The sequence below is a fragment of the Triticum urartu genome, chromosome 4A, assembly GCF_056163025.1.
Source record: "Triticum urartu cultivar PI428250 chromosome 4A, HENAU_Tu73, whole genome shotgun sequence".
Taxonomy (NCBI): domain Eukaryota; kingdom Viridiplantae; phylum Streptophyta; class Magnoliopsida; order Poales; family Poaceae; genus Triticum; species Triticum urartu.
In genome coordinates, this window is record NC_141876.1 from 562,615,769 (window position 1) to 562,687,857 (window position 72,089).

A 72,089-nucleotide genomic window follows, 5' to 3' on the forward strand; every position below is an offset into this window, starting at 1 on the left:
CACGTCGGCTAAGTCCTCGACCATGCTGACCAGGTGGGTGGCAGGTGGGGAGAAAATTTTCGTGCTTTCGAATTTACATCCGATCTAATCGTAGACTGAGGTCAGATCATCTGATATCCCTAGGTTTTGAATTTAATCTAACATCTCATTTAGAAGCGTGAGGCCAGCCTTGCCCATCTCTTGACTATAGGCGGGGCTAATCTGAAGTTTATCCGAGGAGCTGCTCGACACAGCCTCGGGGTTTTCACTGGTTGGGTCTAATGCCAGATCCACTGACAGAGTGTTCGGATCCGAGCTTAAGGCTAGATCCGAGGTGTAGGCTGATCCATGGTCCTGCTCCGAGATTGATTCTGGTGCAAGGACGACGACATCTATGCGATCTTCAGGTTAGTCTTACACCCAACCGGAGAAAGCGAGCTCGCCACGAGAATCTGTGGCACACTCCAGATTTCCAAACCTGGCAGCTTGGCCCGGGGATAAGTTCTCGATCCGGCCGATATGATCGGTCGAATCTGCGTGCACCACGACGATGCCGAAGGCGAAGAGCTGGCCGGGGACAAAGGAACTCCCACAGCCGATGTCATCATTGATCCGAAGACGAGCCATCGAACCTTCATGACCACATAACGGGACCTACATGGGCCACCAATGTTGGTTCTAAACTGGCGGACCTTGGGTAGGGGGTCCTAAGCTAGAGATCTTTGCACAATGGTGAACATGAAGTAAAGGGGACATAGTTTTACCCAGGTTCGGGCCCTCTCTAAAAGATAAAACCCTACGCCCTGCTTGTATTGTATTGATTGTCGATGGGGCACAAAGTATAGAAGATCTACCTCGATGATACGTCCATTTTGCATCATGTTTTCTTACTGTTATTTATAATGTTTTTATCCATAATAATGCTTTTCGGAGTAATTCTAATGCCTTTTCTCTCATAATTTGCAAGGAACACACCAAGAGGGAGAATTCCGGCAGCTGGGAATCTGGACCTGGAAAAGCTACGTCAGACCACGTATTCTTCACAAATCCAAATGAGATGAAACTTTACGGAGATGTTTTATGGATTATTTAAGAAATATTGGAGCCAATAAACACTAGAGGGGGGTACCAGGTGGGCACAACCCACCTGGGCGCGCCCTGGTGGGTTGTGGTCTCCTCGGCCCACCTCCGGTGCCCATCTTTTGGTATATAAGTCATTTTGACCTAGAAAAAATAAAGATAGGACTTTCGGGACGAAGCGCCGCCGCCTCGAGGCGGAACTTGGGCAGGAGCACTTTTTCCCTCCGGTGGAGCGATTCTGCCGGGGGAACTTCCTTCCTGGAGGGGGAAATCATCGTCATCATCATCACCAAAAACTCTCCCATCTTGGGGAGGGCAATCTCCATCAACATCTTCGCCAGCACCATCTCATCTCAAACCCTAGTTCATCTCTTGTATTCAATCTTGTTACCGGAACTATAGATTGTTGCTAGGGGTGACTAGTAGTGTTGATTACATCTTGTAGTTGATTACTATACGGTTTATTTGGTGGAAGATTATATGTTCAGATCCATTATGCATATTAATACCCCTCTGATCATGAGTATGTTTATTATTTGTGAGTAGTTACTTTTGTTCTTGAGGTCATGTTTATTATTTGTGAGTAGTTACTTTTGTTCTGAGGTCATGGGAGAAATCATGTTGCAAGTAATCATGTGAATTTGATATGTGTTTGATATTTTGATAGTTTGTATGTTGTGATTCCCTTAGTGGTGTCATGTGAACGTCGACTACATGACACTTCATCGTACTTGGGACTAAGGGAACGCATTGTGGAGTAGTAAATAGATGGTGGGTTACGAGAGCGACAGAAACTTAAACCCCAGTTTATGCACTATTCTATAAGGGACCAATTGGATCCTAGAGTTTAATGCTATGGTTAGAATTTATTCTTAATACTTTTATCGTAGTTGCGGATGCTTGCGGGAGGGTTAATCATAAGTAGGAGGTTTGTTCAAGTAAGAACAAGACCTAAGCATCGGTCCACCCACATATCAAATTATCAATGTAGCGAACACAAATAAAACCAACATGATGAAAGTAACTAGATGAAATTCCCGTGTACCCTCAAGAACTCTTTGCTTATTATAAGAGACCGTTTTGGCATGTCCTTTGCCTCAAAAAGATTGAGCTACCTTGCTGCATACTTGTCACTGTTATCATTACTTGTTCATTACAAATTATCTTGCTATCAAACTACTCGCTACTTACAATTTCAGCACTTGCAGACATTACCTTACTGAAAACTACTTGTCATTTCCTTATGCTCCTCGTTGGGTTCAACACTCCTACTTATTGAAAAGAGCTACAAGTGACCCCCTATACTTGTGGGTCATTAAGCCTATTTTCTAGCGCCGTTGCCGGGGAGTGAAGCGCCTTTGGTAAGGAAACATTTATATAGTGTGCTGAAATTTATTGTCACTTGTCACTATGGAAAACAATTCTTTGAGGGGTCTGTTCGGGGTATCTTCACCTTGTCCGGAACCACAATTAGCTACCCCTCAACCTACTACACCTACTGAAAATATTTAATATAAAATTCCTTCGGGTATGATCACTACTAGGAAAAGGCCTACTAATGGCGCACCAGTTTTGCCTACTAATGGCGCATCACTGGTGCGCCATTAGTAGCACGCCACTAGTAATTTTTACTAATGGCGCACCACTGGTGCGCCATTAGTATCTGGTATACTAATGGCGCACCATCCAGTGCGCCATTAGTATATAACACCATGCGCCATTAGTGTGCCTCCCAGGGGCCATATTTAACCATGTGCTTTGGCACACTAATGGCGCACTCTATCTTGATGCGCCATTAGTATCCTTTGGCATACTAATGGCGCACTCTGTCTTGATGCGCCATTAGTATCCTTTGGCATACTAATGGCGCACCTTGTGGTGATGCGCCATTAATATCCTTTGGCATATTTGGTTTTTTTACTTTTCTGATTTTTGCACAGGTTACAAAATATATTATTTGACAGAATATAGATAGTAGCACACAGCAACAGCAGATTCATCGAATACAATAGAAGATTAGTCTCCAAATACAATTCATCATATTAGTCTCCGAATTCAAAAGACCGAACAAAGATAAAACATTACAAGTCTCGAGACCGCGAGTATCGAGTTTGTCTTCACATTACAAGTTGATATCAATCATCTAAACTACCATCACATAGAAGAGAGCTGCGGTCATCACGATGAGCATCATCGCGATCAAACTGGTCTTCATCTGGTTCCTCCAACGCTCCCTCCTCTCTCCCGCTAGATAGCGGGTGTATCTAGATTCGGCCTCCGCCCTAGTGGTGTACCCTTTGTAACTGTTACCGCTGAAATGGTGAACCTGTCTCCGACACTCCTCCCAGTCGTCGTAGACTCCGGGAACCTTACCCTTGTACACGACATATGACTACATCTCTATGCACAAGCCAAACAACAGACAATACATACATAAGCAATATATAAGTATGCAACAAAAGGATCGGAAGAGAAAAGCAAGACATTAATAGCACGATTCATGGTCCTACTAATAAATAGCATCGATTACATCTAAGTTGAACGACTGTCCAAACCAAAGAGACATACAATTCATTAAAGTTTAATTACAACATGAGCCAATCAATGTTTCAGAACTACACATCACTACTTTCGACTCAACTCATGGACAGGAGCGTGGATGAAGCCGCTGTCTGTCGTGATGGTCATGAAATCGCGGGCGTTGCAGCCTGCATTTGTAGCATTCCGTCTATCTCAATGTTGGACGGTTGATATCTGAGGAAGAACTGCCCCGAGGTATGAAGGACATCTTGATGGATGATGTTCGCAAACTCCAACTGGATGCGAAAGAATTCTTGTCTGATGTCCGCGTCCTGGATTGCCGACAAGCTCGCGGCCCAATCTTTGAGATTATTTGGTAGCAGAAGGTGATGATGGTCCCTTACGATCGCCCGCATGTGATGGAGGGCGTAGTAGGCATCCTTCTGACCGCTAGGCGGCTGCTTGACGCAGCAGAATGTCGTATTGTGGGCGAACACATGCTTGCCGTACTTACGAACTGCCCTGATGAAGGTGCCTCCAGATTTGGCGTAGCCAGGGAGAACATCATCAAGAACTTTCTTGATATTTGTGTAGTCTATCTTGGAGTTACGGTTCGGGTCAAAATACGTGGCCATGGAATATTTCGGGGTTAAGAGGATGAGTGTGCAATGTGTGTCACTGCACAGAACACGGAACGTTAGAAAAAAATACGTGGCCATCGAAATCTAAGAAATCATATGTTACGGGGCGGTTAAGGGATGACTTACTCGGGAAAGTAAGGCACAAGGAAGTTATCCTTATCTGGGTTTGCCAGAATGACGTCTTCGAGGTGTGAACTCGCGACTTGGCGGTCCCTAGCGCTGCTCAAGAGCTTGGCACGCATGTAGAAGGGGTCGACGATCACGATGTCCGGGGTCTTGTCTCTAATGATCCGCATCTCCATACTCAGTGAAAACAGCCGAACGAAGGTGTAGTGCAGCGGATGAAGGTTGAACATAGCAAAGATGTCATCAAACCGCAGGACGATCGTACCCCCGATGGCGCCATCCACAAATCCCTTGCCCTCTGGCACCTTGGCCACGAAAACCGAGTATGCCACATCATTCTCTCTGAGACGCCGCTTCTCCAAAGAAAGAACACTGTCATGCAGACTCCGCATAGCACCGGTTGCAGCACTGAGCATATTTGTCAGTAGCATCGCCCTACCCTCCACATGCACCCTCCTCGAGATATCCTTAGGTGAAGGTGGCCCGTCCTGAGCACGGATCGTACTCGGTGCCAGCTGGCTCGCACCGGCGGCCTTTTTAGTCGGCCATTTCTGGCCCTTCTTCTTGATCTGCTGTAATGGGACCGAGTTCTGCTCATAGACCGCCTTCTTGAGCGTGTTGGGGCTGATAATATTTGGCACCTCCGCTATCTGAGGCTCGGTGAAGGCGGCAGCTGGAGGCATCTCCTGAGAACTGAACGCCAGACGACGCCTGTTGCAATTGGGTTTCTCCACCGTACCAGCTAGATCGCGGTCGTCTTGTTTGGGTTCTTGAGAAGGAGGCCCGTAGAACTCGTCACCGTACCCATGTTCGGCAAAGTACTTATCGACGTTGGTAAATGTACCATCGTCGTTGTCGTCGTCGTCCGGATCCTGTGCCATAGGGATGTCCGGCATGTCCGGTAGCGTTGCGGCGTTCTTGCCATGGCTTGGCGCCGGCACGACTGGCGGTCTTGTCTGTGGGGTGGGGTCCCCCGCCCCCAAACGAATCTGGCTCTTCGGCCAAAGCAGGGGCCAGCTTACGCAGGCGCTGAGGGTCATCTCATCTTCTTCGTCGGCCCCAGCGGGTCGAATCGGAGGTAACAGCTCGTCGCAGCCTGGCAGCACCCGAACCACTTCAACCCTATACATTGTGGGTGGCATCGGATTACCGTGGAACACGGGGTTGCCCGGTTGAACGATTCTGCCCTTGGCGACATCGACCAACTCGCCGCCCACGAAGTGCAGGAGAGTGCAAGGAACGTTGGCGGCGCCCTGCGAAAACATGTAGGGCGTCAGGGATGCCCATTCAAAGGCAAGGAGATGAAGTCCTCGTCTGAGAGGCTTAGTTACCGTGATGCCGTCGAACTCGGCTAATGTCGAGGCACCACCAACGGCGGGCGTGCAACTGACGGAGGGGCCGCTTGCTGGCGAGGTGCCGGCCGGCGTACACCCGAGTGCATTAAGCTCCAATGCCAGCGTCGGAGACACTAATACCGCCGCCGCCGGAGACACCAATGGCGCCACCGCCATAGACACCAATACCGCCGCTGCCGGAGACACCAATGGCGTCGCCTGCGCGTTGTGTGAGTTGCTGGCCGTGAAGCTGGGAATCGGGGGCGGCCCCTGTTGGCCACCCGCAATCCACGTCGTTATCCCATGAATCAAGGTAGGCATAATGCCGGTAAGCGTCGATCCCAGTTGTTGTTGCACTTGCTCTTGGACCATCTCCGGAATCCGCACCACTTGCGCCTTGAGTGCTTCAACCTCGCGCGACTGGCTTTCCGAGTTGGTCTTTTTCTCCTTTCGCCCACCAGTGCCATAGTATGACGACCATTTTGTGGACCAGCCTTTGCCGGCCACATGACCAGCTGACGTCGGCTTATTGAGCTTATCCCTGTTTTTCATTACGTTCAATGCCCTATTCAAAGGGGTGTCGAAAGGGGAGCTCTAAGATGACCCCGCGCTACTACTTTCTTTGTCCTGCGGAAGGAACGTGAACCATTTAGAAATATTGGGGATTAATTAGAATGCAACCATATGGAGCTAATTACGCGGGGGTGTATTCCTTACCAGAACAAGCTCAAGCTCCTTGGTCTTCGGATCCGTGGTAAGCTCCTTTGTTACCGGGTCCTCCTTGTATCGGGCCTTGAGAAAGTTCCTGGTCTGCTTGTCACTGTATTTCTCGAAGCAGGGCGGTAGGCCTTGCTCGGCACGCTCTGCGTCCTCCTTGTCCCATACAGGCTCCGCCACTCTGTAGCCGCCGGGACCGAGTTGATGGACCCCTATGTTCAACTGCCGCATTTCTTTCCCCCACTGACTTGATTCGGAGGTTGCGGGGCTCTCGCACTTGATCTTGAACTCCTTGTAGTCATCTTCGCTCATCAAAGGATATTTCGCCTTGATCTTCTCATAACTATCACCTTCGTCAATCATTGCCTTCACCGTGATTTTCCAAGTAGACAGGGTCATGCTCATCGTCGTGAGGGCGGCACCGTTCACTTTATTACCCGAGAGGCGTGTGTTTGCGAACTCAGCGGGGAACTTGTATTGTTCGTGCAGCTTCGTGAAGAGGAGGCTGCGCAAATTCCCTCGGTCCTTATGCCTTAGGTTCTCGGTGTTGATCGAGGCGGTGCTCCGGAGAATGCACCCGAGCTGAATCGAGTACCCCTTGACTACGTGTTTGGGCGCCGTCGGATGCCCGTCGGAGTTCACTTCAGTAAATTCCTCCCTGACGGTGCCGAGCACGTTCGGGCGCCGGTCCTCCCGTTGCCTCTTCGGTTGGCTGCCATCTGTGCGTGCGCCGCAATCATCAGTGGTGGCATCCGCAGCGCCATCATCAGTGGTGTCATCCCCGACGCCACTAGGGGTTGTGTAGTCAGGATCGGTGTCTTCCGCGGCGTCCTCATAGCGGTGAGGTTCTTCCTCCAACTCCTGGGACAGCTCCCAGAATTGCTTGCCGCCCGAACCGCCGGCCTCATCATTGTGGGCCATGTTTCGCTCTAAATAGGAAAAAAGTTTGGTCAAAAAGTTGATTATTGTCAAGGAACAAGACCATGGTCTCATCATTTAGGGTTTCTCGACACCGAGGCATCCTAAAAGCTAAGCTTTTATCATTTAGGGTTTGTCGACGCCGAGGCACCCTAAAAGCCTAAGCGTACATCATTTAGGTTCTCATCGACACCGAGGCACCCTAAAAGCCAAGGTTTCATCATTTAGGGTTTGTCGACGCCGAGGCACCCTAAATGCTAAGTTTTCATCATTTAGGGTTTATTGATGCCGAGGCACCCTAGGTTGGGCCTAATCACTTGGCACTAATCAGTTGGCTCTATTGCCACCTATGTTGGGTTTATCATCTAGGGTTTATCGATGCTGAGGAGAATTTCTAAGTTGGGCCTAATCACTTGGCTCTATTGCCACCTAAGGTTTAATGCAGCAAGAATAAAGGGGCAGTTGATCCTGCTTAATTAAGTACTAAGATACCCCGGCCCATGCATTAGTAGCAAGTACCTCATATGTCCGATTTTTAGCAAAGTCATGCTAAAATTCACGGAAAATTTCAGCATGACCTTTTCTGAAAATAGGACATATGGAGTACCCGAATTTGCCGGAACGGAAGTTAATCGACATTCCGGCAAACTCAAGGGCCTCTCGGGGTACCTGCAAAATCATCACGACACGAAGGGCCTCTCAAGGGCCTCAAGCAGCAGCGGCGTCTCCCAGGACCCCATTTTTTTGCTAAATTTCTTTGAGCAACAATCAGAGCAGAAAATTCAGCACCACAATGTGCCTCTACTTTCATATGGATGAAAAGGCCACAGACCATATGGTCCTCTGCTTGCATATGGACAAAAATCAGCTCAACTTATGTGAGCTTCCATTCCAGATCTAATAGGTCACCCAACAAAAATTATAAGTCCTCACACCATATATACTTTATCACATTATAAGTCCTCACACCATCAACTATGAAAAAATCTGAGAGTATAAGTCTGGTTACATTCACCCAAGTCCAAACGTAAAATTCTGTCCAACATAGTACAGCCCACTTTGATAATTTCATAGGATTTAATATACCGAACGAAACCTGACAAGTGATATGTGTTTTAAGTATCTACAGAACTAACTAGCAGCAGGTGTGCAATGACAAAATTCTGGAGTTATGCTATGCAATCTACAATGTAGTCTAAGGGGAACTAACTAGCAGCAGCTCATCTAGAACACATGTGAGTACTTCAATGGAAATAGCAACATCAGGAAGAAAAGAAGGAACATTGTCCCACAGTAGCAACAGCAGGTATTCAATTAGTCAAGCAGCAGGAACACACAAGCAAAGCATGTGTTCATTTAGTGAAGGAGTTGGTGTGACTGTACAAATTACTCTACTGATACATGATACATGTGTCATGTGCATTGATCACTATAGCCTTGTTCTCTGACCAAACATCTTCATCTCACTACATGGACAGCGCAGTGTACTGTTATGTCCACTCACAGACCAAAAAATTGCAACCAATAACGAACAAATGCCTAACAGTTCCATGGAGCTACTGGATTAAGTGAGAGCTATATGCGGTTTTTTTAAAACAAGTGAGAACTCCTACATGCTTGCCAAGCCATGAAAAGAATGAGTGATGTTTCCATAATTATTTCTTAGAGTGAATATAGTATGTTCTCCAAAACTCAGCAAACAATATGCAGATCGTTCTTAGTGTCTCTTGCTTTTCTGATAGCCAAATAGCCACTAATAATATGCCATTGGGATCATCATCGCTTCAAATCATTTGTCTGGAAACAAAGGAATGTATAAACTGAATTTGCAGAATAATAAAGACAGATATGAGTTGCTAGCTGTTATGAGGCACCAGATATGTCTTTGCTTGTTGTAGTTGTGGTTCTGTGTCATTGATGTCCTAGGAGTTTTCTCAAATTTTACTAGCTCAAGTGTGATGCTATTTCCTGTTTACCTATGTGTGCCATAGTTACTTTGTGACATAATTACCCTTTCATAAACTAAGCAATTAACATGAGCACATAGTTACATACTAGTATGTTTCACACAAAAGCAAACAAATCTCCTGGAATGTGTCATGAAATTGAGTTTTAACCAACTGCCATATATAATTTTGCTATTAAGCACAGATCATTTTTGTTCAGGTTTCTTTTCCAGAAGAAGTATAAATCTTCTCCTAAACAAACAAGGCCGGCCCTGTGGCGACTTGGATAACAGCTAGCTACACTGACAGAGAGGAAGACGAAATCAAAGGGGGGGGAGGGTAACCGGTGCAGCTCACCGAGAGGAAGATGATGGCGAGCTCGTGCGGGGCCGGGGTTGACAAGGTGACGCGGATCGACGGTGAGGCCGCGGTGGCCGGAGGTTGAAGAAGACCTCGATCCGCACGATGCAGAGTCATCGAGCTCGAACGGCTGGCCATAGATGATGTAGAATAACACTGCAGAGCTCCTGGACTCCTTGGTGGGGTGCCAGGACGACGGTGGTCGCGGGGACGATGCGGTGACGGGGACGACCTAGTCGGGTGAAGCAGCGCGAGGGGAGGGGAAGTGGGGAGGTGCTAGGGTGTGGAGCGGGCGCGGGGGTCGTCGGAACGGGCGCGGGGGAGCCGGAGCGGGTGTGGAGCGGGCGCGGGGGTCGTCGGAGTGGGCCGGCCGGGGGTCGTCGGAGCGGGTGTGGCGGGGGAGGGAAGGGGGATCTGGCGAGGGAGAGGGAAGGGGGGATCGGGCGAAGGGGTATCCAGCTAGAGGGGGAATGTTAGTAATGGCGCACCCTCCTCTCGTGCGCCATTAGTAGTTTTTTTTCTGATAGCAATGGCGCACCCCCCTCTGGTGCGCCATTAGTAACTTTTTTTTCTGATAGCAATGGCGCACCCTCCTCTGGTGCGCCATTAGTAACTTCTTTTTTTCATTATTTCTTGTTGCATCTAATAATTTGTTTTTTTATCAAATTTGTTATTTTCATGAGGACTAGAACATAAGATATCATCAAATACCATCAATTTTTTTTAAATATCATCAAATTTGTTATTTAAAAATCATCAAAAAGTGGGGGAGGGTGCGGGGTGTCGGCGGCGGCAGTGGAGCGGGCCGGGGGAGGGTGCGGAGGGTCGGCGGCGGTGGTGGAGCGGGCCGGGGGAGTGGTGGGTCATCGGCGGCGGTGGAGCGGGGGAGGGTGCGGGGGGGGGGGGGGGGGGGGCGGGTGCTCGTCGGTGGCGGTCGAGGGGGATCGAGATCGAGTGTCCTCATGAATTCAAAAAGTGCCCGTGAAATTTAAAAATATTCATGATATCAAAAAGTGCCCATGAAATACAATCGAGAAATGAAGACTACGATTTAAATACAATCGATCTTAGCTAGCTATCTGTTCACAATCTTCTTCCCCTTCTTTTTCGCAAATGGAGTTCTTCTGTGGAACGGACGTCCTTTAGGTAGGGTGGTCCTACTTCTTCTTGTGGTGTGTGCTGCTACTTCATCGTCGTCGTCATGTTCGATCTTCGGGTCGCCGTACTTGTCGAAGTCTTGCTCATTGGCTACTCCATCCATTCCGATGATCTTCCTTTTGCCTCTCCTCACGACAACACGACTGGGCTTTGACGGGTCGGTAATGAAGAAGCATTGGTCCACTTGGGAAGCTAGTACCCATGGCTCATTTTTCGCGGTGACGTTTGCTCCCTTGGTCTTGGATTTGGCTTCGGGTATAACCATGGTGGTGAAATACCGATCTTCTTTTAGTACGCTCTTGGCCCATCTGACACGGAACATCGGGACCTTCTCTCTAGCGTAGCTTAGCTCCCAGATCTCCTCGATCCTTCCATAGTATCTGTCCTTGTCGTTACCGGTGTAGGATTCCATTGTTACCCCGGAGTTCTGATAACCATCTCTCTTCTTGTCCTTTTCCTCGGTGTAGAATGTGTAGCCGTTGATATCGTACGCCTCATAGGTCATCAGGTTGTTCTCGGCGCCCTGTGACAAGGCGAATATGAGTTGTTCTTCCGCGGAAGAATCCTCATGTAAAGGGTATGACAGAAGCTTCTGCTTGAACCAACACGTGAAACATGAGTTGTGCTCTTTGATTATATCTCCGTCCATCCTCTGTTGGCCTCGGTCATTGTACGTCTTCTCAATAAAGGTTTTGTGCTCTACCACCCAAGGATCGACCACGTCTATGTGTTGTAGCGCGACTAGGTTTGCTCTTTCAAAGTCGGCGAGTCGACCCTCGAAGTCGACATGCATTTCGCGGCGACCCTCACGGTGACCCCATCTAGCGAGCCTGCCGAGGTGCCTGTTGATGGGCAGACCAACAGGGTTCTCGATGCCTAGATAATTCATGCAGTAGGAGATGCACTCTTCCGTCAGAAAGCCCCTGGCTATACTTCCCTTTGGACGTGACATGTTGCGAACGTATCCTTTGATGACACCATTCATCCTTTCGAACGGCATCATGCTGTGCAGGAACGTCAGCCCGAGTTGGATGATATCCTCCACGATATGGACCAACAGATGCACCATAACGTCGAAGAATGCGGGCGGGAAGTACATCTCAAGCTCGCATAGTATCACCACGATCTCTTCCTGTAGCCTTCTAAGTTGCCTCACGCTAATCGACTTCCGAGAGATGACGTCGAAAAAGTTGCACAGGCCAAATAGCGTTTCACGGACGTGCGCGTCCATGATCCCACGGATTGCAACTGGAAGTATCTGCGTCATCAGCACGTGACAGTCGTGAGACTTCATCCCGCTGAACTTCTGCTTCGCTGGGTCTAGGTATCTGCTTATCTTCCGCGCGTAACCGTAAGCAAGTTTTACTCCTACGAGGCAGGTGAAAAACTGCTCGATCTCCTCCTGACTTAGAGTGAAGCACGCGGGAGGGTAGTCACTTTCGGTCTTCTTGGCCTTTTTGCCTTTGCGACGAGTTTCTGTGTCCTGCTTCGCCTCATCATCATCATCATCATTAGCGTGAAGCTCCTGTCTGATGCCCATTGATTTCAAGTCTGCCCTTGCTTTCGGCCCATCTTTGGTCCTCTCTGGCATGTTGAGCAGGGTACCAAGCAGACTCTCGCACACGTTCTTCGTGATATGCATGGCATCAAGGCTGTGAGGCACACGGTGGATCTTCCAGTACGGCAAGTCCCAGAAAACAGACCTCGTTTTCCATACCTTCAGCAGCGGCTCTGGCGCCTTTCGCTTCTTTCCCGGCTTTGGCGCCTTTTGCTTCTTTCCCGGCAGTGGGCAATCTTTCCAATTTTTCAACAGCTCGTCTATTTCCTCGCCGCTCCTCGTACGCGGGCGTTTTAGGGGTTCAGTTTCACCATCGAACAGATCCTTGCGTTTCCTCCACGGGTCATCGTCGCGAATCCACCTTCGATGTCCCATGAACACGGTTTTCGAAGATCCGGGATCTCTATCTAGCTGGCGATACGTTGTGTCATCCATGTACCTTACGCATCCAGAAAATCCGTGGACTACCTGCCCCGCGAGATATTCATAACCGAGATAGTCGTGCACCGTCGCGAGCAGTGCAGCTCTCATAGGGAAATATTCTTTCTCTGTGGTGTCCCATGTATTGGCTGGCATTTTCCACAACGTGTCTAGCTCCTCTTTCAGCAGCCCCAGATACAGATTGATGTTGTTCCCTGGTTGTTTCGGCCCTTCAATTAGCATACTCATGTGAATGTACTTCCTCTTCATGCACAACCAGGGGGGAAGGTTGTACATCCACACAAACACAGGCCACGTGCTATGTGTGCTTCTCTGGCTGCCAAACGGATTGACTCCATCGGTGCTCGCGCCCAGCACGATGTTCCTTGGATCCTTCCCAAATTCTGGGTATTCGAAGTTCAACGCTTGCCACTGGCTCGCATCCTTAGGGTGACTCAGCATCTTGTCTTTTTTATTTATCTCCGGATCATTTCCGTCATCTTCCGCTTCTTCTCCTCCCTATCCGCGTGCCAACGCAGGAGCTTTGCTACCTTAGGGTTCGCGAAATACCGCTGCAGATGAGGAGTGATCAGAAAGTACCACACCGATTTTCGAGGAGCTTTCTTCCTCTTCTTGTATCGAGTGACGCCGCACACCGGACATATGGTAGACTCCGCGTGCTCATCCCAATAAATGATGCAATTGTTCATGCACACATGGTATTTCACGTGCGGTAAATCCAATGGACACACGATTTTCTTCGCCTCCTCAAAACTGGTCAGGCACTTGTTCCCCTTGGGAAGACGTTCGTGCCAGAATGACATGTTCTCGTCGAAGCATGCGTCGGTCATTTTGTGTTTTACCTTCATCTCCAGAGCCATGAGCGTTACTTTCAGGCGGGTATCCTCGGGCCTGCATCCTTCATACAATGGAGTAACCGCGTCTATCTCCAGTTGATCCAGCTTGGCTTTCTCTCAGGCAGCAGCTCTTGCGTTATCCGTCTGCTTGAGAAGAAGCTCTTGAATATGAGGGTCCTGCACCCAGCCTCCATCGTCGTCTGCTCCGGCATCTTCATCTTCATGATCGTGCGCTTCGTCTTGATCTTCCTCATCATCATGTACGACATCTTCTACATGATGACTGTGTATAGCATCACGGTCGTGATCATGTCCTGGAGATTCTTCGTCTTCTCGCCCGTCCTCGCCACGGTGGTACTTGTCTTGTTGCCCTTCCTCATTTCTTGCCCGGCCCCCATGGACGACTTCATAGTCATCTTCATCACCTTGCCACCGATAGCCATCCATGAAACCACGCAAGAGCAGGTGGTCCCGCACCTGCCCGGAATCCGGGTCCGCAATAAGGCTCTTCAGCTTGCATCTTTGACACGGACATCTTATCTCCGTCTCGTTCTTTTGAAGCATCTCGGCCTTCGCGGAGCTCAAAAACCTATTCACGATGCCTTCGGTCATCATGCGGACCATGGTCGCCTGTGGGGTAGAGCAAAACGATATTTTAGAACCAAGAAAAAATTTGGCATGACCTTCCCTAAAAATAGGACCAAAAAGAATGCATAGTGCCAAAATTCTCGCCGAAACGGAAATGAATCAACATTCCGGCAAAATATTGGCAACTATCGCATTTCAAATACCGGTACCTGAAAACACAAACATATATGCAAAACCACAAACACATGCAACACCACAAACATATATAGATCTAGCTAGGCCACAAAAAGTGCATGTGCACGTTGTTGGAGCGAGCTAGGAAGAAAAAAAGTAGATCTACATCATGAAGATAGCTTTCCCCTTACTTACCTATCAAAAAAAAAGGTAATTTCACCACTTAATTTTTATGAATCTATGGTGGAAATGAGGTGAGGAGGAGGAGGCAGCCGAAAGCTTGGAGAAGGAGGTGGAGGGAATGAAGTGGGGAAAGTGAGTGGGTAGGTGTGGGGCTGTCCAAAATATCTTGTTGGGGTCCCAGGTTACTAATGGCGCACCACCTGCAAATGCGCCATTAGTAACACTGGTTACTAATGGCGCACCTGCAGGTGGTGCGCCATTAGTAGTTTTGCAGAAAAGTAAAAAATATATATATATATATATATATATACTAATGGCGCACTTTTACAGGGTGCGCCATTAGTAGTTTAAACTAGTAATGGCGCACTGTGAGGCGGTGCGCCATTAGTAGTTTTGCAAAAAAAAGAATAAAAAAATTCGGTACTGGCGCACTCCATGTCTGGTGCGCCATTACTAGTTGGAACTAGTAATGGCGCACTTCGGTAGGATGCGCCATTAGTATGTATGTAAAAATGAAAAAAAAATTATCACTAGTGGCGCACCTGTTTTCTGGTGCGCCATTAGTGTCTTCCACACTAATGGCGCATCACCAACTGGTGCGCCATTAGTATATAGTAGTGGCGTACTACTTCCCTGGTGCGCCATTAGTGTCAATCCTATCTATAGCCCTTTTCCTAGTAGTGGATAGAACAACTGCTAGCTAATCCTTATGCGGGGGATGGAATTGAACATCCTGATATGCACTTGATATATGTCGCACAAATTTGTGGATTGTTTAAGCTTGCAGGTTTACCCGGAGATGAGGTGATGCGAAAGGTTTTCCCTTTATCTCTGAAGGAAAAAGCATTGGCATGGTATAGGCTATGCGATGATATTGGATCATGGAATTGGAATCGTTTGAAATTGGAGTTCCACCAAAAAATTTATCCTATGCATCTAGTTCATCGTGATCGGAATTATATGTACAATTTTTGGCCTCGTGAAGGAGAAAGTATGGCTCTAGCTTGGGGGAGGCTTAAGTCAATGTTATATTCATGCCCCAACCATGATCTCTCAAGAGAAATTATTATCCAGAATTTTTATGCTCGGCTCTCTCGTAATGATCAAACCATGCTTGATACTTCCTGTGCTGGTTCGTTTACGAAGAAGGCTATTGAATTCCGGTGGGATCTTTTGGAAAGAATTAAACACAACTGTGAAGATTGGGAACTCGACGAAGGTAAAGAGTCAGGTATTAAACTTAAGTATGATTGTGTTGAATCTTTTATGGATACTGATGCTTTTCAAAAGTTTAGCACTATATATGGACTAGACTCTGAGATAGTAGCCTCCTTTTGTGAATCATTTGCTACTCATGTTGAACTCCCTAAAGAGAAGTGGTTTAGATATCACCCACCTATTAAAGAAGAAATTAAAGAACCAGTACTAGTTAAAGAAGAAACTATACTTTATAATGTTGATCCAGTTATTCCTTCTGCTTATATTGAGAAACCCCCTTTTCCTGTTAGGATAAAGGATCATGCTAAAGTTTCAATTGTAGTTAACAAAAGCTATCTTAGAACACCTAAACCTGATGAACAAATTAAAGTAGAACCTAGCGTTGCTATGGTTAAAGATCTATTGGAAGAAGATATGGAAGGGCATGTTATTTACTTCTGTGAAGAAGCTGCTAGAATTGCTAAACCTGATGGAAAAGACAAAAATAGACCTTTCATTGGCATGCCTATTATTTCAGTTAAAATAGGAGATCACTGTTATCATGGTTTATGTGATATGGGTGCTAGTGTGAGTGCTATTCCTTACACTCTATATCAAGAAATTATAAATGACATAGCACCTGCTGAGTTAGAAGACATAGATGTTACTATTAAACTTGCTAATAGAGACAACATATCACCTTGTGGGATCATTAGAGATGTTGAAGTCTTGTGTGGGAAAATAAAATATCCTACTGATTTTCTTGTTCTTGGACCCCGCAAGATGACTTCTGTCCCATTATCTTTGGTAGACCTTTCTTGAACACAGTTAAAGCTAAGATAGATTGTAAGAAACAAACTATGGGTGTTAGCTTTGGTGATGAGTCTCATGAGTTTAATTTTTCCAAGTTTAGTAGAAATCATCATGAAAAAAGAATTGCCTAGTAAGGATGAATTAATTGGTATTGCTTCTATTGCTATGCCACCTACTGATCCTTTAGAACAATATTTGCTAGACCGTGAAAATTATTTACATATGCATGAAAGAAATGAAATAGATAAGATTTTCTTTGAACAATGTCCTCTGCTTAAACACAATTTGCCTATTGAAACTCTGGGAGGTCCTCCTCCACCTAAAGGTGATCCTGTGTTTGAAGTAAAACAATTGCCAGATGCTACCTCTAGAGCTTGTGTTGGTTTTTCCCTTGAAGACGAAAGGGTGATGCAGCAAAGTAGCATAAGTATTTCCCTCAGTTTTGAGAACCAAGGTATCAATCCAGTAGGAGGTAACACACAAGTCTCCAGTACCTGCACAAACAAACAAGAACCTCGCAACCAACGCGATAAAGGGGTTGTCAATCCCTTCACGGTCACTTACGAAAGTGAGATCTGATAGAGATAATAAGATAAATATTTTTGGTATTTTTATTATATAGATTGGAAAATAAAGACTGCAAAGTAAACAAGTAAGGAAATAGCAAGTAGATGGGAAAATAATATGATGGAAGATAGACCCGGGGGCCATAGGTTTCACTAGTGGCTTCTCTCGAGAGCATAAGTTTTCTATGGTGGGTGAACAAATTACTGTTGAGCAATTGACAGAATTGAGCATAGTTATGAGAATATCTAGGCATGATCATGTATATAGGCATCACGTCAAATTACTGTCGAGCAATTGATAGAAAAGCAAATAATTATGAGAATATCTAGGTGAGGGAGTCCTGGATTAGGGGGTGTCCGGATAGCCGGACTATACCTTCGGCCGGACTCCTGGACTATGAAGATACAAGATTGAAGACTTCGTCCCGTGTCCGGAAGGGACTTTCCTTGGCGTGGAAGGCAAGCTTAGCGATACGGATATGTAGATCTCCTACCATTGTAACCGACTCAATGTAACCCTAGCCCTCTCCGATGTCTATATAAACCGGAGGGTTTTAGTCCGTAGGAACAATCATACCATAGGCTAGCTTCTAGGGTTTAGCCTCTCTGATCTCGTGGTAGATCTACTCTTGTACTACCCATATCATCAATATTAATCAAGCAGGACATAGGGTTTTACCTCCATCAAGAGGGCGCGAACCTGGGTAAAACATCGTGTCCCCTGCCTCCTGTTACCATCCGGCCTAGACGCATAGTTCGGGACCCCCTACCCGAGATCCGCCAGTTTTGACACCGACACTAGGCATGATCATGTATATAGGCATCATGTCCGCGACAAGTAGACCAAAATGATTTTGCATCTACTACTATTACTCCACACAACGATTGCTATCCAGCATGCATCTAGAGTATTAAGTTCATAAGAACAGAGTAACACATTAGGCAAGATGACATGATGTAGAGGGATAAACTCAAGCAACATGACATAAACCCCATATTTTTATCCTTGATGGCAACAATACAATACGTGCCTTGCTGCCCCTGCTGTCACTGGGAAAGGACACCACAAGATTGAACCCAAAGCTAAGCACTTCTCCCATTGCAAGAAAGATCAATCTAGTAGGCCAAACCAAACTGATAATTCGAAGAGACTTGCAAAGATATTAAATCATGCATAAAAGATTTTAGAGAAGAATCAAATATTGTTCATAGATAATCTTGATCATAAACTCACAATTCATCGGATCTCAACAAACACACCACAAAAAGAGTTACATCAAATAGATCTCCAAGAGAATCAAGGAGAACTTTGTATTGAGATCCAAAGAGAGAGAAGAAGCCATCTAGCTAATAACTATGGGCCCGAAGGTCTGTGGTAAACTACTCACACATCATTGGAGAGGCCATGGAGTTGATGTAGAGGCCCTCCGTGATCGATTCCCCCTCCGACGGAGCGCCGGAAATGGCCCCAAGATGGGATCTCACGGGTACAGAAGGTTGCGGCAGTGGAAATAGGGTTTCGTGGTGCTCTTGGATGTTTTCGGGGTATATGGTTATATATAGGAGGAAGAAGTACGTTGGTGGAGCTGCGAGGGCCCATGAGGATGGGAGGCGCGCCTACCCCCCTGGGCGTGCCCTCCTGCCTCGTGGCCTCCTCGCTTCTTTCTTGACGTCCACTCCAAGTCTCATGGATCACGTTTGTTCCAAAAATAACTCTCCCAAAGTTTCATTCCGTTTGGATTCCGTTTGATATTCCTTTTCTGCGAAACACTGAAATAGGCAAAAAACAACAATTTGCACTGGGCCTTTGGTTAGTAGGTTAGTCCCAAAAATAATATAAAAGTGCATAACAAAGCTCATTAAACATCCAAAATAGATAATATAATAACATGGAACAATAAAAAATTATAGATACGTTGGAGACGTATCAAGCATCCCCAACTTTAATTCCTGCTCGTCCTCGAGTAGGTAAATGATAAAAACAAAATTTTTGATGTGGAATGCTACCTAGCATAATTATCAATGTAATTTTCTTTATTGTGGCATGAATGTTCATATCCGAAAGATTCAAGACAAAAGTTTAATATTGACATAAAAATAATAATACTTCAAGCATACTAACAAAGCAATCTTGTCTTCTCAAAACAACATGGCCAAAGAAATTTATCCCTACAAAATCATATAGTCTGGCTATGCTCTATCTTCATCACACAAAGTATTTAAATCATGCACAACCTTGATGACAAGCCAAGCAATTGTTTCACACTTTTGATGTTCTCAAACTTTTTCGATCTTCACGCAATACATGAGTGTGAGCCATGGATATATCACTATAGGTGGAATAGAATGGTGGTTGTGGAGAAGACAAAAAGGAGAAGATAGTCTCACATCAACTAGGCGTATCAACGGGCTATGGAGATGCCCATCAATAGATATCAATGTGAGTGAGTAGGGATTGCCATGCAACTGATGCACTAGAGCTATAAGTGTATGAAAGCTCAACAAAAGAAACTAAGTAGGTGTGCATCCAACTTGCTTGCTCACGAAGACCTAGGGCATTTTGAGGAAGCCCATCATTGGAATATACAAGCCAAGTTCTATAATGTAAAATCCCCACTAGTATATGAAAGTGACAACATAGGAGACTCTCTATCTTGAAGATCTTGGTGCTACCTTTGAAGCACAAGTGTGGTAAAAGGATAGTAACATTGTCCCTTCTCTCTTTTTCTCTCATCATTTTTTTATTTGGGCCTTTTTATTTTTTTATGGCCTCTTTTTTTTCTTTTTTTTCCGGAGTCTCATCCCGACTTGTGGGGGAATCATAGTCTCCATCATCCTTCCCTCACATGGGACAATGCTCTAATAATGATGAGCATCACACTTTTATTTACTTACAACTCGATTCTTAGAATAAAATATGACTCTATGTGAATGCCTCTGGCGGTGTACCGGAATGTGCAATGACTCATGAGTGACATGTATGAAAGAATTAAGAATGGTGGCTTTGCCACAAATACGATGTCAACTACATGATCATGCAAAGCACTATGACAATGATGGAGCGTGTCATAATAAATGGAACGGTGGAAAGTTGCATGGCAATATATCTCGGAATGGCTATGGAAATGCCATAATAGGTAGGTATGGTGGCTGTTTTGAGGAAGGTATATGGTGGGTTTATGATACCGGCGAAGGTTGCGCGGTACTAGAGAGGCTAGCAATGGTGGAACGGTGAGAGTGCGTATAATCCATGGACTCAACATTATTCATAAAGAACTCACATACGTATTGCAAAAATCTATTAGTTATCTAGACAAAGTACTACGTGAATGCTCCTAGGGGGATAGATTGGTAGGAAAAGATCATCGCTCGTCCCCGACCGCCACTCATAAGGAAGACAATCAATAAATAAACCATGCTCCGACTTCATCACATAATGGTTCACCATACGTGCATGCTACGGGAATCACATACTTTAACACAAGTATCTCTCAAATTCACAACTACTCAACTAGCATGACTCTAATATCACCATCTTCATATCTCAAAACAATCATCAAGTATCAAACTTCTCATAGTATTCAATGCACTTTTTATGAAAGTTTCTATTATACCCATCTTGGATGCCTATCATATTATGACAAATTTTATAGCCAAAGAAAATTACCATGCTATTCTATAAGACTCTCAAAATAATATAAGTTAAGCATGAGAGATCAATAATTTCTATAAAATAAAACCACCACCGTGCTCTTAAAGATATAAGTGAAGCACTAGAGCAAAACTATCTAGCTCAAAAGATATAAGTGAAGCACATAGAGTATTCTAATAAATTACGATTCATGTGTGTCTCTCCCAAAAGGTGTGTACAGAAAGTATGATTGTGGTAAACTAAAAAGAAAAGACTCAAGAGGAAAACACATATCATGTGGTGAACAAAAATATAGCATCAAGTAAAGTTACCGATGGACGAAGACGAAAGAGGGGATGCCTTCCGAGGCATCCCCAAGCTTAGGCTTTTGGTTGTCCTATAATTTTACCTTGGGGTGCCTTGGGAATCCCCAAGATTAGGCTCTTGCCACTCCTTATTCCATAATCCATCAAATCTTTACCCAAAACTTGAAAACTTCACAACACAAAACTCAACAGAAAATCTCATGAGCTCCGTTAGTATAAGAAAACAAACCACCACTTCAAGGTACTGTAATGAACTCATTCTTTATTTATATTGGTGTTAAACCTACTGTATTCTAACTTTGCTATGGTTCATACCCCCTGATACTAGCCATAGATTCATTAAAATAAGCAAACAACACGCGAAAAACAGAATCTGTCAAAAACAGAACAGTCTATAGTAATCTGTAGGTTCCTAATACTTCTGTAACTCCAAAAATTCTGAAATAAATTGGTTAACGTGAGGACTTTGTCTATTAATCAACTGAAAAAATAATCAACCTAATCGCACTCTCCAGTAAAAAATGGCAGCAAATCTCGTGAGTGCTAAAGTTTCTATTTTTTATAGCAAGATCGCAAAGACTTCCCCCAAGTCTTCCCAAAGGTTCTACTTGGCACAAACACTAATTAAAACACAAAAACACAATCATAACATAATCTAGATGATTTTTTTATTGACTAACAATAAGGAAAAATATTGGGTTGTCTCCCAGCAAGCGCTTTTCTTTAAAGCCTTTTAGCTAGGCATTGATAATTTTAATGGTGCTCATATGAAATAGAAGAATTGAAGCGCAAAGAGAGCATCATAAAACATGTGACAAACACAGTTAAGTCTAACATACTGCCCATGCATAGGTATTTTATAATCAAACAAATTATCAAGGCGAACAAAAACTAGCATATGCAAGGAAGTGGAAAGAAACAATAGCAATCTCAACATAACGAGAGGTAATTTGGTAACATGAAAATTTCTACAACCATATTTTCCTGTCTCATAATAATTACATGTAGGATCATAAGAAAATTAAAAAAACATAGCTATCACAAAACATATTCTTAACACGATCCACATGTATGCAACGTTGGCACTCCTCTAAAATAGTGGGATTAACATTAACTAAAGTCATGACCTCTCCAAACCCACTTTTATCAAAAACTTCATAAGATTGAACATTCTCCAAATATGTGGGATATAAAGTTGACAGTCTTCCAAAACCACTTTCAATATTATTGCAAACATTATAGTCAATCTCATTTTCATCATGGGGCTTAAATAAATTTTCAAGATCAAAAGAAGAATCACCCCAATCATGATCATTGCAACAAGTAGTAGACATAGCAAAACTAACATCCCCAAGCTTAGGGTTTTGCATATTATAAGAACAATTGACATTAATAGAATTTATACTATCATCATTGCAATCATGCTTTTTATTCAAAGATCCATCGTGAATCACTCCATAAAGTACTTCATCACAATTTTCAGATTCACGAATTTCAAGCAAAACTTCATAAAGATAATCTAGTGCACAAAACTCACTAGCAATTGGTTCATCATAAATGGATCTCTTAAAAAGATTAGCAAGCGGATGAGGATCCATAGATCTTAGGTTCTCTGTTTAGCAATAAATAAACAACTATTCCAACCAAACGAGCCATGTAAGACATCAAAACAAATGAAAAGACGAACAGAAGAAGGGTGAATAAAACGGCAAGGGTGAAGTGGGGGAGAGGAAAACGAGAGGAAAATGGCAAATAATGTAATGCGAGGGACAAGAGTTTGTGATGGGTACTTGGTATGGGCACAAGAAATCCACATGTTGGCGGGAGATCAAAGCTTGACTTGACTTGGTGAAAACCTCCCCGGCAACGGCCCCAGAAATCCTTCCTGCTACTCTTGAGCTTGAGTTGGTTTTCCCCTTGAAGAGGAAAGGGTGATGCAGCAAAATAGTGTAAGTATTTCCCTCAGTTTTGAGAACCAAGGTATCAATCCAGTAGGAGGTAACACACAAGTCTCCAGTACCTGCACAAACAAACAAGAACCTCGCAACCAACGCGATAAAGGGGTTGTCAATCCCTTCACGGTCACTTACGAAAGTGAGATATGATAGAGATAATAAGATAAATATTTTTGGTATTTTTATTATATAGATTGGAAAATAAAGATTACAAAGTAAACAAGTAAGGAAATAGCAAGTAGATGGGAAATAATATGATGGAAGATAGACCCAGGGGCCATAGGTTTCACTAGTGGCTTCTCTCAAGATAGCATAATCTACGGTGGGTGAAAAAATTACTGCCGAGCAATTGATAGAAAAGCGAATAATTATGAGAATATCTAGGCATGATCATGTATATAGGAATCACGTCCGCGACAAGTAGACCGAAACGATTCTGCATCTACTACTATTACTCCACACATCGACCGCTATCTAGCATGCATCTAGAGTATTAAGTTCATAAGAACAGAGTAACGCATTAGGCAAGATGACATGATGTAGAGGGATAAACTCAAGCAATATGACATAAACCCCATCTTTTATCCTCGATGGCAACAATACAATACGTGCCTTGCTGCCCTTGCTATCACTGGGAAAGGACACCGCAAGATTGAACCCAAAGCTAAGCACTTCTCCCATTGCAAGAAAGATCAATCTAGTAGGCCAAACCAAACTGATAATTCGAATAGACTTGCAAAGATATTAAATCATGCATAAAAGATTTCAGAGAATAATCAAATATTGTTCATAGATAATCTTGATCATAAAATCACAATTCATCGGATCTCGACAAACACACCGCAAAAAGAGTTACATCGAATAGATCTCCAAGAGAATCGAGGAGAACTTTGTATTGAGATCCAAAGAGAGAGAAGAAGCCATATAGCTAATTACTATGGACCCGAAGGTCTGTGGTAAACTACTCACACATCATCGGAGAGGCCATGGAGTTGATGTAGAAGCCCTCCGTGATCGATTCCCCCTCCAGCGGAGCGCCGGAAAAGGCCCCAAGATGGGATCTCACGGGTACACACTACAAGAAATATGTCATGTAGTGACCTTCTGTCAGTGACCCTAGAAGAAATGGTCATAGATCTGTGAGCATTTCAGACCAATTGGTCAAAAGCTGTTCGAGGGGCTCCAAACCCTAAACCATTGCGACCATTTTGGTCAGAAAGGTCGTAATTTCCTTACATGAAATGGTCATAAAGCAAACAACGCTAGTCTGCTGCCTTATTTCTAGTTATTAACGACCAATATAGATGGTCATAGCCTTGTAAATTGTGGTGGGTTGCTATGACTAGGCGCCACCTCATCAGTTTTGCCTATGTGTCATGTCCATGTGGCAGTTTTTGCCCTAGGTTGTGAAGCAACCTATATTTTTGTCATTCCCAAAATTCCCAAAAAAATCTCATAAATTCTTTGGGTCATATCATCGTCAAATATGTAAAAACCTTCCTTGCCTAGTTCAAAAATAATTCAAAAATATTCATTTTCCTATTCTGTTCAAAACAACAGTTTGTGAAGGAAGTACCACTTTGGCATGTCCAAATAGTATCCATTTTCTACAGTGCTTTCCTATGCCCAAATAACCATCCTCCACCAAATGCCAGCTCAATCCATTCATTATTTTGAGCCGAGCTTCAACATTCGTAGTTATGTCCAGTGTGGTAGTTTGCAAAGCAAGTACCACCTAGGCTCCTCCTTTTGAGCTGAAAATTTGTGAAGACGGTCTTCTTAGTAACTGATCATCCTCAGCCAAAACTCACGCCCATTAGCCATGTACATTTCCCGTACCACTAATCAAACACTTGGCTGCTAATTCATGTTTGAGCATCGATCGGTCTCCTCGTGAGAATCTTATGTTGTAATTTTATTCCTAGAACCTACCTGGGGAGTGCCCAAGCCGCTAGACATGCCTAGGCTGCCCAGAACACATGGCAACACCACGGTCACGCGGTGACCATGCGGCGGGCATGCGAGTTTACACGCTCTAGAGTTGGGGGCCTCGGCCACCGCCCAAACCTCGACGTATCGCCATCAAACCATGTATTTATGATTAAATAGGTAATTATGTAATTATAAATGATTTTTGGAAAAAATAAATAGTAAACTACGAGGCAGCTGCAGTTCAAATTTGACCCGCTTTCAACTGAATCGGCGGAAATTTGTCTTTTTCACGAGAGGTGGATCAAGAAAATTTACACCCAACCAATTTGTAAATTGTGTATTAAATATGTCCTAGTATTTTAGAAAATTGATTTGGTCCAATTTTGCAACAATTATTTGGGAGGTCCTTCACAAAAAAACCTCCTTTTGGGCACTCGAAAAATGGAAAATGGTTTTTTCGTCCAAAGAAAATGAAAACTTCCTTAGGCAACATTGTTTTCCATTCCAATATGCACCCTTGTGCACAATATGAGATCATTTGAACAAACTATGCCATGAATGTGACCATAGGATTGATCATTTGGCTTGAAAGCCATGCATCCTCACGCATGATAGCTCATTTCTGATAACACTTTTTTTAAAAGAATTGCCGTATTACAAGTTTATTATTTTTCCTGGTAACTTGGTCATATATAATGACACAATGCGAAGGTTTTCCAATTTTTTGATTTTTTTGAATTTTTTATGCCCATTTCAAAATGCGGTCAAAACAGCGGGAATGACCGTTCGTAGCTAGTGGTTGAATCTTGGAATTTTTTTGGTGTTTCTCTGATTAAATAGATACTTATGTACCTAAAAATGATTTTTAGAAAAAATAAAGAACAAACTACAAGGCAGCTACAGTTCAAATTTGACCCACTACTTACTAAATCGGCGTAATTTTGTCTTTTTCACGAGAGGTGGATCAAAACTTTTTACATCCAACCATTTGGTTAATTGTGCATTAAATATGGCCTAGTATTTTATAAAAATGATTTAGTCCAATTTTGCAACAATTATTTGGGAGGTCCTTCACAAAAAACCCTCCTTCTAGGCACTCGAAAAATGGAAAATGGTTGTTTCGTCCAAAGAAAATGAAAACTTCCTTAGGCAACATTGTTTGTCATTCCAATATGCACCCTTGTGCACAATATGAGATCATTTGAACAAACTATGCCATGAATGTGACCATAGGATTGATCATTTGGCTTGAAAGCCATGAATCTTCATGCATGATAGCTCATTTTTGATAACACTCTTTTAAAAGAATTGCCGTATTACAAGTTTATTATTTTTCCTGGTAACTTGGTCATATATAATGACACAATGCGAAGGTTTTCCAATTTTTTGATTTTTTTATGCCCGTTTCAAAATGCGGTCAAAACGGCGGGAATGACCGTTCCTAGCTAGTGGTTGAATCTTGGAATTTTTTTGGTGTTTCTCTGATTAAATAGATACTTATGTAACTAAAAATGATTTTTGGAAAAAAATAAAGAGCAAACTACAAGGCAGCTACAGTTCAAATTTGACCCGCTTCCAGCTAAATCGGCAGAATTTTGTCTTTTTCACGAGAGGTGGATCAAAACTTTTTACACCCAACCATTTGGTTAATGGTGCATTAAATATGGCCTAGTATTTTATAAAAATGATTTGATCCAATTTTGCAACAATTATTTGGGAGGTTCTTCACAAAAAAAACCTCCTTTCGGGCACTCGGAAAATGGAAAATGAATTTTCCGTGCAAAGAAAATGAATACTCCCTTAGGCAACATTGTTTGGAATTCCAAGATGCACCCTTGTGCACAATATAAGATCATTTGAATAAACTATGCCATGAATGTGGCCATAATATTGATCATTTGGCTTGAAAGCCATGAATCTTCACGCATGATAGCTCGTTTTTGAGAACACTTTTTTTAAAATAATCGCTGTATTACAAGTTTATTATTTTTCCTGGGAACTTGGCCACATATAATGACACAATGCGAAGGTTTCTCAATTTTTTGATTTTTTTTTGAATTTTTTATGCGCGTTTCAAAATGGGTCAAAACGGCGGGAATGACCGTTCCTAGCTAGTGGTTGAATCTTGGATTTTTTTGGTGTTTCTCTGATTAAATAGATACTTATGTACCTAGAAATGATTTTTGGAAAAAATAAAGAGCAAACAATAAGGTAGCTGCAGTTCAAATTTGACCTGCTTCCTACTGAATCGGCAAGAATTTGTCTTTTTCACCAGAGGTGGATCAAAAGTTTTCACACCCAACCATTTTTTCAATTGTGCATTAAATATGGCCTAGTATTTTAGAAAATATATTCGGTCCAATTTTGCAACAAATACATGATAGGCCCTTCACAAAAAAATCATTTTGGGCACTCAAAAAATGGAAAATGTTTCAAAAAAACTCATTTCTCCTAACTCTTTTAAAAGACATTTTTCTTATTTCGATTTGTCATTATTCGTGAAAACTAAGGTCAAATTGGATGACACGTGAGAAGGTATTCCATTTTATTTTTATTTTCCAGGTCATAAAATAGCCAATATGATTTAAAACTTCACTTTTAATCGATTACGACCAATTTAGATGGTTAAAATATCGTACTTATATACTGTGTTCTGATTGGTCCAGGAGCATCTCACGCGGATCGTGCCTAATAACCGTCGGATGCTCCTGGATCCAACGGCCCGCGTGTCTCACCCATGCACCCAACCCACAATGCGCACTCCTCTCTCGCGAACCCCACCCAACCCCTCGTGCCCTCCTCTCTCTCTCGAACCCTAGCGCTGCACTCCTCCCTGGCCGCCGCCACCTCCGGCGCCCTCTGTCCGGCGAGATCCCCTCCAACTCACGTCTCCACGACTCCTCCTCCTCTCTGGATCGATCACCCCAACCCACGACTCCTCCTCTCTGGATCGATCACCCCCAACCCACGACTCCTCCTCCTCCTCTCTGGATCGATCCGCAACTGCTTCCAACCCAGCCACCACCGTAGACCTTCCCCAATCCCGGCCTCCTACACGCCGAGCCGAGACGTACCCCTTCCTGCTCGATGGCTAACCCCTCCATGGCGGCCGGCGGCGGGGTGCCGTTGGCAGAGAGGGTCCGCGGCGTTGGGGCCCAGATCCGCAACCGCTTCTGCATCGGGGCACCTTCTTCCGCGTCGACGCCTACGGGAACGTGCTCTACCTCCACGCCGACGCCGCCTCGCCCCTCGCCTGGGACGTCCACCACTGGTTCCCCTGCGCTAGTAAGAAGGATTTTACTACATGTTCCTTGCTGTTTCATGAATCCACCACATGGTTCTGAACTCTGACGAACGGTGGATGGATGCTGGGTTTTCGTCGATCTGCAGGGGGAGGGAGGACGGTCCCGAGCAACCTGCAGATCATGCAGCTGCAGGCGTCCAGGAAGAAGCACAACAAGCTCGAGTTCCTCGTCCCCTGGTGGGATCTGCAACTCGGCATCTCCATCAACCAGTTCCTCTCCATCTTCGCTTGCAAGAATCCCGACTTTAGGTGACCTCCTGTCTGACGCCCTTTGCTGACCCCAAACAGTTTTCAGGTGAACTGACGGATTGTTCTGAAACTGTACGTGCAGGAACAGAGCGTTCGCGTTCCTGTTCGCCGACGGGCCAACGAGGAGCTCAGCTCGCTGCAGGCCGTCGTGTTCACCGGCTAGTCCGTCCCCTGTACCTCCAGGCAGGGCAGGTTCAGGGCTAGTGTTACTCACCGATCTACGTCTTTCAGTGTGTCTTCCATGATCTTGCCTCTGTTTTCCAATGGTACGGCTTCAGGCTCATCCCCAGTATTTCATTGTGCTGTTTCTTGAGTGCTCACTAGTTGCTAGTGTTCGACTGCTACCAGTGGGTTAAGATTAGTCTTTTATAATTGTTTTCTTGAGGATGAGTTACTGGGACTGTTCAGGCAATGACTCCAAATTATATGTGTTTTCTTGAGGTTCGGGTGGTGGACGGAGATCTGCACGAGGTGCTTGGACAGCAGATCAGCCCGGAGCTCCGGGGCCGCCTTGCCCTGTCCTGCAGCTACAGCAGCAAGGTACATGAACTAAACAGCAGTAAAATTACTCCTGTTTTTGAATGTGGACGCAGCGAGTCAGATGTGAAATGGGTTGCAGGTGTGGCTGGTCGGCGACAGGCTGACATCGCGGGAGTAGGAGAAGGCGGAGCTGGGTTGCAATAGAATCCCAACAGGACCGACGCTGAAGGGCTTGGACATGTGCTTCTTGACATTCCATTGCTTGGCAACACCTTCCAAGGGTAAAAACACCAGCACCCGCACCCTGTTTCTAGCGCCATACGAAATGGGGAATTTATTATTTTGCCTTCTGCTTACACAACACCATTATTATAGACATGACCTGTACATTGCAATCCTCCTCCATTGCTTCATATGACGCTAACTAAACCTTCTCGTTTCAACTTGCAGATAGCCATCCCACCACACCAGCATGCCCCGGCTTCGAGGGAATCGGCCACTTCACCACCGCAACGGGCAGGCTTTCCCTGCCCGCCTTTGGGCTGGCATCCTACAAGCTCCGCAACTCCCTATGGGCGTCCAACGGTGCCCCAGAGCAGGAGAGTGTCACGTCGCTGATGCAGGAGGCGGACAACTGGCTCCGCTACATACAGGTAGACCACCCGGACTTCCGGTTCTTCGTGTCCCACTTTGGCGCGACGTGGAGATGACTGCTCTGTTGTAAATTTCCTTTTTGTGTCTGTGTTAGTTATATGATGATGACTGTGTGTTGCCAAGTCTGAACTCAGCTGGCTGTGCGTTGAGCACAAGTCTGTTCTCTATGGCACATAGTGAAGCGCCCCTCTGTCGTGGGGGTTGTATCAGTTAAAAAAGGCCTGCCTGTATTGCGGGCTTTGACTGCAATTTCTTTGGTAGACAAGCATAGATATCTGACAATACCAACAAGCATGCCATGCATTGTTCAAGCTTGATTATCCACCCCTGTCTAGCTAGCAGATCATCCAAGGTTATGCTAGGTTGGTTGGTTCAATGACATCGAGGAGGGAAATAGAAATAGGAAGAATAGGGGAAGAATGAGGGAATAGGTTCTGTTTTTGTTCTGTCTTTTTTCTCTTCCTGATCTAAACATGTTGAAGGTTCTGTTTTGTGCAGGTTGCTCTCATGAGGAAAAGTTGCGGCTACAGGATGCCCTCCTCCTCTCCTCCACCCCCTGACATGGTGAGCTCCACCCCTCCTTCTACCCCTTGCAGATCTGATATGAAGTGGGCATTAGTTGCAATTGTTATGGCCACAACATAGCAGCATTGTATTGGTTCAGTTTTTATGCATAATTCGATTGTGACTGTGCTGTTTGATGCTGCTTGCCTCATCTATTTTTCATGTCTTGTGTGAAATCTGTACCCTACTAGAAGATGCCACCATCAAGTTAATAATAACACTAATGATCATTTGATTCTAGTCTAGAGATACAAATAACATTAGTTAGGTCCATGGATACATGGATGAACACACACAGCTAGCAGCCTAGTAGTGTTAGCAAAGGATGTCAGTACAATGTTTATGGCATTCATTTATATTGAAGCAAATAGTAACTAACTGTCATGGGCTTTTTATTGTGGAGCTCCATGAACTTTTTTGGTCAATTGGCTGTCCAAGTTCCTGAAGAACAAATCATACAACCATTATCTTGTTGATTGATGCAGTTTCTCACCTTTTTGCTGCAGATGTTTAGTTCCTTGCTTGATTCTGGATACTATTAAGTTGAAATAAAATTGTATGAGAAAATGATCACTAAACTAAGGAGGCATAACCTGATAATAACTTATTTTACGTTAATAGCCTACAATGTTGTCTTGGAGTTTATTGTCCAAAATAATACCTCTACTTTTTGTGTCCTTCAGGAATGCGTATCCTTCAGGACAACTCAAGCCCCTCCTCCTCTCCTGTACATGAATGTGAGATGCTGCGCATGCAAGATCTGAGCCAAATGGCATATTGTAATCTTTTATTGCTGGTTTTTATGTACGATGTCATGAAGATGTACGTTTGAAATGTTGCTTTGATAGCAAAATTGTATTCCTGTGTACATGCTGCTTTGACAGCAAAATTATGAAAATTTCTCAACAATATATATGGGAAAAATTGTATTCCTGTGTACTCTGCCTGAAAAGGCTACAGCCAACTGATGATGTTACTAGAACGTGACAACTAGGACCCATCTGACTAGTGGACCCTTCTTTTGGGGAAAAAAAGAAAAACTAAATTCGTTTAGACAAAAAGGCCACAGCCCAACAATAAAAAGGCTGCAATATTGGGCTTGGCCCATGAACCCAACCAAAAATTGACAGACAAAAAAACACAAATAGGCTGAATTGTTGGGCTAGGCCCATGTAGAAAATTGAATTGGACCGGGCTGATTCTTGTGCCACATCAGATTGCCACGTCGGATGCCTACGTGGCCTGGGGAGGCTGCTAGTGACCAAAACAAAACAATAGGCATATTTTGGTCAAAAACGTCTATGACCTTCTCTGTCGTTAGTTTCAGTTTACGACCACGAGCTTTTGACCTTCTGTTTTTGGTCACAAAAAGGTCGCAAATGAAAAACTACGACCTTTCAGTGACCAATAGTGGAGGTCACAAGATAGCATATTTCTTGTAGTAACAGAAGGTTGCGGCGGTGGAAATAGGGTTTCGTGGTGCTCCTAGATTTTTTCGGGGTATATGAGTATATATAGGAGGAAGAAGTACGTCGATGGAGCTGCAAGGGGCCCATGAGGGTGGGGGCGCACCTACCCCCCTAGCGTGCCCTCCTGCCTCGTGGCCTCCTCGCTTCTTTCTTGACGTCCACTCCAAGTATCCTGGATCACGTTTGTTCCAAAAATAACTCTCCCGAAGGTTTCATTCCATTTGGATTTCATTTGATATTCCTTTTCTGTGAAACACTGAAATAGGCAAAAAAAACAGCAATTTGCATTGGGCCTTTGGTTAGTAGGTTAGTCCCAAAAATAATATAAAAGTGCATAACAAAGCCCATTAAACATCCAAAACAGATAATATAAGGGTATAATATAATATCATGGAACAATAAAAAATTATAGATACATTGGAGTCGTATCACCAGACACTTTGAAATATGCTTGTCTTGATGAAAAGAAGATATATCATGTTATTATTAGTGCTAACCTTTTAGAACATGAAGAAGAAAGATTATTGAAAGTTCTAAGGAAGCACCGAGCTGCTATTGATATACACTTGATGATTTAAAGGGCATTAGTCCCACTCTATGTCAGCACAAATTAATATGGAACCTGATGCCAAACCAGTTGTTGATCACCAACGTTGGTTAAATCCGAAGATGAAAGAGGTGGTAAGAACAGAAATATTAAAACTTCTGGAAGCAGTTATAATTTATCCTATAGTTGATAGTAGATGGGTAAGTCCTGTTCATTGTGTTCCTAAGAAAGGAGGTATTACTGTTGTTCCTACTGATAAGAATGAACTCATTCCACAAAGAATTTTTACAAGCTATAGAATGTTGACTGATTTTAGAAAATTAAATAAAGCTACAAGAAAAGATCATTACCCTTTGCCTTTTATTGATCAAATGCTTGAAATATTATCTAAGCACACACACTTTCGCTTTATAGATGGATATTTTGGCTTTTCTCAAATACATGTTTCTCAACCTGATCAAGAAAAGACCACTTTTACTTGCCCATTTGGAACCTATGCTTATAGACATATGCCTTTTGGTTTATGTAATGCACCTGCTACCTTTCAAAGATGTATGACTGCTATATTCTCTGACTTTTTTGAAAAGATTGTTGAGGTTTTTATGGACGACTTTTCTATTTATGGAAGTATTTTAATGATTGTTTAAGCAATCTTGAGCGACTTTTGTAGAGATGTGAACAAATGAATCTTGTCTTGAATTGGGAGAAGTGCCACTTTATGGTTAACGAAGGCATTGTATTGGGTCATAAAATTTCTGAAAGAGGTATTGAAGTGGACCAAGCTAAGGTTGATGCAATTGAGAAAATGCCATGTCATAAAGACATCAAAGGTATTCGTAGTTTCCTAGGTCATGCTGGTTTCTATAGGAGGTTCATTAAAGACTTCTCTAAAATTTCTAGGCCTCTCACTAGTCTTTTGCAAAAGGATGTTCCTTCTGTTTTTGATGATGATTGTTTAGAAGCCTTTGAAACACTCAAGAAAGCCTTAATATCTACACCTATTGTTCAACCACTTGATTGGAACTTGCCTTTTGAAATTATGTGTGATGCTAGTGATTATGCTGTTGGTGCTGTTCTAGGACAAAGAGTTGATAAGAAACTTAATGTTATTCATTATGCTAGTAAAACTCTAGACAGTGCTCAAAGAAATTATGCTACTACTGAAAAGAATTCTTAGTAGTAGTGTTTGCTTGTGATAAATTTAGACCTTATATTGTTGATTCCAAAGTAACTGTTCACATAGACCATGCTGCTATTAAATATCTTATGGAAAAGAAAGATGCTAAACCTAGACTTATTCATTGGGTTCTCTTGTTACAAGAATTTGATTTACATATCATTGATAGAAAGGAGCTGAGAACCCCATAGCTGATAATTTGTCTAGAATTGAAAATGTGCTTGATGACCCACTGAACGAAATATGCCCTAGAGGCAATAATAAAGTTGTTATTTATATTTCCTTGTATCATGATAAATGTTTATTATTCATGCTAGAAGTGTATTAACCGGAAACTTAGTACATGTGTGAATACATAGACAAACAGAGTGTCACTAGTATGCCTCTACTTGACTAGCTCATTAATCAAAGATGGTTAAGTTTCCTAGCCATAGACATGAGTTGTCATTTGATGAATGGGATAACATCATTAGGGAATGATGTTATTGACTTGACCCATTTGTTGGCTTAGCACTATGATCGTTTAGTTTATTTGCTATTGCTTTATTCATAACTTATACATATTCCTATGACTATGAGATTATGCAACTCCCGAATACCGGAGGAACACTTAGTGTGCTATCAAATGTCACAACGTAACTGGGTGATTATAAAGATGCTATACAGGTGTCTCCGATGGTGTTTGTTGAGTTGGCATAGATCGACATTAGGATTTTTCACTCCGATTATCGAAGAGGTATCTCTGGGCCCTCTAGGTAATGCACATCACTATAAGACTTGCAAGCAATGTGACTAATGAGTTAGTAGCGGGATGTTGCATTACGGAACGAGTAAAGAGACTTGCCGGTAACGATATTGAACTAGGTATGATGATACCGACGATCGAATCTCGGGCAAGTAACATACCGATGACAAAGGGAACAACATATGTTGTTATGCGGTTTGACCGATAAATATCTTCGTAGAATATGTAGGAACCAATATGAGCATCCAGGTTTTGCTATTGGTTATTGACCGGAGGTGAGTCTCGGTCATGTCTACATAGTTTTCGAACCCATAGGGTCTCCACGCTTAACGTTCGATGACGATCGGTATTATGAGTTTATGTGTTTTGATGTAGCGAAGGTAGTTCGGAGTCCCTGATGTGATCACATACATGACGAGGAGTCTTGAAATGGTCGAGACATGAAGATTGATATATTGGAAGGTTATGTTTGGACACCAGGATGGTTTCGGATTAGTTCGGGCATATACCGGAGTACCGAGGGTTACCGGAACCTCCCAGGGGCTTAATGGGCCTACATGGGCTTTAGTGGAAGAGAGGAGGAGGCGGCCCCCCTTTCCTTTCACTCCCTCTTCTCTTCCTTCCCCCTCCTAGTTGACTAGGAAAGGGGGGAACCTACACCTAGTAGGAGTAGGATTCCCCCGTTGGGGCGTGCCATAGAGAGGCCGGCCGGCCCCCTCCTCCACCCCTTTATATAACGGGGAGGGGGCACCCCATAGACACACAAGTTGATCTCTTAGCCGTGTGCGGTGCCCCCCTCCACAGATTTCCACCTCGGTCATATTGTCGTATTGCTTAGGCGAAGCCCTGCGTCGGTAACTTCATCATCAGCGTCAACACATCGTCATGCTGACGAAACTCTCCCCCAGCCTCAGCTAGATGTAGAGTTCGAGGGACATCACCGAGCTGAACGTGTGCAGATCGCGGAGGTGCCGTGTGTTCGGTACTTAATGCTTCCGCTTTCGGTCTACGAGGGTACATAGACACACTCTCCCCTCTCGTTGCTATGCATCCCTAGATAGATCTTGTGTGATCATAGGATTTTTTTGAAATACCGCGTTCCCCAATAGTGGTATCAGAGCCAGGTCTATGCGTAGATGTTATATGCACGAGTAGAACACAATGAAGTTGTGGGCATGGGTATATACATATTGCTTCCCGTCACTATTTGTTTCTTGATTCGACGGTATTGTTGGATGAAGCGGCCCGGACAGACATTACATGACCGCATTCATGAGACTGGTTCTACCGACGTGCTTTGCACAGAGGTGGCTGGCGGGTGTCAGTTTCTCCAACTTTAGTTGAATCGAATTCAATGAACAAGGTTCTTTCTGAAGATCAAAAAGCAATCACTATACCGCGTTGTGGTTTTTGATGCGTAGGTAAGAACGGTTCTTGCTAAGCCCGTAGCAGCCACGTAAAACTTGCAACAACAAAGTAGAGGACGTCTAACTTGTTTTTGCAAGGCATGTTCTGATGTGATATGGTCAAGACGTGATTATATAAATTGTTGTATGGGATGATCATGTTTTGTAACACAGTTATCGGCAACTGGCAGGAGCCATATGGTTGTCGCTTTATTGTATGAAATGCAATCGCCATGTAATTGCTTTACTTTATCACTAAGCGGTAGCGATAGTCGTAGAAGCAATAGTTGGCAAGACGACAACGATGCTACGATGGAGATCAAGGTGTCAAGCCGGTGACGATGGTGATCATGAAAGTGCTTTGGATATAGAGATAAAAGGCACAAGATGATGATGGCCATATCATATAACTTATATTGATTGCATGTGATGTTTATCCTTTATGCATCTTATTCTGCTTAGTACGACGGTAGCATTATAAGATGATCTGTCACTAAATTTCAAGGTATAAGTGTTCTCCCTGAGTATGCACCGTTGCTACAGTTCGTCGTGCCGAGACACCACGTGATGATCGGGTGTGATAAGCTCTACGTTCACATACAACGGGTGCAAGCCAGTTTTGCACAAGTAGAATACTCGGGTTAAACTTGACGAGCCTAGCATATCTAGATATGGCCTCGGAACACTGATACCGAAAGGTCGAGCATGAATCATATAGTAGATATGATCAACGTAGTGATGTTGGCAATTGAAAACTACTCCATCTCACGTGATGATCGGACATGGTTTAGTTGATATGGATCATGTGATCATTTAGATGACTAGAGAGATGTCTATCTAAGTGGGAGTTCTTAAGTAATATGATTAATTGAACTTAAATTTATCATGAACTTAGTCCTGATAGTATTTTGCATGTCTATGTTGTTGTAGATAAATGGCATGTGTTGTTGTTCCGTTGAATTTTAATGCGTTCCTAGAGAAAGCTAAGTTGAAAGATGATGGTAGCAACTACACGGACTGGGTCCGTAACTTGAGGATTATCCTCATTGCTGCATAGAAGAATTACGTCCTGGAAGCACCGCTAGGTGCCAAACCCGCAGCAGGAGCAACTCTAGATGTTATGAACACCTGGCAGAGCAAAGCTAATGACTACTCGATAGTTCAGTGTGCCATGCTTTATGGCTTAGAACCGGGACTTCAACGATGTTTTGAACGTCATGGAGCATATGAGATGTTCCAAGAGTTGAAGTTAACATTTCAAGCAAATGCCTGGATTGAGAGATATGAAGTCTCCAATAAGTTCTATAGCTGCAAAATGGAGGAGAATAGTTCTGTCAGTGAACACATACTCAGAATGTCTGGGTACCACAATCACTTGACTCAGCTGGGAGTTTATCTTCCGGTTGATAGTGTCATTGACAAAGTTCTTCAATCACTACCACCAAGCTACAAAAGCTTCGTGATGAACTATAATATGGAAGGGATGGATAAGACAATTCCCGAGCTCTTCGCGATGCTAAAGGCCGTGGAGGTAGAAATCAAGAGGAAGCATCAAGTGTTGATGGTCAACAAGACCACCAGTTTCAAGAAGAAGGGCAAAGGGAAGAAGGGGAACTTCAAGAAGAACGGCAAGAAAGTTGCTGCTCAAGTGAAGAAACCCAAGTCTGGACCTAAGCCTGAGACCGAGTGCTTCTACTGCAAAGGGACTGGTCAGTGGAAGCGGAACTGCCCCAAGTATTTGGAAGATAAGAAGGATGGCAAAGTGAAAGGTATATTTGATATACATGTTATTGATGTGTACCTTACTAATGCTCACAGTAGCGCCTGGGTATTTGATACTGGTTCTGTTGCTAATATTTGCAACTTGAAACAGGGGCTATGGATTAAGCGAAGATTAGCTAAGGACGAGGTGATGATGCGCGTGGGAAATGGTTCCAAAGTCGATGTGATCGTTGTCGGCACGCTACCTCTACATCTACCTTCGGGATTAGTTTTAGACCTGAATAATTGTTATTTGGTGCCGGCGTTAATCATGAACATTATATCTGGGTCTTGTTTGATGCGAGACGGTTATTCATTTAAATCATAGAATAATGGTTGTTCTATTTATATGAGTAATATTTTTTATGGTCATGCACCCTTGATGAGTGGTCTATTTTTACTAAATCTTGATAGTAGTGACACACATATTCATAGTATTGAAGCCAAAAGATATAAGTTTAATAATGATAGTGCAACTTATTTATGGCACCACCGTTTAGGTCATATTGGTGTAAAGTGCATGAAGAAACTCCATGCTGATGGGCTTTTGGAATCACTTGATTATGAATCACTTGATGCTTGCGAACCATGCCTCATGGGCAAGATGACTAAAACTCTTCGGAACAATGGAACGAGGAACAGATTTATTGGAAATAATACATACTGTTGTATGCGGTCCGATGAGTGTTGATGCTCGTGGCGGGTATCGTTATTTTCTGACCTTCATAGATGATTTGAGCAGATATGGGTATATCTACTTGATGAAACATAAGCCTGAAACATTTGAAAAGTTGAAAGAATTTCAGAGTGAAGTGGAAAATCATGGTAACAAGAAAATTAAGTTTCCATCTGATCATGGAGGTGAATATTTGAGTTATGAGTTTGGTCTTCATTTGAAACAATGCGGAATAGTTTCGCAACTCATGCCACCTGGAACACCACAGCGTAATGGTGTGTCCGAACATCGTAAATGCACTTTATTAGATATGGTGCGATCTATGATGTCTCTTACTGATTTACTGCTATCGTTTTGGGGTTATGCTTTAGAGACGGCTGCATTCACGTTAAATAGGGCACCATCGAAATCCGTTGAGACGACACCTTATGAACTGTGGTTTGGCAAGAAACTAAAGTTGTCATTTCTTAAAGTTTGGGGCTGCGATGCTTATGTGAAAAAGCTTCAACCTGATAAGCTCAAACCCAAATCGGAGAAATGTGTCTTCATAGGATACCCAAAGGATACTGTTGGGTACACCTTCTATCATAGATCCGAAGGCAGGATATTCGTTGCTAAGAATGGATCCTTTCTAGAGAAGGAGTTTCTCTCGAAAGAAGTGAGTGGGAGGAAAGTAGAACTTGATGAGGTAATTGTACCTGCTCCCTTATTGGAAAGTAGTCCATCACAGAAATCAGTTCCAGTGATTCCTACACCAATTAGTGAGGAGGCTAATGATGATGATCATGAAACTTCTGATCAAGTTACTACCGAACCTCGTAGGTCAACCAGAGTAAGATCCGCACCAGAGTGGTACGGTAATCCTGTTCTAGAGGTCATGTTACTTGACCATGACGAACCCACGAACTATGAGGAAGCGATGATGAGCCCAGATTAAGCAAAATGGCTTGAGGCCATGAAATCTGAGATGGGATCCATGTATGAGAACAAAGTGTGGACTTTGGTTGACTTGCCCGATAATCGGCAAACCATATAAAGTAAATGGATCTTCAAGAAGAAGACTGACGCTGACGTTAATGTTACTATCTACAAAGCTCGACTTGTTGCGAAAGGTTTTCGACAAGTTCAAGGAGTTGACTACGATGAGACCTTCTCACCCGTAGATATTCTTAAGTCCGTCTGAATCATGTTAGCAATTGCCGCATTTTATGATTATGAAATTTGGCAAATGGATGTCAAAACTGCATTCCTTAATGGATATCTTAAAGAAGAGTTGCATATGATGCAAACAGAAGGTTTTGTCAATCTAAAAGGTGCTAACAAAGTGTGTAAGTTCCAGCGATCCATTTATGGACTGGTGCAAGCATCTCGGAGTTGGAATATACGATTTGATAGTGTGATCAAAGCATATGGTTTTATACAGAGTTTTGGAGAAGCCTGTATTTACAAGAAAGTGAGTGGGAGCTCTGTAGCATTTCTGGTATTATATGTGGATGACATATTGTTGATCGGAAATGATACTAAATTTCTGAATAGCACAAAAGGATACTTGAATAAGAATTTTTCAATGAAAGACCTCGGTGAAGCTGCTTATATATTGGGCATCAAGATCTATAGAGATAGATCAAGACGCTTAATTGGACTTTCACAAAGCACATACCTTGATAAAGTTTTGAAGAAGTTCAAAATGGATAAAGCAAAGAAAGGGTTCTTGCCTGTGTTACAAGGTGTGAAGTTGAGTCAGACTCAATACCCGACCACTGCAGAAGATAGAGAGAAAATGAAAGTCATTCCCTATGCTTCGGCCATAGGTTCTATCATGTATGCAATGTTGTGTACCAGACCTGATGTGACCCTTGCTATTAGTTTACCAGGGAGGTACCATAGTAATCCAGGAGTGTATCACTGGACAACGGCCAAGAATATCCTGAAATACCTGAAAAGGACTAAGGATATGTTTCTCGTTTATGAGGTGACAAAGAGCTCGTCGTAAACGGTTACGTCGATGCAAGCTTTGACACTGATCCAGATGACTCTAAGTCACAAACCGGATACGTATTTTTATTGAATGGTGGAGCTGTCAGTTGGTGCAGTTCTAAGCAAAGTGTCGTCGCGGGATCTACGTGTGAAGCGGAATACATAGCTGCTTCCGAAGCAGCAAATGAAGTAGTCTGGATGAAGGAGTTCATATCCAATCTAGGTGTCATACCTAGTGCATCGGGTCCAATGAAAATCTTTTGTGACAATACTGGTGCAATTGCCTTGGCAAAGGAATCCAGATTTCACAAGAGAACCAAGCACATCAAGAGACGCTTCAATTCCATCTGCGATCAAGTCCATGAGGGAGACATAGAGATTTGCAAGATACATACGGATCTGATTGTTGCAGACCTGTTGACTAAGCCTCTCTCATGAGCAAAACATGATCAGCACCAAGACTCCACGGGTGTTAGAATCATTACAATGTAATCTAGATTATTGACTCTAGTGCAAGTGGGAGAGTGAAGGAAATATGCCCTAGAGGCAATAATAAAGTTGTTATTTATATTCCCCTGTATCATGATAAATGTTTATTATTCATGCTAGAATTGTATTAACCGGAAACTTAGTACATGTGTGAATACATAGACAAACAGAGTGTCACTAGTATGCCTCTACTTGACTAGCTCGCTAATCAAACATGGTTAAGTTTCCTAGACATAGACATGAGTTGTCATTTGATGAACGGGATCACATCATTAGAGAATGATGTGATTGATTTGATCCATCCGTTAGCTTAGCACTATGATCATTTAGTTTATTGCTATTGCTTTCTTCATAACTTATACATGCTCCTATGACTATGAGATTATGCAACTCCCGAATACCGGAGGAACACTTAGTGTGCTATCAAATGTCACAATGTAACTGCGTGATTATAAAGATGCTCTATAGGTGTCGCCGATGGTGTTTGTTGAGTTGGCATAGATCGAGATTAGGATTTGTCACTCTGATTGTCGGAGAGGTATCTCTGGGCCCTCTCGGTAATGCACATCACTATAAGCCTTGCAAGCAATGTGACTAATGAGTTAGTTGCGGGATGTTGCATTACGGAACGAGTAAAGAGACTTGCCGGTAACGAGATTGAACTAGGTATGATAATACCGACGATCGAATCTCGGGCAAGTAACATACCGGTGACAAAGGGAACAACGTATGTTGTTATGCGGTTTGACCGATAAAGATCTTCGTAGAATATGTAGGAACCAATATGAGCATCCAGGTTCCGCTATTGGTTATTGACCGGAGATGAGTCTCGGTCATGTCTACATAGTTCTCGAACCCGTACGGTCCGCATGCTTAACGTTCAATGATGATCGGTATTATGAGTTTATGTGTTTTGATGTGCCGAAGTTAGTCAGGAGTCCTGGATGTGATCACAGACATGATGACGAGTCACGAAATGGTCGATACATGAAGATCGATATATTGGAAGGTTATGTTTGGACACTGGAATGGTTTCGGATGAGTTCGGGCATATACCGGAGTATCGCGGGGTTACCGGAACCCACCGAGGGCTTAATGGGCCTACATGGGCTTTAGTGGAAGAGAGGAGGAGGTGGCCAAGAGGTGGGGCGCCCCCCCCCCAAGCCCAATCCTAATTAGGAGGGGGGTCGGCGCCCCTTTCCTTTCTCTCCCTCTTCCCTTCCTTCCCCCTCCTAGTTGGACTGGGAAAGGGGGGAACCTACTCCTAGTAGGAGTAGGATTCCCCTCCTTGGGGGCGCCATAGAGAGGCCGGCCGCCCCCCTCCTCCACCCCTTTATATACGGGGAGGGGGGCACCCCATAGACACACAAGTTGATCTGTTAGCCGTGTGTAGTGCCCCCCTCCACAGATTTCCACGTCGGTCATATTGTCGTAGTGCTTAGGCGAAGCCCTGTGTCGGTAACTTCATCATCACCGTCAACACACCGTCGTGCTGACGAAACTCTCCCTCGGCCTCAGCTAGATCTAGAGTTCGAGGGACATCACCGAGCTGAACGTGTGCAGATCGCGGAGGTGTCATGCATTTTGTACTTGATCGGTTGGATCGCGAAGACGTTTGACTACATCAACCACGTTACTTAACGCTTCTGCTTTCGGTCTACGAGGGTACGTAGACACACTCTCCCCTCTCATTGCTATGCATCCCTAGATAGATCTTGCATGATTGTAGGAATTTTTTTGAAATACTGCGTTCCCCAACACCCACTTCCTATTGATGATAGTTTTCCTGATGAGCAGTTAGCTCCAATAAATGTTGCTAATAGTACTCCTTGGTATGCTGACTTTGCTAATTACATTGTTGCTAAATATTTACCACCTAGCTTTACATACCAGCAAAAGAGAAAAATCTTTTATGACTGAAGACATTACTTTTGGGATGACCCACATCTTTATAAAGAAGGAGTAGATGGCATTATTAGACGTTGTGTACCTGAGCATGAACAAGGACAAATCCTACGGAAATGTCACTCCGAGGCTTATGGAGGGCATCATGCTGGAGATAGAACTGCTCACAATGTATTGCAATCTGGATTTTATTGGCCTACTCTCTTCAAGGATGCCCGTAAGTTTGTCTCATCTTGTGATGAATGTCAAAGAATAGGTAATGTCGGTAAGCGTCAAGAAATGCCTATGAATTATTCACTTGATGTTGAACCTTTTAATTTTTGGGGATTTGATTACATGGGACCTTTTCCTTCCTCTAACGGGTATACACATATTTTGGTTGATGTTGATTATCTTACTAAATGGGTAGAAGCTATTCTAACTAGTAGTGCTGATCACAACACCTCTATTAAAATGCTTAAGGAAGTTATTTTCCCAAGGTTTGAAGTCCCTAGATATTTAATGACTAATGGTGGTTCACACTTTATTCATGGTGCTTTCCGTAAAATGCTTGCCAAGTATGATGTTAACCATAGAATTGCATCACCCTATCATCCTCAGTCTAGTGGTCAAGTTGAACTTAGAAATAGAGAAATAAAATTAATTTTGCAAAAGACTGTCAATAGGTCCAGGAAGAATTGTCTAAGAAATTAGATGATGCACTTTGGGCCTATAGAACAGCTTATAAAAATCCTATGGGTATGTCTCCTTATAAAATGATTTATGGAAAAGCTTGTCATTTACCTCTTGAGTTAGAACATAAAGCTCATTGGGCAGTCAAAGAACTCAACTATGATTTCAAACTTGCTGGTGAAAAGACGTCATTTGATATAAGCTCATTAGATGAATGGAGAACCCAAGCTTATGAAAATGCAAAGTTATTCAAAGAAAAAGTTAAAAGATGGCATGACAAAAGAATCCAAAAGCGTGAGTTTAAAGTTAGAGAATATGTTCTTGTGTACAACTCTCGTTTTAGATTTTTGGCAGGAAAGCTCCTCTCGAAATGGGAAGGCCCCTATATCATCAAGGAGGTTTACCGGTCTCGAGCCATCAAAATAAATAATTTTGAAGGCACTAACCCGAAGGTTGTCAATGGGCAACGAATAAAGCATTATATCTCGGGTATGCTTATTAATGTTGAAACTAATATTATCCAAACTTTGACACATGAAGAACACATAAAAGAGTCCTTTCGGAACACTCCAAAATCATGAAAATAAGGAGGTACGTGATACGGTAAGTAAACGGACTCCAAAAAATCTGCAAAAATATTTTTTTATCAGTTTTGGAATATTTTAATATTTTGGAAATAAAGAAACTCCCAGGAAGCATACCCGCCATGCTTGCCTAGCATGCCCAGGTGGGTTGTGCCCACCTCGGACACCTCCTGTACTCCGTTTTTTACCATATACTTGTCCTGCAAGATAGAAAATAAAGAAAATCTATATATACTTCCTGAACCTGTTGATCACTGTATTGCGGAGAAATCCTCTGTTCTCTTTTTCCTTGTTTTCTGGCAGATTCCATCTACCATGGCATCTTCAAGGTCCTCCAGGGACAAGATCTCTCCTTCATCACCACCATCATCTCCTTCACCACCAAAAGGAGAATTGATTATCAGGTATGGGCACTCCCCTTGGCTTCCGCCAAGCTTGGGGGAGGTGCCCCGTTATCGTCATCCCACTATCTTTTTGCTTTTATTCACCTTGGTTCAATATTTTGCTTTCAGATGAAATAAAGTTTAGTTCGATCCTTTCTTCTTGTGAGAGTTTGCTTAATGATCTATCCTTGTAATCTTGTGCGAGTTATGTAATGAAGTTAGTTTTAGTTTTTGCTTTCTTTACTTTCACATTGCAATTGAAGAAAAGAAATAAGGAAGAAAGAAAAGGAGAAAGGAAATAAATGAAGAAAGGAAATAAATAATGAAAAGATTATATACTAATCCTATGGTAGGTGATGACACCACATAAGGAAAAGTATACGTAGAAACTTTTATTAGAGATTGACAAACATAGCATTAGTCAATGATGCAACTCATAAAAGAATTAATAAGGGGAGAGAATATTCACACATAGATATACTATCCTAGAAATCTTTTGTGATTGTGAGCCCTCATCAAAATATTATATGCCAAACTTGTTGACGTTGGACAAGGAAGACAACTTAATGGTTTATGTTTGTTTATATTCACATAGAAGTCATATTGTCATAGATCCTTTAACATGTGATGCTTGCCCCTATCTTTGCTAGCCAAAAATTCTGTACTAAGTAGAGATACTACTTGTGCATCCAAAAACCCTTAAACCCAAATCTTTTGCAAGTGTCCACCATACCTACCTATGGATTGAGCAAGATCCCTCAAGTAAGTTGTCATCGGTGCAAAAAGGCAATAAACATTGCTTCTAAATATGTGAGATCATTTAGTGTAAGAGAAAATTGAGCGTTGTACGAACTTGGATGAAAAAGAATAAAAGCAATAGACTGCATAATAAAGGTTGTCATCTTAAGGGGCAATACAATGTGACGTTCTCTTGCACTAAGGGATTGAGCGTGCAAACAAATAAGCACATGGCAACCCCTGCTTCCCTCTGCGAAGGGCCTATCTTTTACTTTTATGTATTTACTTTTATGCAAAGAGTCAAAGTTTTCCTTCTATTCCTTTTTATTTTCTCTTTTGGCAAGCATCATGTGGTGAGGAAAGATCTAGGCACATATGTCCAGTTGAATATAGGTAGTATGAGTTATTATTCTTGACATCACCCTTGACGTGAGTATGTTGGGAGGCGAAACTATAAGCCCCTATATTTCTATGTGTCCGATTGAAATGTTTTGCTCATGGGTACAATGTGAGTGTTAGCAATCATAGAAGAATATATGATGGTTGAGTATGTGGACTTGCCTAAAGGCTCTGACACGTGACCCTTCCTGAAAAGATGATGAATTGTAGTTGCAAAGTTGACTGAGAACATAGTTTGTTGGTTTCTAATGGAGTTTTTGCTTTATACTTCGATTGTGTGATGAATTGTTACTTATTCAAAGGAAGTATATGATGCAAGTTCCATGATAAAAGTCCTATGTTTAATTTTGTTGCTGCTATAATAATCAACATGATGCTTCTATGTCCGTATTTTGTTTTTATCGACAGCTCTCTCTCCAAAGCATGTGGACATGTTTTTCGATTTCGGTTTTCGCTTGAGGACAAGCGAGGTCTAAGCTTGGGGGAGTTGATACGTCCATTTTGCATCATGTTTTCTTACTATTATTTATAATGTTTTTATCCATAATAACACTTTTTGGAGTAATTCCAATGCCTTTTCTCTCATAATTTGCAAGGAACACACCAAGCGGGAGAATTCCCACAGCTGGAAATCAGGCCACCTATTCTGCACAACTCCAAATGAGCTGAAACTTTACGGAGATTTTTTATGGATTATTTAAGAAATATTGGAGCCAATAAACACCAGAGGGAGGCCACCAGGTGGGCACCACCCACCTGGGCGCGCCAGGCCCCCTCGGCGCGCCCTGGTGGGTTGTGGCCTCCTCGGCCCACCTCCCGTGCCCATCTTTTGGTATATAAGTCATTTTGACCTAGAAAAAATAAAGAGAGGACTTTCGGGACGAAGTGCCGCCGCCTCGAGGTGGAACTTGGGCAGGAGCACTTTTTCCCTCCGGCGGAGCGATTCTGCCAGGGGAACTTCCCTCTCGGAGGGGGAAATCATCGTCGTCATCATCACCAACAACTCTCCCATCTTGGGTGGGGGGGGGCAATCTCCATCAACATCTTCACCAGCACCCACTGTTCAAGCTATCTTCTGATATTTCAATAAATCAGTCGATTTATAGCTTATCGTTGTGTGATCGATAAGATTAATCGGTCAAAAAATCAGCCGATATGGCGATAAATTGGCCGATATGCCGATAAACTGGCTGATTTACCCCTTATCATGGGTCGACCGATAAGTTCCCGATAAGCGATATCCCCAACATTGCTAGCACCATCTCATCTCAAACCCTAGTTCATCCCTTGTATTCAATCTTGTTACTGGAACTATAGATTGTTGCTAGGGGGTGACTAGTAGTGTTGATTATATCTTGTAGTTGATTACTGTATGGTTTATTTGGTGGAAGATTATATGTTCAGATCCGTTATGCATATTAGTACCCCTCTGATCATGAGCATGTTTATTATTTGTGAGTAGTTACTTTTGTTATTAAGGTCACGGGAGAAATCATGTTGCAAGTAATCATGTGAAAATTTGATATGTGTTCGATATTTTGATAGTATTTATGTTGTGATTCCCTTAGTGGTGTCATGTGAACGTCGACTACATGACACTTCACCATACTTGGGCCTAAGGGAATGCATTGTGGAGTAGTAAATAGATGGTGGGTTGCGAGAGCGACAGAAACTTAAACCCCAGTTTATGCACTATTCCGTAAGGGACCAATTGGATCCTAGAGTTTAATGCTATGGTTAGAATTTATTCTTAATACTTTTCTCGTAGTTGCAGATGCTTGCGAGAGGGTTAATCATAAGCAGGAGGTTTGTTCACATAAGAACAACACCTAAGCATCGGTCCACCCACATATCAAATTATCAAAGTGGCGAACACAAATCAAACCAACATGATGAATGTAACTAGATGAAATTCCTGTGTACCCTCAAGAACGCTTTGCTTATTATAAGAGACCGTTTTGGCCTGTCCTTTGCCTCAAAAGGATTGGGCTACCTTGCTGCATACTTGTCACTATTATCGTTACTTTCTCGTTACAAATTATCTTGCTATCAAACTACTCGCTACTTACAATTTCAGCACTTGTAGACATTACCTTACTAAAAACTACTTGTCATTTCCTTCTGCTCCTTGTTGGGTTCGACACTCTTACTTATCGAAAAGAGCTACAACTGATCCCCTATACTTGTGGGTCATCACTCGATATCGTATGAATGAGTTCTAACCTCTAAGCCTTGAACGCGTGCCTCTAGAAACTAAACCCCTTGGCTTATATAGACATCGGGGTTATCTAGGGTTTACACATGGTTGGTTACATTCTAGGGATAAACATGCCGATTATTGAAATATGCCTTGAAGTGTACGCCAAGTCTTTGGAGGATTCCATCTTGAGTACGCTGAGGGCCAGGGCATATGAGGCCGATTCTTTAGTTGTGGACGGGTCCTCGTCCCAGCCCATGATCGGCGGGCTGATGTGGTGTGCACCCCCAAATCTAGGACACCGTCACCCGTGGCCTCTAGATTGGTGGCTGGAGGCGGGACATCTGCAACCCATAAGGACGAAAAGATTCCCAACACGTGGTGGAAAATATCCTAGAGGATTCAATAAATAAGGACCAAAATACATTGCACTTATTGGTCTTCGAAGTGGTTGTAGGGTAATGCAATAGAAAACAAAAAAATCCGACCAATAGACCAACCCAGGACCACTATTGTTGGGGATATAATTATTAGGTATGACCCGCCCAGGAGGGGCCGGGTTATACCAACGACGATTCATTATCACGAAGCCCATGAAGGTATTGAAGATGGTGGTTCATGAAGATGGCTCACTAAGAGCTCAAGGCCCAAAGGCGGTTTAAAGCCCATAAGTGTAAACCGCCATATATGTATGACTTGTATTGTAAGGCATGTGTATTTGGTCACCGAGCCGGACACGTTGTTATGAACCGGCCGAGACTCTGTAAGCCGAAGGGCGTCAACCTGAGTTTATAAAGGGACGACCCTGTGGCGGTTTAGGGCAAGAGACAACAAATCGAAAGCTAGGTTAAGCGTATTCGCTCCCTGGTAATCGAGGCATAAGCAATACCACCTCAAACTGGATTAGGCCTTTACCTTCACCGCAAGGGGCCGAACCAGTATAAACTCCTTGTGTATTTTGTCCCGTTTAACCCCTTTAAGCTAACCCTGTTGCGATGGCTCCACGACTAAGTCCTCTTGCTAGGACATCTACCATGATAACTCCACGACAGTTGGCGCCCACCATGGGGCTGTCGCACGGTGGTTTCAAGTTCTTGAAGGGAAACTTCGAAGGGATCAAAGGATACATTGTGGGCCAGATGACCAAGAGTCGCCGCGGCAAGCTCTACATCGACGATGTAGGCTAGGGCCCCGAGGCCGGCTCAATCGAGTACAGGTACCGGGTCCCCTCACTACTAGGAAAAGGCCTACTAGTGGCGCACCAGTTTTGCCTACTAATGGCGCACTACTGGTGCGCCACTAGTACCACGCCACTAGTATTTTTTACTAATGGCGCACCAGTGGTGCGCCATTAGTATCTGGTATACTAATGGTGCAACACTGGTGCGCCATTAGTATAGGCCACTGGTGCGCCATTAGTATAGACCATGGTGCGCCATTAGTATAGACCACAGTGCGGCATTAGTATTTTTGAATTTTGAAGGCGGGAAAATAGTAGTGGCGCACCGTCTAACCCCCACCGTGCTCTATTGCTATTTTTGAATTTTGAATTTGGATCTGGATCGCGATTTTTTGCCCATTTTTTGCTCGTTTTTTTGCTCATTTTTGCACGAATTATTTCAAATTTTGTTCCCGTTTTTGGATCTTGTACGTTCTTTTGCCGTGTTCTTTTGCCGGAGAGGAGTTCGCCGGAGAGGAGGAGGAGGAGGTGACCGGAGAGGCACTCGCCTACATCGCCAGAGAGGAGGAGGAGGAGGTCGCCGGAGAGGAGTTCACCGGAGCATCGGAGAGGAGGAAGGAGAAACCATGAGGGGATGGGAGGAGAGGAGGGAGGAGGAGCTCACCGGAGATGAGGGAGGAGGAGCTCACCGGAGAGGAGGGAGGAGGAGCTCACCGGAGAGGAGGGAGGAGAAACCGTGAGGGGAGGGGAGGGGAGGAGAGGAGGGAGGAGGAGGTCGCCGGAGAGGAGGAGGAGGAGGAGGTCGCCGGAGAGGAGGAGGAGATCGCCGGAGAGGAGGAGGAGGTCGCCGGAGAGGAGGAGGAGATCACCGGAGAGGAGGAGGAGGTCGCCGGAGAGGAGGAGGGTAGTATGGTGGAGGAGAGAAGGGAAGATGGAGTGGAGGAGAGGAGGAGATGGAGTGGAGGAGAGGTGGAGTGGAGGAGAAGAATGAAGAGGTAAGGAGGAGAGGACACGCCCAGCCATATATACGGCATAGTAATGGCGCACCGTGGGCAGGTGCGCCATTACTAATTTTTTTTATTTTTTTTATTTTTTTTGAATTTTGAAGGCGGGAAGATACAAATGGCGCACCATGGGCAGGTGCGCCATTAGTAACTTTTTTTATTTTTTGATTTATTTTGAATTTTGAAGGCGGGAAGATAGTAATGGCGCACCATGGGCAGGTGCGCCCTTAGTAAGTTTGATTTTTTTTGAATTTTTTTGCCTCTCCAGATCTTAAAAGCCCCGTATCTTTTTTTCTGTTAGGTTTTTGAGGATTTTGAAAATGTTTAACTGGGTTCCCCCGATTAAATTCGGATGTAACTTTTTGAGTAGATGATTTTTCATATAAAAAACTTTTTCATCCGAGTTCGTATGCAAAAGTTATGCCCATTTTTATAAATTCTCGAGAGATTTTGCAAAAAAGTCGAAAATTCATGTTTGTAAATTTTGCTAACAACTGGACCACATATCACATGGGAATCTTATTTTCTTTTATTTTTTTGACATTTCTATCATTTTCTTTTTTTTTGAAACTGAAAAGGCGGTCCACAAGGGGGGGTGCATTCGGGGGAATGTTTGGGCCATTAGTAATTATGTTTCAAAAAAATTCAATTTTTTTTAATTTTTATTTTTTAAACTACTAATGGCGCACCGTGGGAGTGGTGCGCCATTACTAGTTGAACTAGTAATGGCGCACCATCCCACGGTGCGCCATTAGTAGTTTTGGAAAAAGTAAAAAAAAATTACTAATGGCGCACCGTGGATGTGGTGCGCCATTAGTATTTGCACACTAATGGCACACCAACACATGGTGCGCCATTAGTATTTAGTAATGGCGCACCACATGTACAGTGCGCCATTAGTGTCCATATTGGCTATAGCTGTTTTTGTAGTAGTGCCTTTGGCGGAATCCACGTCTTCATCGGCAAGATCGGCGAACCGGGCACTGAGCCGGACATCTGCACCGACATCATCGAGATGGCTCAGCGTGCGTGACCCGCCCGGTTTCAACCCGCCGTGAAGCACGCCTTCGTTGGATTCATCCACTGGGCGGAATTTGAGGAAGGATCCGTGTCTGGCGGTGAGACGACCATCTATTCTGATGGTGAGGTGACCACATGCGAGACTACTTCGCTATATCAACTGCAGGATGGCAGGCTCGGGGGCTGTTCCAATGGAGATAGTATTCCGGACCCCTATGAGCCGCCGAATTGGGTTGCGATTTTCATGGCCGGTACACAACCGGTGCAGAATTCTTCGAGTGCAGCGGCAATGATTTCCGGGTCAGCAGCGGCAATGGCGGCCGGGGTAGGAGGCCCTGCGCGCCCGCCAGCTCAGGTCTTGTCCGACTTATTGGACACCTTGACAACATTGTTGATAGCAGAGGTTAATCCGGCAAATCAAGTTCAGCATAACGCGGAGGTTGCAAAACTGAGAGATGAGATAGCTCAAGCCAAGGAAGATCTGGCAGCCGAGAATGCAAGGATGACTGCGGAGCATGCTAAGGCTTAGGCACAATGGATCCAGGCCGCTTCCTTCTGGCTCTCGTTGGATCAGAATGCTTCAAACGAAGTCCCGAGGAGAAGGCACCGGAGTCTTCTGCCTCCGGTTTACGAAGCGAGGAACCTCTTCAACACACCTGGTGTGGGGACCAGTGACCCGCCAGGGGTAAACTGGGCAGTAGCCACGCCTGGGACTGGAGCGCCGGCTCAACCGCACACGAGGACCCACCTCGTCAGAATAATGTCACACAACATGTGCTGACACCACCGGGTCATTATTCTAACCCTTTGGATAACATGATCGTTGCGGCGTCGCGATTGGCAGCTCTCCCAGTTGAAGGCGAATCTCCAGCTGTGCTTAAAACACAGAGGTCCAGAGAGCTTCTTCAGACAGCATTGGTGCAGCAGGAGGCTTATTCTTACAGTCATGAGAGGATCCATTCAACCCCACGCCCAAGCCGGAGTTATAGCAGACACATGGACTCCCCGGTGGTGTCAAGCAATGAGTAGCGTCGTAACCCGCCCCATGGACATGACCCACCCCGTAATACTCAAGCCCTGATGGGTCAGGATAGAGCACGTCGGGAGGCTGAGAGAGCGGCTCAGTATGCGGCTCATCAACCATCTCCGGTTTATCCGACAACTACGGTGGAGGCAGGCGCAACCACTAGAAGCATGGGTGTACCATGTTTAGTGTCGGCTCTGCGTAATGAGCGTCTACCCAAGGATTTCAAAGGACCTTGTAAAGTACCCAACTACATAGCCGACTTATCCCCTCAGGTGTGGATTGAGAGTTATGAGATGGCCATGGAGCTGCTGGAAGTTAGCGATGCTGCATGTGCCAAATACTTCACCATGATGCTGGAGGGGACAGCCCGTACTTGGTTAAAGGGACTGCCTGCCAATTCCATTGGGTCGTGGGCCGAGTTAAAAGCCTAGTTCATCCAGAATTTTGAAGATATGTGCAAACAACCCATGTCAATTGTGGATTTGGATGCCTGTGCTCAAGAAGAGGGCGAGTCAACGACTCATTGGGTGCGCCGGGTCAAAGCCATCTTGCACTCGTCGGATAACATTAGTGCCGACTCAACGGTCCTAATGTTGGAGAAAAATTGCCGTTTTTTCCTCTTAAACAGAAGCTAGGGTGACTCAAGCGCCAATGCAATGACATGGGGGAACTGATGGCAGCTCTGATTAAATAGGCCGACTCTGATAGTACCAAGGACCTCGAGTCTGATGATGAAAAGACGGGAAAGGGAAAGAAGAGCGGCAACACCAAGGGTCAACATCATAACCCGGCGAGTCAGGGGGGCAATGGAAAGCGCAAAGTAGATGGTAATTCAGATTTTGTGGTGAACACCAACACACAGGATAATGGTCAGCGTCGTAAGGGAAAGCCACCTCCGCGGCGAGGAGAGGGCACTGTCAATCTTGAGCAGATGATGAATGAGCCTTTCCCAAAGCATGGTAAGCGGGAAAGACCGTCCAGTCACCTCTGGAAAGATTTCCGAATTATGAAGGAGTTCAAAAATTCAATTTTTTTCCAGAACAATCATGGGCCGGGCGACGGCTCAGGTTCCGGCTCTCATGGTCCGGGTTATGGTGGTGGCGGTTCTAATTCCGGTTTCCAGGGTCACCCAAGCAATCAAGGCAATCAGAATGGTTATCATCAACATGCCGGTCAGGGGAATTAGCAACATCAATCTAGGTATCAGAGTAACCTGAAGCAGTTGAATAGTGGGCAGTACCACGTCTTCACCACAAGTTTATGCAAGTGGGATCACAAGCTCCATAAAAGAGCTGTGAACGCCGTTGAGCCGGTAGTTCCCCGTTACTTAAGCTGGTCTGAGCAGCCCATTGTGTGGAGTCGTGAAGATCACCCGCCTCGGGTTGATAATCCGGGTCACTTGATGCTACCTCTTGAGCACTGCGTTGGTTTTCCCTTGAAGAGGAAAGGGTGATGCAGCAAAGTAGCGTAAGTATTTCCCTCGGTTTTTGAGAACCAAGGTATCAATCCAGTAGGAGGCCACACGCAAGTCCCTCGTACCTACACAAACAAATAAGAACCTCGCAACCAACGCGATAAAGGGGTTGTCAATCCCTTCACGGTCACTTACAAGAGTGAGATCTGATAGAGATGATAAGATAATATTTTTGGTATTTTTATGATAAAGATTAAAAGTAAAGATTGCAAAATAAACGGTGCAAGGAATAACTTGATAACGGCAGATTAATATAATGGATACTAGACCCGGGGCCATAGGTTTCACTAGTGGCTTCTCTCAAGATAGCATAAGTATTACGATGGGTGAACAAATTACTGTCGAGCAATTGATAGAAAAGCGAATAATTATGAGAATATCTAGGCATGATCATGTATATAGGCATCACGTCCGTGACAAGTAGACCGACTCCTGCCTGCATCTACTACTATTACTCCAGACATCGACCGCTATCGAGCATGCATCTAGAGTATTAAGTTCATAAGAACAGAGTAACACATTAGGTAAGATGACATGATGTAGAGGGATAAACTGAAGCAATATGATATAAACCCCATCTTTTTATCCTCGATGGCAACAATACAATACGTGTCGTTTCCCTTTCTGTCACTAGGATCGAGCACCGCAAGATTGAACCCAAAGCTAAGCACTTCTACTATTGCAAGAAAGATCAATCTAGTAGGCCAAACCAAACTAATAATTCGAAGAGACTTGCAAAGATAACCAATCATACATAAAATATTTCAGAGAAGAATCAAATATTGTTCATAGATAAACTTGATCATAAACCCACAATTCATCGGATCTCGACAAACACACCGCAAAAAGAGTTACATCGAATATATCTCGAAGAAGGAACTTTGTATTGAGATCCAAAGAGAGAGAAGAAGCCATCTAGCTAATAACTATGGACCCGAAGGTCTGAAGTAAACTACTCACACATCATCGGAGGGGCCATGGAGTTGATGTAGAGGCCCTCCGTGATCGATGCCCCCTCCGGCGGAGCTCCGGAAAAGGCCCCAAGATGGGATCTCTTGGGTACAGAAGGTTGCGGCGGTGGAAATAGGGTTTTGTGGTGCTCCTGGATGTTTTTGGGGTATATAAATATATATCGAAGGAAGAAGTAGGTCAGTTGAGCCACGAGGGGCCCACGAGGGGGAGGGCGCGCCCAGGGGTAGGCGTGCCCCCTGCCTCGTGGCCGCCTCGTTGGTTGCTTGACGTTTGATAACTCACAAGTATAGGGGATCGCAACAGTTTTCGAGGGTACAGTATTCAACCCAAATTTATTGATTCGACACAAGGGGAGCCAAAGAATATTCTCAAGTATTAGCAGCCGAGTTGTCAATTCAACCATACCTGGAAACTTAATATATGCAGCAAAGTGTTTAGTAGCAAAGTAATATGATAATAGTGGTAACAGTGGCAAAAGTAACGATAACAATTTTGGTTTTATAGTGATTGCAACAATAGCAACGGAAAAGTAAATAAGCGAAGAACAATATATGAAAAGCTCGTAAGCATTGGATCAGTGATGGAGAATTATGTCGGATGCGATTGATCATGCAACAGTTACATCATAGGGTGACATAGAACTAGCTCCAGTTCATCAATGTAATGTAGGCATGTATTCCGAATATAGTCATACGTTGGGACGCCCCTGATTTGACCGTACACTAATCATACACGCAAACGTGTACGATCAAGATCAGGGACTCACGAGAAGATATCACAACACAACTCTACAAATAAAATAAGTCATACAAGCATCATATTACAAGCCAGGGGCCTCGAGGGCTCGAATATGAGAGCTCGATCATAGACGAGTCAGCGGAAGCAACAATATCTGAGTACAGACATAAGTTAAGCAAGTTTGCCTTAACAAGGCTAGCACAAACTAGGATACAGATCGAAAGAGGCGCTGGCCTCCTACCTGGGATCCTACTAAACTACTCCTGATCGTCGTCAGCGGGCTGCCCATAGTAGTAGGCACCTCCAGTGTAGTAGGAGTCGTCGTCGACGGTGGCGTCTGGCTCCTGGACTCCATCGTCTGGTCGCAGCAATCGGGTATAGAAAGGGGGAAAACAGGGAGCAAAGCAACCATGAGTACTCATCCAAAGTACTCGCAAGCAAGGAGCTACACTACATATGTGTGCATTGATATCAAATGGAATAAGGGTACCATATGTGGACTGAACTGCAGAATGCCGGAATAAGAGGGGGATAGCTAGTCCTATCGAAGACTACGCTTCTGGCCACCTCCATCTTGCAGCATGTAGAAGAGAGTAGAAGGTAAGTTCACCAAGTAGCATCGCATAGCATAAACCTACCCGGCAATCCCCTCCTCGCTGCCCTGTTAGAGAGCGATCACCGGGTTATATCTGGCACTTGGAAGGGTGTGTTTTATTAAGTATCTAGTTCTAGTTGTCATAAGGTCAAGGTACAACTCCGGGTCATCCTTTTACCGAGGGACATGGCTATTCGAATAGATAAACTTCCCTGCAGGGGTGCACCACATAACCCAACACGCTCGATCCCATTTGGCCAGACACACTTTCCTGGGTCATGCCCGGCCTCGGAAGATCAACACGTCGCAGCCCTGCCTAGGCACAACAGAGAGGTCAGCACGCCGGTCTAAATCCTATGGCGTAGGGGTCTGGGCCCATCGCCCATTGCACACCTGCATGTTGCGAGGGCGGCCGGAAGCAGACCTAGCAACCTCCATTACAAAGGAAGTCACGTTATGCGGTCTAATCTAGCGCGCGCCGCTCAGTCGCTGACATCACGAAGGCTTCGGTTGATACCACGACGTCGAGTGCCCACATCTTTCCCACGTAGTTGGTTAGTGCGTATAGACCAAATGGCCAGACTCAGATCAAATACCAAGAACTCGTTAAGCGTGTTATTATGAAGTAACCATGAACGCCGACCAGGGCCAGGCCCACCTCTCTCCTAGGCGGTCTCAACCTGCCCTGTCGCTCCGCCACAAAGTAACAGTCGGGGGCCATCGGGAACACAGGCCCACCTCTACCGGGATGGAGCCACCTGCCCCTTCAGCCCCCATCTCCGAACAACATCATAAGTAATGTAACAGTATAAAGTATATAGCATATGCCCGTGATCACCTCCCGAGTGATCACGGCCCAGTAGTATAGCATGGCAGACGGACAAGAGTGTAGGACCACTGATGGAACACTAGCATCCTATACTAAACAGTAGGATAGCAGGTAAGGGTAAAAACTGTAGCAACAATGACAGGCTATGCATCAGAATAGGATTAACCGAAAGTAGTAACATGCTACACTACTCTAATGCAAGAAGTATAGAGAAGGAATAGGCGATATCTGGTGATCAAGGGGGGGCTTGCCTGGTTGCTCTGGCAAGAAGGAGGGGTCGTCAACACCGTAGTCGTACCGGGGGCCGCCGGCAGTCTCGGGGTCTACCGAAGAGAAGTAACGGAGGGGGAACACAATAAATAACAGAGCAATCAAAGCATCACAAAGTATAACATGGCAAACGCGGTGCTAGGTGTGCCCTAACGCAGTGCTAGGTGATACGGGGGCAGGGGGAAAACATCCAGGAAAGTATTCCCGGAGTTTCGCGTTTTCGGACAGGTGAACCGGAGGGGAAAAGTTGTGTGTTTGCTATGCTAGGGATGTGTGGCGGAAGAACGGGCTGCGTATCCGGATTCGCCTCGTCATTCTGAGCAACGTTCATATATAAAACTTTTCCATCCGAGCGACAGTTATTTTCCAATGAATTATCAAAGTTTTAATGAATTTTTGAAATCAATAATAATTCGAGTTGACCAGGTCAGATTGACTGGTCAAAGAGAGAAGGTGTGTCCCACATGGCATAGGCTATACCTAAACATATAGTTAAAAACTATCATTATCAAATGAGGTCAACATGTCATCTGCACATTTAAACAATTTAGTGCACTAATCTAATCCTAGAACTATCCTGTCTCTAATTAAATAAGCCGGCCAGAGACACAGCCGGCTGTGCACACATGCACGGCCATGGCAAAGCATCAGCAAAGCAGCTTGGCGGCAGCAGCAAAGCATTAGCAAGCAGCGGCAGCAAGTAGGATCAGCGGCGGCGGCGCTCGTAGCGAAAGCAGTGCGGGCAGCAGCCGCCCAACGAGCAGCCAACAGCGTTAGCAGTACAGAGCAGCAGTAGCAAGCAGCAAGTGCGGGCAGCAGCTAGCGCAGCAACGCAAGCAGTGGCAGCTAGGAGCAGCACGCAGCTGGCGCCGGGAGGCGGCGGCCGGAGGCGGACGCGACTGGAGCGCGGGCGGTGTGGGCGCACGGCAGAGAGGACAGGGCGTGGCGCGCGCGCAGTGACGTGGCCGGGGGCGCGGTGAGGGAGCCGAGCTCCCATCCATGGCGGCCGATGCATAGGGCGGGTACGGGTCTACGACGACAGATCGACAGCGGGGAGAGGGGGATAGGGAGGAGCAGCTCACTGCGATGCCGATGGTGAGGTCGGGGAGAGTCGGGGTTGACCGGAACGGTGGTAATCGACGGCGGATGACGAAGACATACGCGACGAAGAAGACGACGATAGCGAGCGTACGAGGCGGCCCGGCTTGCTCCGCTGCCCGGAACGGACGAGGTCGAGTGAGGCGAACCTCCTGGACGTAATCCCGAGCGATGGCGACGACGGTGGCCGTGGAAACGATGCTGAGGCAGCGGTCAACGCGAGTTGTTCGTACTCAGATTCGCGAAGTAGAGGAGGGGGCGATGGGGGAAAGAGAGGGGAAAGGATGAGGGCGAGCTAGGGTTTCTGGGGGGCATCCATATAGGGCCAGGGGGAACGTGGAGGGCATCCACGGCCATGGCGCCTGGATGTGCGCCAGGCCATGGCCCCTGCCCCCCCTGTACGTGAGATAGGGGAAAGGCATGCGTGGGTTGGGCCAGATGCACTGTGGCTGCTTAGAGCCCGGTGCAACAATGTGGCCTCATTTCCTTTCTATTATTATTGTTTTATTTTCCGGTTAAACAGTTTTTCTATTTTATTTACTATTCATTTTAGTTTTGTTCACTATAAAACAACACCTAATGTAGTGTTACTAGTTATACCATTGCCAATACTAGTTAGGCATTAAAAAATAGTTTGTAATCTTATAACTTGAAAAGGTATTTAATTAATTGTTCTAGAAGTTGTTTTGGTTAATTTAGAGCATTTAAACATTTTATAAAAATGTGGTTTCTCCATCATAATTACCTATGCATTATTTGACACAACCCGAACAATTTAGTTTTGATGTTCGAAAACTTTTGTTGTTTGTCGTATTTTGAATTTGAAATTTGAATCCGTTTTGAACTAACGTGAGGTTAACAACAGTATCCGTGGTGACATGGCATCATTAGCAGGGAATTACTCTAGCTTAATTTTCCGGGCGTCACATACGTGCTTATGGAAAATAACTTGCATGACATCTTTTGTCCTACCCTCCCGTGGCAGCGGGGTTCTATTGAAAACTAAGGGATATTAGGGCCTCCTTTTAATAGAGTACTGGACCAAAGCATTAACACATAGTGAATACATGAACTCCTCAAACTACGGTCATCACCGGTAATGGTCCCGATTATTGTCACTTCGAGGTTAACGGATCATAACACATAATAGGTGACTATAGACTTGCAAGATAGGATCAAGAACTCGCATATATTCATGAAAACATAATAGGTTCAGATCTGAAATCATGGCACTCGGGCCCTAGTGACAAGCATTAAGCCTAGCAAAGTCATAGCAACATCAATCTCAGAACATAGTGGATACTAGGGATCAAACCCTAACAAAACTAACTCAATTACATGATAAATCTCATCCAACCCATCACCGTCCAGCAAGCCTATGATGGAATTACTCACGCACGGCGGTGAGCATCATGAAATTGGTGATGGAGGAAGGTTGATGATGACGATGGCGATGGATTCCCCTCTCCGGAGCCCCAACGGACTCTAGATCAGCCCTCCCAAGAGAGTTTAGGGCTTGGCGGCGGCTCCGTATCATAAAATGTGATGAATCCTTCTCTCTGATTTTTTTCTCCCCGAACACGAATATATGGAGTTGGAGTTGAGGTCGATGGAGCATTAGGGGGCGCACAAGGCAGGGGCGCGCTGTGACACCCCGGATGTAACTTTCCCTATTTGTACTCCAACTCTTGCCGTTTCCGGCGTTAAGTTATTTTATTTCTTCGGGTTCGGGTTTTTGTCTCTGTGTGTTGTTGTCGTTGTCATGCATCTCATATCATGTCATCATGTGCATTGCATTTGCATACGTGTTCGTCTCATGCATTCGAGCATTTTCCCCGTTGTCCGTTTTGCATTCCGGCGCTTCGTTCTCCTCCGGTGGTCATTTCTAGCTTTCTGTCATGTGTGGGGATTAAACATTTCCGGATTGGACCGAGACTTGCCAAGCGGCCTTGGTTTACTACCGGTAGACCGCCTGTCAAGTTTCGTACCATTTCGACTTCGTTTGATACTCCAACGGTTAACCGAGGGACCGAAAAGGCCTCGTGTGTGTTGCAGCCCAACACCCCTCCAAGTTGGCCCAAAACCCACCTAACTCTGCTCTATGTTCTAGAGCGTTCGATCATGATCGCGTGGCCGAAAACCGTACCTCATTTGGACTCTCCTAACTCCCTCTATGCCTATTTAAAGAACCCTCCGAATCCGGATCTTCTTCCCCGAAAACCCTAGAAATCCACCGCGCCGCGCCGGACATTGTCCGTCCGGGCCGGACAAAACCGCCGCCGCCTCTCGCTCCCTATCGCGCGCCGCCACGTGGCCACGGGACCGCATCGCCGCGCCTCCCCGCCGCCCGGCCCGCCGAGGCCCGTAGCGGGCCCCCCCGGCCCGCATCGCCACCGCGCCCCGCCTTCTCGCGCTCGACCCGCCCGGCTGCCGCATCATCGCCGCCCCGCCGCTGCCGCGAGCCGCCGCCCGCTGCCTCCTTCTCCGGCCGCCGCTGCCGCCGCGGGTCCCCGCTGCCGCCGCGCCGTGTCCGCCGCCCGGAGCCGCTACCTCCTCAACGCCGGCAAGCTCCACCGCCGCTGGCCGCCCTCGCCCCCGTCCTCGCCTCTTCTTCTCTCCCGCCGGCGAACCGAACCCCGGCTGCTACAGTGCTCGCGCTGCCGCCTCGGGAAGCGTGCAGATCTGGAAACCCTAGATCCGGAGGTTGAATTTTTCCTAAGTCCCGAAATTCTCAGTCCAAGTGATCATGTTCGTAGCTCCGTAACTTTGCATCCGTAGCTCCGATTCATGCATATAGCATATCAAAATGTTCATCTCAAAGAGTACATCATTTCATTCTATTGCATCATTTTCATTTGAGCTCATCTTGATGCCAGAAATGCTGTTAGAAGAGGGCTACTTGAGTTAATTGTCAGATCTGTTACTCCGTTTAGCACTTTTGTCATTTTTGCCATGATTAATGTGTGCATGATATGCCCTGATGCTCTACATGTGTTTTGTTATGGGTTTTGTCATATTTCCAGAGGTGCAACCCATGTATTTTTGTGATGTGTGTGGTGACTTGTGCAAGCTTGCAAAGTGGTGCACTTGCTAATTCTGTTTTCAGGGACTTAGTGATTTCACTAAGTCCTGGAGCTGTTTATCTCATGATGCCATATGTTCATGTTGTTTCCTAGTGATCCGTGCCTCTTTTGAGGATAATCAGTAAGGATGTTTTGTTAATCTTGTAGTGCTCTATCCATCCATGTCTTTGTTTGCAATTATGGAGCACCCTAGCTTGAGTCAATCGAGCTCTACTTTTGCTACTTTGTGAATCTGGGCAGATTGTCAACTTGTTTGCAATTTTGCCGGTGTTGTTGTAGTTGATCCGTGCATGATATATTATTGTTCTTGCCATGTCTAGCTTGAATTTTATGCCTTATTGATTGTTGTATGCTTGTCTTGCCATGACTTGCACCGTATTGAGTGCATTGAGCTCGTAAACATGCCTACTTGAGTTATATTTCAGCATGTGCCAGTTTTCACTAAGTCTGAAAACTGATTATGTTTTTGCTATGTTCACATGCTTGCAATTGTATTTTCTGATCCCTTTTGGCTCAAGGTCACTAAGGGACTTTTGTTAAGCTTTTTTAGTAGCTCCATGCCATGCTTTACTTTGCCATGTTCAGGTCCTGTAGCATGTAGTTTTGTTGCTCCGAAGAGGGCTACCTGATCTGAAGTTCCAGACAAGTGTTAATTTCACTAAGTCTGAGATCTATTTGCCATATGCATTTTTGCCATGCTTGTTTGAACCTGTTAATGGATGAATTGGCCGTAGCTCAGTGCTAGACTTTTGTTAAACATCTTGTTTGCATCCCTGCCATGTATTTTGTTGTCATGTTTGGGTGCTGTAGCATGTTCATTTCATTGCATTTAGATGCCTACTTGCTGTAAATCGCAGACCGGTGCCATATTTGAATCGCTTGCCATTTCCAAACCGTAACTCCGATTCCGGCGTTCTTTATATCGTTTTCAAGCAATTTCATCTCATATTTCCAGTGGCACACTTGGATTTCCAAGTTGAGGCCAGGTTCATGCATTTCCTGTCATATCTTGCATTTTGCATCCCGCATCGCATCCCGCATAGCATATCATCTTTGCATTGTGTTGTTTGAGTTTGAACGTGGTTGATTGTATCCTTGTTGCTTGTTTGTCTTGTTTGGGTAGAGCCGGGAGACGAGTTCGCTAACGAGGAGCCCGTTGAGTTTGCTTTCGAGGATCCAGTCAACTCTGACAACTATGCAGGCAAGATGATCATACCCTCGAAATCACTACTATCTTTGCTATGCTAGTTTGCTCACTCTTTTGCTATGCCATTGCTACGATGCCTACCACTTGCTTGCAAGCCTCCCAAATCGCCATGTCAAACCTCTAACCCACCATTGTCCTAGCAAACCGTTGATTGGCTATGTTACCGCTTTGCTCAGCCCCTCTTATAGCGTTGCTAGTTGCAGGTGAAGATTGGAGGCCGTTCCTCATTGGAACATTTATTTACTTGTTGGGATATCATTATATTATCTTGTTATCTTAATGCATCTATACACTTGGTAAAGGGTGGAAGGCTCGGCCTCTCGCCTAGTGTTTTGTTCCACTCTTGCTGCCCTAGTTTCCGTCATATCGGTGTTATGTTCCCGGATTTTGCGTTCCTTACGCGGTTGGGTTATAATGGGAACCCCTTGTTAGTTCGCCTTGATTAAAGCTTTTCCAGCAATGCCCAACCTTGGTTTTACCATTCGCCACCTAGCCTCTTTTCCCTTGGGTTTCCGGAGCCCAAGGGTCATCTTATTTTAACCCTCCCGGGCCAGTGCTCCCTCTGAGTGTTGGTCTGAACCGGGCAGCCTGCGGGGCCACCTCGGGGAAACTCGAGGGTTGGTTTTACTCATAGCTTGACCTATCTGAGTGTGCCCTGAGAACGAGATATGTGCAGCTCCTATCGGGATTTGTCGGCACATTCGGGCGGTGTTGCTGGTCTTGTTTTAACCTGTCGAAGTGTCTTGAATTACCGAGATACCGAGTCTGATCGGAACGTCTTGGAAGGAGGTCTATTCCTTCGTTGACCGTGAGAGATTGTCATGGGCTAAGTTGGGACTCCCCTGCAGGGATTTGAACTTTCGAAAGCCGTGCCCGCGGTTATGGGCAGATGGGAATTTGTTAATGTCCGGTTGTAGATAACTTGAACCTTAATTAATTAAAAAGAATCAACCGAGTGTGTTACCGTGATGGCCTCTTCTCGGCGGAGTCCGGGAAGTGGACACGGTGTTGGAGTGATGTTTGCGCAGGTTGTTCTCTAGTTCCTCGCTCGCGCTTTGCCTCCTCTTCTCGCTCTCTTTAGCGTATAAGTTAGCCACCATATTTGCAAGTCGCTTGCTGCAGCTCCACTCATATTTTACCTTGCCTTACCTATAAGCTTAAATAGTCTTGATCGCAAGGGTGCGAGATTGCTGAGTCCCTGTGGCTCACAGATTACTATTACACCAGATGCAGGGCCTGATGATTCCGCTCCAGGAGACGCGTATGAGCTCAAGTGGGAGTTCGACGAAGACTCTCAATGTTACTATGTTTCCTTTCCCGATGATCAGTAGTGGTGCCCAGTTGGGGGTGATTGGGACTGTGTCGCATGTTGGGTTCTCTTTTATTTTGGCGCCGTAGTCGGGCCATGAGTGTTGGTTGTTGTAATGTTATTTATGTACTTGATTTACGTGGCGAGTATAAGCCAACTATGTTATCTCCCTTTTCATTATTATATTACATGGGATGTTGTGAAGATTGCCTAACTTGCGACATATGCCTTCAATGCAATTATGTCTCTAAGTCGTGCCTCGACACGTGGGAGCTATAGTCGCATCGAGGGTGTTACACGCACCCCCACCCTCGTGGATAGGGTGTGGCCCCCCTAACGTGGATTCTTCTTCTAGTATTTTTAATATATTCCAAAAATAATCTCCGTTGATTTTCAGGTCATTCCGATAACTTTTATTTCTACACAAAAATAACACCATGGCAATTCTGCTGAAAACAGCGTCAGTCCGGGTTGGTTCCATTCAAATCATGCAAGTTAGAGTCCAAAACAAGGGCAAAAGTGTTTGGAAAAGTAGATACGACGGAGACGTATCAACTCCCACAAGCTTAAACCTTTGCTTGTCCTCAAGCAATTCAGTTGATAAATTGAAAGTGATAAAGAAAAACTTTTACAAACTCTGTTTGCTCTTGATCTTGTAAATATGTAAAGCCAGCATTCAAGTTTTCAGCAAAGATTATGAACTAACCATATTCACAATAACATTTAGGTCTCATGTTTACTCATATCAATGGCATAATCAACTAGCGAGCAATAATAATAAATCTCGGATGACAACAGTTTCTCAAAACAATCATGATATGATATAACAAGATGGTATCTCGCTAGCCCTTTCTGAGACCGCAAAACATAAATGCAGACCACCTTCAAAGATCAAGGACTGACTAAACATTGTAATTCATGGTAAAAGAGATCTAGTCAAGTCATACTCAATGTAAACTAATAGTAATGGATGCAAATGACAGTGGTGCTCTCCAACTGGTGCTTTTTAATAAGAGGATGATGACTCAACATAAAAGTAAATGGATAGGCCCTTCGCAGAGGGAAGCAGGGATTTGTAGAGGTGCCAGAGCTCGGTTTTGAAATATATATGAATAATATTTTGAGCGGTATACTTTCATTGTCAACATAACAACCGAGAGATCTCGATATCTTCCATGCTACACACATTATAGGCGGTTCCCAAGCAGAATGGTAAAGTTTATACTCCCCACCACCAACAAGCATCAATCCATGGCTTGCCTGAAACAACGGATGCCTCCAACTAACAACAACCCTGGGGGAGTTTTGTTTGCAATTATTTTGATTTGATTTGAGCATGGGACTGGGCATCCCGGTGACCAGCCATTTTCTCGTGAGTGAGGAGTGGAGTCCACTCCTCTTGAGAATAACCCGCCTAGCATGGAAGATAAGGACATCCCTAGTTGATACATGAGCTATTCGAGCATACAAAATACAATGTTTATTTGAAGGTTTAGAGTTTGGCACATACAAATTTACTTGGAACGGCAGGTAGATACCGTATATAGGTAGGTATGGTGGACTCATATGGAACAACTTTGGGGTTTATTGAATTGGATGCACAAGAAGTATTCCTGCTTAGTACAAGTGAAGGCTAGAAAGAGACTGGGAAGCGACCAGCTAGAGAGCGACAACAGTCATGAACATGCATTAAAATTAATCAACACCGAATGTAAAGCATGAGTAGGATATAATGCACCATGAACATAAATATCGTAGACGCTATGTTGATTTTGTTTCAACTACATGCATGAACATGTGCCCAGTCAAGCCACTCGAATCGTTCAAAGGAGGATACCACCCCACCATACCACATCATAACCATTTTAATAGCATGTTGGCACACAAGGTAAACCATTATAAACTCCTAGCTAATTAAGCATGGCATAAGCAACTTCAATCTCTAATTGTCATTGGAAACATGTTTCTTTCATAATAGGCTGAATCAGGAACGATGGACTAATCATATTTACGAAAACAAGAGAGGTTGAGTTCATACCAGCTTTTCTCATCTCAACCAGTTCATCATATATCGTCATTATTGCCTTTCACTTGCACGACCGAATAGTGTGGATAATAATAATAGTGCACGTGCAATGGACTAAGCTGGAATCTGCAAGCATTCAATTCAAGGGAGAAGACAAGGTAATATGGGCTCTTTGTTAGATCAACAATAATGCATATGAGAGCCATTTAACATTTTCATCATGGTCTTCTCCTCTCGACCCCCAAAGAACAAGAAAGAAATAAAACTATTTACACGGGAAAGCTCCCAACAAGCAAAAGAGGAACGAGAAATCTTTTTGGGTTTTCCTTTTAATTACTACTACTACAGGCATGGAAATTAAACTAGCTAAAAGCTACAACTAAATTATTATTTTTGGTTTTTCTTAAGGTTTATCAAACACACAAGAAGAAAGTTTAAAAAGAAATTAAACTATCATGGATGATACAATGAAAAAGTATGAGCACCGACAATTGATATGAGTGTGTGAACATGAATGTAATGTCAGTGAGAGATACGTACTCCCCCAAGCTTAGGCTTTTGGCCTAAGTTGGTCTATGCCCATGGATCAAAGTGGCTGTGTAAGGAGGAGTGTCCTCTGGGTGCCACTGGTTGGCAATCTCCTCCGGATCCCATTGATAAACTGACTGTCGATAAGGGTCCAGGGGTGGTTCCGGCTCGGGCTCTGGAGCTGGTGTCACGCTCCAGTATGCATAAACGTCCTCCGGAAAAACAAGGTACTTGCCTGAAAATATGTTAAACAAAGAGGGAGCAGGCAAGGTAGTCTCAAAGTTATTCTTACCAAAAACCAGTCTATAGTTAAGCATCTTCTTCTTATTCTTAACAATGAAATCATGTGCTACCATGCTCTTATAATCTAGAAAAATACTAGGCAACAACTTTTCCACTTTCTCATAATGCCTGATAGGTATGTTAAAGTGTGCAGCAAGGCGCGAGGCAAAGATGCCTCCAATGACGGGGCCCTTAGTACGGTTCAGATTTAACCGTTTAGCAACAATAGAGCCTAAACTGAAAGTAGCATCTTGAAACAAGGCATGGCGCAAAATAACAATATCAGGAGCACTGAGGTTCCCACAGTTCCCGTGACCAATTAAGCATCTACTAGCAAATATTGAAAAGTAACGTACAACAAGAAAATGTATGCTAGTGATTCTCGCATCGGAAACTTCCCTCGTTTCCCCTACAGCGACCATATCAATAAATCCCTCCACATCATCACGATGTGGTTCCTCTATGTTGCCCTCAAAAGATATCAAACAAACCCGACAAAAATCACGAAGTGACATTTCCTTATACTCATCATATAAATAAAATTTCACCGAGGGTGGTGAGGTTCTAGCATGGAAATGAAAATTTTGCACAAAAATATTGGTGAGTAAGAGATACTGTTCACGCTGGTCGTGGAGGAAGGTGGTGAGGCCTGCATTCTCAGCCAAATAATAAAAATCTTCATAAATACCGGCTTCTCTCAAGAAATCATCACAAGGCCATTCACACGGCCAAACCTCCGCAGTACGAGGGAGATTATACTTGGGCTTCTTGTTCTCATCGCTTTGTTTATCCTTCGAGCTTTGGCTCGATGAGCCCCTCAAAAATCTCTTCATCATTTTCTGAAAATTTCTGAAAGTTTTAGAAACTCAAAATAAAAGTGAACCAAACTCAACAAAATTGATAGCAACTACTCCTACAAGTGCCTAGAGGGTATATCATGCATTAAAACTACTTTTGACCACATAAATTTGACATGCAAGCTCAAGAACAAGGTCACCTAAGTAGCAAAAATTTGCAATAAATAAAGAACTACAACAAAAACTAATTGGACCATTGGAGGAGTCACATACCAAAGAACAATCCCCCAAAGCAGTTTTGTGAATGGAGCTTTGAGCTAGGAGATCGAAAATGGCAGTAAGATGAGCTAGAACTCGTGCTTGAGCTGGTTGGTGATTTTTGGGAGGAAGGAGTGTGTGGTGGCTGGAATAAGTGGAGGAGGGCCACCAGGGGCCCACGAGGCAGGGGGCACGCCCAGGGGGTAGGGTGCGCCCTGGACCCTCGTGGCCAGGTGCTGGCTCCCCCTGATGTGTTCTCAGTGCCAAATATTCTCAAATATTCTAAAAAAACATATTAAATTTTCAGGGCATTTGGAGAACTTTTATTTTTGGGGTATTTTTTATTGCATGGATAATTCAGAAAATAGACATAAAATACTAGTTTTGCTTTATTTAATATAAATAACATAAACTAAAAAGAGGGTACAGAGAGTTGTGTTTTCTAAATTCATCCATCTCATGCTCATCAAAAGGAATCCACTAACAAGGTTGATCAGGTCTTGTTAACAAACTCTTTTCGAATAACATGAAACCAGAGAATTTTCGAATAACACTAGGTTACCTCAACGGGGATATGCATGTCCCCAACAATAAGAATATCATATTTCTTCTTGACAGTAGGAAGAGGAAATTCAAAACCTCCAATAGTAATAGTTGAAAATTTTCCAATAGAATTGATACTGTGGAGTTGAGGTTGTTTCCTCAGAAAGTGTACCGTATGCTCATTACCATTGACATGAAAAGTGACATTGCCTTTGTTGCAATCAATAACAGCCCCTGCAGTATTCAAGAAGGGTCTTCCAAGAATAATGGACATACTATCCTCCTCGGGAATATCAAGAATAACAAAGTCTGTTAAAATAGTAAAGTTTGCAACCACAACAAGCACATCCTCACAAATACCGATAGGTATAGCAGTTGATTTATCAGCCATTTGCAAAGATATTTCAGTAGGTGTCAACTTATTCAAATCAAGTCTACGATATAAAGAGAGAGGCATAACACTAACATCGGCTCCAAGATCACATAAAGCAGTTTTAACATAGTTCATTTTAACGGAGCATGGTATAGTTGGTACTCCTGGATCTCCAAGTTTCTTTGGTATTCCACCCTTAAAATTATAATTAGCAACCATGGTGGAAATTTCATCTTCCGGTATCTTTCTCTTATTAGTAACAATATCCTTCATATACTTAGCATAAGGATTCATTGTAAGCATATCAGTCAAACGCATACGCAAAAAGATAGGTCTAATCATTTCAGCAAAGCGCTCAAAATCCTCATCATCCTTTTTCTTGGATGGTTTAGGAGGAAAGAGCATGGGTTTCTGAACCCATGGTTCTCTTTCTTTACCGTGCTTCCTAGCAATAAAGTCTCTCTTATCATAATGTTGATTCTTTGATTGTGGGTTATCAAGATCAACAGCAGGTTCAATCTCTACATCATTATCATTACTAGGTTGACCATTAACATGAACATCATCATTAACTTTATCACTAGGTTCATGTTCATTACCAGATTGTGTTTCAGCATCAGAAATTGAAATATCATTGGGATTCTCAGGTGTGTCAACAACAGGTTCACTAGAGGCATGCAAAGTCCTATCATTTTTCTTTTTCTTCCTCTTAGAAGGACTAGGTGCATCTACATTAGTTCTCTGAGAATCTTGCTCGATTCTCTTAGGATGGCCCTTAGGATACAAAGGTTCCTGAGTCATTTTACCACCTCTAGTCACAACTCTAACATCATTATCATTTTTCTTATTATTTAATTCATTGAGCAAATCATTCTGAACCTTAAGTACTTGTTCTACGTAAGTGGTAACCATACAAGCATGTTTACTAATAAGTTTAAGTTCACCCTTAACATTAGCCATATAATCACTCAAGTGTTCAATCATACAAGCATTATGTTTCAATTGTCTACCAACATAAGCATTGAAATCTTCTTGTTTAACCATAAAATTATCAAACTCATCTAAGCATTGACTATCAAACTTAGTAGGCGGGATCTCAGCTTTATCATATCTATAGAGAGAATTTACCTTTACTACCTGTGTCGGGTTATCAAGACCATGTATTTCTTCAACAGGCGGTAAATTAAGACCATGTATTTCTTCAATAGGTGGTAAATTCTTAACATCTTCGGTTTTAATACCTTTTTCTTTCATAGATTTCTTTGCCTCTTGCATATCTTCAGGACTGAGAAATAGAATACCCCTTTTCTTCGGAGTTGGCTTAGGAGTTGGTTCAGGAAGTGTCCAATTATTTTCATTAGTCAACATATTATTCAATAGAAATTCAGCTTGATCAACAGTTCTTTCCCTGAAAACACAGCCAGCACAACTATCCAGGTAATCTCTGGAAGCATCGGTTAGTCCATTATAAAAGATATCAAGTATTTCATTTTTCTTAAGAGGATGATCAGGCAAAGCATTAAGTAATCGGAGAAGCCTCCCCCAAGCTTGTGGGAGACTCTCTTCTTCAATTTGCACAAAATTATATATTCCCCTTAAAGCAGCTTGTTTCTTATGAGTGGGGAAATATTTAGCAGAGAAGTAATAAATCATATCCTGGGGACTACGCACACAACCAGGATCAAGAGAATTAAACCATGTTTTAGCATCACCCTTTAATGAGAATGGAAATAACTTAAGGATATAATAATAGCGAGTTTTCTCATCATTAGTGAACAGGGTGGCTATATCATTTAATTTAGTAAGATGTGCCACAACGGTTTCAAATTCATAGCCATAAAAAGGATCAGATTCAACCAAAGTAATTATCTCAGGATCGACAGACAAATCATAATCCTTATCGGTAATAAAGATAGGTGAAGTAGCAAAAGCAGGGTCATATTTCATTCTAGCATTCAAAGACTTTTCTTTAAGCTTGGCTAATAATTTCCTAAGATCAGATCTATCATTGCAAGATAAGAAGTCTCTAGCAGTTTCTTCATCTATAACATAACCCTCAGGAACAACAAGCAATTCATATCTAGGGGGAGATCTTCATCATCACTTTCATCAATATTATTAGTTTCAATAATTTCATTCTCTCTAGCCCTAGCAAGTTTTTCATCAAGAAATTCACCTAGTGGCACAGTATTATCAAGCATAGAAGTAGTTTCATCATAAATATCATGCAAAGCAGAAGCGACATCATCAATAACATGCGACCTATCAGAATCAATAGGATGTGTAGGCGTCGCAAGTTTACTCAAAATAGAAGGTGAATCAAGTGCAGAGCTAGATGGCAGTTCCTTACCTCCTCTAGTAGTTGAGGGAAAAATCTTGGTTCTTTGATCTTTCAAGTTCTTCATAGTGATAAGCAGATATAAATCCCAAGTGACTCAAAGAATAGGGCTATGCTCCCCGGCAACGGCGCCAGAAAATAGTCTTGATAACCCACAAGTATAGGGGATCGCAACAGTTTTCGAGGGTAGAGTATTGAACCCAAATTTATTGATTCGACACAAGGGGAGCCAAAGAATATTCTCAAGTATTATCAGCTGAGTTGTCAATTCAACCACACCTGGAAACTTAATATCTGCAGCAAAGTAATATGATAATAGTGGTAACAGTGGCAAAAGTAACGATAGCAATTTTGGTTTTATAGTGATTGTAACAGTAGCAACGAAAAAGTAACTAAGCGAAGAACAATATATGAAAAGCTCATAGGCATTGGATCGGTGATGAAGAATTATGTCGGATGCGATCGATCATGCAACAGTTACATCATAGGGTGACACAGAACTAGCTCCAGTTCATCAATGTAATGTAGGCATGTATTCCGAATATAGTCATACGTGCTTATGGAAAAGAACTTGCATGACATCTTTTGTCCTACCCTCCCGTGGCAGCGGGGTCCTATTGGAAACTAAGGGATATTAAGGCCTCCTTTTAATAGAGTACCGGACCAAAGCATTAACACATAGTGAATACATGAACTCCTCAAACTACGGTCATCACCGGTAATGGTCCCGATTATTGTCACTTCGAGGTTAACGGATCATAACACATAATAGGTGACTGTAGACTTGCGAGATAGGATCAAGAACTCACATATATTCATGAAAACATAATAGGTTCAGATCTGAAATCATGGCACTCGGGCCCTAGTGACAAGCATTAAGCCTAGCAAAGTCATATCAACATCAATCTCGGAACATAGTGGATACTAGGGATCAAACCCTAACAAAACTAACTCGATTACATGATAAATCTCATCCAACCCATCACCGTCCAGCAAGCCTACGATGGAATTACTCACGCACGGCGGTGAGCATCATGAAATTGGTGATGGAGGAAGGTTGATGATGACGATGGCGACGGATTCCCCTCTCCGGGGCCCCGAACGGACTCCAGATCAGCCCTCCCGAGAGAATTTAGGGCTTGGCGGTGGCTCCATATCGTAAAACATGATGAATCCTTCTCTCTGATTTTTTTCTCCCCGAACACGAATATATGAAGTTGGAGTTGAGGTCGGTGGAGCGTCAGGGGGGCCACGAGGCAGGGGGCGCGCCCAGGGGGGTAGGCGCGCCCCCCACCCTCGTGGACAGGGTGTGGGCCCCATGACGTGGATTCTTCTTCCAGTATTTTTAATATATTCCAAAAATAATCTCCGTTGATTTTCAGGTCATTCCGAGAACTTTTATTTCTACACAAAAATAACACCATGGCAATTCTGTTGAAAACAGCGTCAGTCCGGTTTTCCATTCAAATCATGCAAGTTAGAGTACAAAACAAGAGCAGAAGTGTTTGGAAAAGTACATATGATGGAGACGTATCAACGTTCATTCCATGTCCTCTGGATCACGTTTGTTCCAAAAATCACGCTCCCGAAGGTTTCATTCCGTTTAGACTCCGTTTCATATTCCTTTTCTGCGAAACACTGAAATAGGCAAAAAAACAGCAATTTGCACTGGGCCTTGGGTTAATAGGTTAGTCCCAAAAATAATATAAAAGTGTAAAATAAAGCCCATTAACATCCAAAATAGAATATATAATAGCATGGAACAATAAAAAATTATAGATAT

The 72,089-nt window shown here is 43.9% G+C and overlaps 1 protein-coding gene across 2 annotated transcripts; it reads left to right on the plus strand.

Annotated features, from left to right (window-relative positions):
• The first annotated feature begins 27,749 nt into the window (after window positions 1-27,749).
• Window positions 27,750-31,143, plus strand: LOC125554213 (uncharacterized). 2 transcript variants are annotated; one of them, XR_015601609.1, is made up of 8 exons: window positions 27,750-28,264; window positions 28,370-28,532; window positions 28,615-28,798; window positions 28,974-29,072; window positions 29,152-29,293; window positions 29,463-29,665; window positions 30,165-30,230; window positions 30,914-31,143. XR_015601609.1 is itself a non-coding variant. In XM_048717797.2 (7 exons), the coding sequence occupies exons 4-7, from the start codon at window positions 29,251-29,253 to the stop codon at window positions 30,992-30,994; spliced, it is 393 nt and encodes a 130-aa protein (XP_048573754.2). In that variant the 5' UTR covers window positions 27,753-28,264; window positions 28,370-28,532; window positions 28,615-29,072; window positions 29,152-29,250; the 3' UTR covers window positions 30,995-31,143. The 2 variants fall into 2 exon arrangements, 1 of the variants encoding a protein (XP_048573754.2); XM_048717797.2 differs by having other exon boundaries at window positions 27,753-28,264; window positions 28,615-29,072.
• The last annotated feature ends 40,946 nt before the right edge of the window (window positions 31,144-72,089 follow it).

Coding starts and splice junctions, on each gene's coding strand:
- LOC125554213 (XM_048717797.2), top strand. CDS start 29,251: ATGTGCTTCTTGACATTCCATTGCTTGGCAACACCTTCCAAGG. Junction 29,294..29,462: donor CTTGGCAACACCTTCCAAGG/GTAAAAACACCA, acceptor TTCAACTTGCAG/ATAGCCATCCCACCACACCA. Junction 29,666..30,164: donor ACTGGCTCCGCTACATACAG/GTAGACCACCCG, acceptor TGTTTTGTGCAG/GTTGCTCTCATGAGGAAAAG.